Raw genomic sequence first — 72,089 nt, forward strand, 5'->3', positions numbered from 1 at the left:
TATCAAGGAGTGACTAACACTTACACTTTTACAAACCAGAATAAAGGAAAGATAACACCTGAAAAGAAGATGCAAGAACTCAAAACCAGTAGTTCAATTTGTTGCAGAACTGCACCAGCACCTTCACCAAGATCAAAGTTTTCCTAGAACAAGCACACTTGAAAATCTCTTTGGAAAACCTTTCAAAAATCTTTTCAATCCTTCTTCTCACATGGAAAGTGTTTAATCTCTGTCAAAAACGTAATTTCTCAGCATCCTTTCATGTGAGAGAGGCTTTTCTTTATATAGAAAACAGTTTCTAACTTCTTTTCAAAAAACAGTTTGAAAAGCTGTTATGAAAACAACAGATTCAGTTTTAAACTGAACAGATTTATTTTATGAAAACTGCCAACTCAGCTAACTGAAATAACTGTCTGAGTCGTACCTTTGGTGTCCTAACTAACTTTCGAAAATCCTTTCAGCAAACCAAAGAATAAACCTGTTCTTTTACAGAGAAACGGATTTATTTTTGTGCAGAGTCCTGATTTTTGAAGAAACCTCTAGAAAGCTTTTGGAAAAACTTTTAACCACTTTATGTGCTTATTCTAGGCTTGGTTAGGCATCTAGGATAGATCATGTAGCAAAAGGCAACCTTACACATACACAAGCCTAAATACAAGATCATCTAAGCCTATTACAAACTTCAAAGCAAACTAGTTATTTTATACATCAAACACACACTAAAACTAGGTAGAGAAGAAGCTTCATCCATCTTCAACATCTTGTAGGTTGGCCCCTCAGCAGAATCCTCGTCTGACTAAATCACCACGGCTTTACCCCGACAAGAGAGGGAAGTGGGAGATGGTTGAACGGCGGGAAGAGGGACCGAAACCCCAGGATTGCAGGGAGCGGGTGAAGACGCTGCGGCGGCGAGGGCGCGGACATGCTGAAGAGAAGTGCCCACGTCCCTAGAAACCCCGTGAATACGAGTGAGAATATCAGTTAACTTGGCCCATTTTTCCTCGGTTAAACCCATGCCTGCACACAAAGTTCAAGAGATGTCGAGATAAACCATGCGAACGTGCGGAAGGAAAGCACAAACGCGACGTTACAAGAAACAACATCTACCAGAGTTTAGGGTTTCTTAAATCATAAGGAAACCCAGAAACAGAAAGTAACCGATACGAAGATTAAAGTATACAGGCAGTTATCCATGTTAGAATGTATGGCTTTAAACTAGAGGGGGGAGAATGGTTTAAAGGGGGTTTTCGCAAACTTTTTAGTCTAGAATGAAATTCCTTTGAGAAAACTTGATACAGAATCCAGTTAGCCAAAAACACAAAGCAATTTAATACAGCACCAGAAAAACAATCGGTTGTTTCGCAGAAACAATCGGTTGTTTATACCAGTTGAAAAATATACAAACTGAAATTAAAGAGTTTAAGGGAGAGAGAGATTGCACAAACAGTTTATATTGGTTCACTCTTAAACCAAGAGCTACATCCAGTTTCCCATAAACCACTGGGAATCCATTAAGTAACCAAACCTAGATTACTTACACACACCACCAAAGAAGTGACCTTGATCCCCTCAAGAAACACACTTCCTTTGGCTCAGCACATACACCACCAAGAATGTTGATCTTGACAACCTCAAGAGCACACAACACTTTTTGGCCTACTACACCAGAGTTTACACAAAGTACAGAAGGATTACACTTGTTACAGAATGAACTGAAATCAATACAAATGAAATCTTATTCCACTCTCTCTTGATCAAAGCAAACTCAAAGCAATCGTTAACTCTTGAAAGCAAAACCAGTGACAAAACTCAAATCTGTTTTCCTATGATTAAATCTCAGTTCTTTTTTGTTACAAAAGATGAACAAACTATTTATAGTTTTCAAAGAATGGTCAAAGCATTTAAAATAGGAGTGCATTCAGTTACAAAATCATTTAAAGCTCAGTCAACACACAAAACAGTTTTCTGTTATCATTTGAAAACAAACAACCGGTTGAATGTGCGAATCAATCAGTTGTTTTGGTTTGACAGCAAGTCAACCACCAAAAACAGTTTTCAAACTTTTTCAAAACACCTAAGAGTAAAACAATCGGTTGTTTCGACAAAACAACATGTTGTTTTTCACTTAGTTTGAAAAACACTTTCAATTAAAAAGGTTTGAAAATACTTTAGCTTTGGATTCAATCAAGAGTGGATTTACACAATATAATCTACCCCAGATCCTATTCTAAAGCACCTCAGCAACAACAAGCACATCCAACCTTCCATCAAACTCAAAGGATTTGGATTCTTAAAAGCTTGAACACACTTGATTCAACAATCCAGAACCTAGTAAACAAGGGTGAATGAGAGTCAGTGTTCATACCTACAAACGATAGCGAATGAAAACAGAAAACCGCGGAGGGAGTGTGAGAATGCTTGGGGAAGAAGGTGAAACGATAAAGGTTTCGGAGAATGATGTAACAAGCGATTAGACGCGCGCGTTTTCTAGAGTTTAAAAGCAAACAAAGAAGCGCAAGCGACGTTAAACCCTAGTCGTTGATCAAGACACGTGTGCACAAATAAGACAGGCCCGGAAAGAAGTCACTTTGGCGTCGTATTTATGTCCTGTCGCATAGAGCCACATAGATCACCCAGGGCAAGGACTTAGCCTCTTCGCTGAACGAGTTACAGCTCGAGGCTGGGGGGCTTGTGTACCGACCAGCCCCCGGGCGTTGACTAACCACTGGTAATGTTGGTGCCACGTAAGCGGGTCCCACGAGCAGTGTGGGCCAGTACCTCGCAAAACACGTGCGCCAAGGAGCCGAGAGTGGTCAGACATCAGTCATCAGGATGCACCGACTTGCCACTCAGCAGTGTGGAGAGGTCGGACATCGGAAATCCAAACAGTAGAGATGGGCCACGAGAAGTGAATCCCAGATCACACACCAGTTATCAGTAAGGGAGAAGCCTAGATCACGAGTGCCCATGCATGTATAGTGGACGACGCATTCAGGCGTGACACAAAGTATAAAAGCCACTGGAAGGATATGGCCAGCAAGGGCCACAATCAGGGGTGAGCTGCATGCATGGCACGTGAACAGCTAGGGCACTCTCAGAGGTGGGTGATCCCAGAGATCAGGTGCACGAGGAGGCATCCAGGTGGTCATCCCGTCAGAGGTTGCACTCCAGTTAGGGACCCCACGCGCTGGGTTATTCCTAAGAGTAAGGTAACAACAGTGATGGGCCCGCCAGAAAGGCCCATTTCAGGTAAACAAGAAACCCTAGTTTTCAGTCTATAAATAGTAAGTTAACAAACTTGGTCAGGGGAGAATCCTCTTGCGCCGTTACACACACACAAGAGCAAGAGTATACAGTTTTTGGTATTTCCTAGCCCTAGTACTGACTTGAGCGTCGGAGTGCAAACGGCTGCTAGAGCTCCCATTGTCTTTGTGTTTCAGGTGTTCATCAAAGGGACCGCATACGCGAACGCAAGGATTCTGAACGTGAGCGTGACGTAGGCGCACGAAGGCGTTTCGAGTCAACCGGCAGGAACAAACACGTTCATCAGTCCGTATGACATGAACAAAAGTTGTAGACGCTCAAATTGTCTACTAAATATTGTTGTTGTAGAAAAACAATATTTAGAATATTATAGATACAAGTAAATCATAAATTTAGTTTTTGTTATCATCAAAACATAAAAACATAAACTCCACGTATGATTTTCTCGTTATCAAACCGTCTAGTGAGTCATAGACTCTCTAATCAGATCATTCATATCATCCAGGATGTCAACATTCTTCTTCCCCAATTCCCACTAAAATGTTTTAAAAATATTACACACATATAAAGAAGTAGAAAATTACAATTAATCTTTTTTTATAATTATAAATAATAAAAAGACAACCATAAAAAATAGCTTAAAACTTTTTAAAGACAGTAAAATAAATGAATATTATGCTTAATAAATTAATTACAAAAATATTTATCGTTGGATCAATTAGTTTCCTACATTGTCACATTTTGAGGTTGACTCCTTTGTAATTGAAGGTGGCTTTGGGCCTTTTTAGTGAGTACTTAAAATTTCAATAACACACTTAATTTTTTTTCCTATTATACCGTTAACCCTTCCACTAACTTTTAAATAATTTACACAAATTTATCATGTTAAATGCACTGAGAAGTAAATAAAATGAGAAAGTGTACACCTATTTTATTAGAATCAAGGAAATTTATTATATTTCTTGGTCCTAAAAAACAATCTTAAAATTCATATAAAAAGAAATAAAGAGAGTACAATTGAGTAAGCTTTTGTGATATGATGAGATTCTTAAAATTAGAAATTGAGTCTTATACAAGACTTTCCGTCTTTATTTACAAGACTCTTTCAATTAATTTACACATTTAAAAAAAACAGTTAAATTAGTTTAAAATAATAAATTTTTCAATTACTTGTATTATCATTTCAAAATTATTCATACATATTTAAACTAAAATAGTTGACAGAAACTTTCATATTTATGAAGACTTATACTCTCAAATCAAATTAAGAATGAGAAATATATTTTGATTTATTTTAAATATTTGCAAATGGTTTTATAAATAGGAACAAAGGGAAGTACAATTTTTCAATACTAATAACCATTTTTAGAAACACAATTAAATTAAGGTTTTTAAGTTATAAAAAGTTTAATCATGTGTTTTTCGGTTCATCTACGGTTTATGCGGACAAGTTTGAGAGAGGTAAGTCTATTTGTATTCAATGGTTTAAGTGGATTTGTTATGTGAGTTGATTTTAGATTGACACATTTTAGAGGTTTCTCTTTTATTCATGATTTTTTAGATTAACAATTTAAGGTGAGAACCCAAAGAAGATCTCCACTAGACATGAACTTAACCAAGTGGTTAAGTAAGTGTGAAAGTTCACTTCTAAAGGGCAATGAGAAAAACACAATATGGTGATTATGATGATGAAAGTAAATTGTTAAAATGGAAGGAACACAAGATGAAGAAAGACAAGTGATAACCAAAATTAAAAGACAAATAATATCATAAAGAAGAATGGAATGGATGGCGCAAAAGGAAAGATAAAAAGAGGAAGGGATGAAGAAAGCTTATGGAAGAAGAAGGGTTGTCACGTCACTTGGAGAAAGGAGACACTCCAAGATGAGTGGTGAAAGAGCCGCCACTTGTTTGAAGTGCTCACACAATCAAGATAAGACCCATTATGAGAACTCTCAAGTCTCACAAAACACTCATGCACAGTTTCTTTACTATCCAAATTCAATGTTTGAAATACATAAGGTAAGACACTCTATTTATAGGAAATAGTGTCTTGGATAACAAGATAGAGGGGTAGGGTTGTCATTTGTGAGAAGTCTTCTAGAAGGTAGTGTAAGAAATTATGTAAATTAATTTCTATAAAGTGACTCACATGACTTAGAGTTTAGGCTTTGGGCCCGAATATGATTTAATAATAATAATAGAATTAAAGGCCCATTGGTTAATGTGAGAAATATATATCTGATGATATACCTAATGGAAAACCTACATCTGATGGATATTGGGAACTAAAGGCTATAGGGTTCTGTCTCTCTGCAAATAATAGTTGTCTCACTGTTAACCATCACGAAAGTGTGTGACAGGTACGGAATTGCTAAGAGATAGATTGGGACAAAGGAGATAAAGTAACTACTCAATTAGGATCACTCATGGATCAAGGTAAGTGCCTTCTTGATTGTATGATTGTGTGAGAATCATGATATGATAAGATCTATTTGTGAACATAATTGTATGTGTTCAATTTACGTTTATTCATGTTTAAATTTACATGTGGTATCAGAGCCTCGTTGCTCATGTTGTGATTCTCCATTAATGTTTTTCCAAAATCAAAATAACCCTAATTTTAAAATATTCCCAATTTAAGAACACTAATTTTAAAATTAGGATTTATAAATTAAGGTTTTCATTCCTCTATAATAGATCCCTAATTGTCCTAAACCATCAAAATCAAAGAACCCTAATTTTAAAATAATCCCAATTGAAAAACCCTAATTTTAAAATTAGGGTTTATGTATTAAGGTTTACATCAACTACCGTTTGGTGCCTGGGTAAGGGATGAAACTGCACGTGTGAATTCGTTACTACACCTATTGAATTCACAATAATAGTTGACCCGTATGGAATGGCCCATTATTCATCAAAATTTATTTTAAGTGTTTGTTATATTCTTCCCTGCACCTTACGTATGCATCTATTATTGTGAATAGTATCAACTAATTTGGTTGCATTTGTGTTACGGGAAAATAAAATAGTATCATGTATGAATTTTTTATTTTTATTTTATTTTATTATATTTGTAATGTAATTTCAAAGAAATTTTGTTATGTTACAATGTAATTTTATTTGAATTAAATTAATGCTTAATTAAAGTTTTAATGAAATTTTATTATGTTTTAATGTAATTTTATTTGCATTAAATTAAAGTTTAATTAAAGTTTTAATGAAATTTTATTATGTTTTAATGTAATTTTATTTGCATTAAATTAAAGTTTAATTAAAGTTTTAATGAAATTTTATTATGTCATAATGTAATTTAATTTGTATTAAATTAAAGTTTAATTAATTGATTGAAAGTGAGGAATGAAAAATTATATTTCCGCTTTATGTATTTAATTTTAAATTGAAATTTTGGAATTACTTGTTTGATGGATTTGTAATCACCAAAGTGATCAAATCTTTAAGTTTTATTTAATTCCAAATTATGGATGAAATTTTATTTCATATAATGATATTATTTATGGAATTATTTGTATGATAGATTTGTAATCACCAAAGTGATCAAATCTTTAAGTTTTATTTAATTCCAAATTATGGATGAAATTTTATTTCATATAATGATATTATTTATGGAATTATTTGTATGATAGATTTGTAATCACCAAAGTGATCAAATCTTTAAGTTTTATTTAATTCCAAATTATGGATGAATTTTATTTCAATTAATGATATAATTTCTGGAATTATTTGTATGATAGATTTGTTAATCACCAAAGTGATCAAATCTTTAAGTTTTATTTAATTCCAGATTACTGATAAATTTTATTCCAATTACCTATAGAATGGATGCTAAATTATTTATATATATGGGTAAATGGAAATTCATTATTATAGGGCATTTTGGATCACCCAAAGATTGATTAGTTGTCCTTATAATTAATGGATATGATTGTTGGTAGTGAGTATGTGTTATTAGTTTTGCTTGTATATCCAAAGATAACAAGTGTTTCTAGTTAATGCATATATCTTACCAAATAAAGTTAATACTATTAGCATCATTATGTTTTGTGTATTAATGAGTCTCCCAAAGGAGAACATTAGTATACATAGAATGTTTTCTGAATCTGTATTGTATGTTTAGTTTATAACTCAAAGTATTAATGTTAAGCATGTGTGATCAAGTATTTGTTCCTGTATCTTTATGCGAATGAGCATAACAAGTAATATTAAGTCGGCTCTTCCCAAAACTGATAGTGCAAAAGAATTTATGAAATTTGTGGAAGAGCGCTCCTAAACTACTGATAAGTCTCTTGTTGGGACATTAATGAGTACATTAACCACCATGGAATTTGATGGTTCTCGTACTATGCACGAACATGTCATTGAAATGACTAATATTGCGGCAAGACTTAAGTCTATTGGAATGGCAGTGGATGAGAACTATAACATGTTAGTTCAGGAAGAGACTAGATTGAAAAATCGAGGAAACCACTCTATACATTATGTGAACAATCAGGGAGCTGGAAAGAAAGTCTTCAAGAAACATGGAAAGGGTAAAGGACCACTGAAGATAAATGAGTCCTCTACTAAGCTCCAGAAGAAGAATGGCAAATGTCATTTATGCAAGAAATCTTGACATTTCCAAAAGGATTGTCTGAAACGTAAGGCTTGGTTCGAAAAGAAGGGTAAGCATAATGCTTATTATGTATGTTTTGAATCAAACTTAACTGAAGTTTGACATAATTCTTGGTGGATTGATTATGGATGCACAACTCATGTTTCTAACATGATGCAAGGATTCCTTTTAACCCGAACCATAAAGCCAAATGAAAAGTTTGTCTTCATGGGGAATAGAGAGAAGGTTCCAATGGAAGCATACGGGACTTATTGTTTAATCCTCGACATTGGATTTTATTTAGACTTGATGGATGCATTTTATGTACCTAGTATATCTAGGAATTTAGTTTCATTGTCTAAACTTGATGTTGCCGGATACTCTTTTAAATTTGGGAATGGATGTTTCAGTTTATATCAGCGTACCTATTTGATTGGATCTGGTACTCTTTATGATGGATTATATAGATTGAACCTTGATAATCTATATGCTGAAACTCTTATGACCTCGCATCATAATGTTGGCACTAAACATAGTTTAGTGAATGAATGTTCTGCTTTCTTGTGGCACAAACGTTTGGGACATATTTCTAAAGAAAGGATGGAGAGATTGGTAAAGAATGAAATACTTCCAAGTTTGGATTTTACTGATCTGAATGTATGTGTGGATTGTATTAAAGGCAAACAAACAAAACACACAAAGAAGGGAGCCACAAGAAGTACTCAGCTTCTTGAAATTATACACATTGATATATGTGGACCTTTTGATGCAAGTTCTTTCAATAAAGAAAGGTATTTTATCACCTTTACTGATGATTTTTCACGTTATGGTTATGTCTATTTACTGCATGAAAAATCGCAAGCAGTGAATGCCTTAGAAGTTTATATAAATGAAGTGGAAAGACAATTAGACAGAAAGGTGAAAATTGTCAGTCAGATAGAGGTGGTGAATATTATGGAAAGTATGATGAAAGTGGACAACACCCTGGTCCGTTTGCTAAGTTCCTTGAGAGACGTGGTATTTGTGCTCAATACACAATGTCAGGTACACCACAACAAAATGGTGTTTCAGAAAGGCGTAATCGAACCTTAATGGATATGGTTAGGAGCATGTTAAGTAAGTCAACTGTACCTGTTTCATTGTGGATGTATGCTTTAAAAAACTGCCATGTATCTGTTGAACAGGGTTCCTAGTAAGGCAGTTCAAACACCTTTTGAATTGTAGACAGGAAGGAAACCCAGTTTGAGACACCTGCATGTTTGGGGATGTCAAGCAGAAGTCAGAATATACAATCCGCAAGAAAAGAAATTGGAAGCAAGAACAATCAGTGGATATTTCATTGGTTATCCAGCAAAGTCAAAAAGGGTATATGTTTTACTGTCCTAACCATAGCACAAGAATTGTTGAATCTGGAAATGCACGGTTCATTGAAAATGGTGAAACCAGTGGGAGTGATACTTCACAAAATGTGGCGATTAAGGAAGTTTGAGTACAAGTTCCTTTAAGGAAGTAGAGGTACTAGTTAAAGGAACTTGTACTCAAACTTCAAGTATTGTTGTTCCTAATGTAGTTGAATCACTCAACGATGAAGAAGAACAACAAATTAATGATCATGAAGTTAACAATGAACCTGTAGTAGAACAACCCCAAGGACGGTTAGGTTTGTCTCAGAAAGCATATATTAATAAAGTTTTAGAGAGATTCAGAATGGATAAATGTTCGACATCTCCTGTTCCAATACAGAAAGGAGACAAATTTAGTCTCATGCAATGTCCAAAGAATGACTTGGAACGGAAACAGATGGAGAATATACCTTATGCATCTATTGTTGGGAGTTTAATGTATGCTCAAACTTGTACACGACCAGATATTAGTTTTGCAGTTGGTATGTTTGGTAGATACCAGAGTAATCCAGGATTGGATCATTGGAAAGCTGCAAAGAAAGTTTTAAGATACTTGCAAGGAACGAAGGATCACATGCTTACTTATAAAAAATCTGATCATCTTGACGTGATTGGATATACAGATTCAGATTTTGTTGGCTGTGTGGATACACGAAAGTCTACATTTGGTTATGTGTATCTTTTAGCCGGAGGAGCGATTTCATGGAAAAGTGTGAATCAGACAGTCATTGCTGCATCCACCATGGAGGCTGAATTTGTGGCATGCTTTGAGGCCACAGTTCAGGCTAATTGGTTGCGGAATTTTGTTTCAGGACTTGGAATTGTTGACAGTATTGCCAAGCCGCTGAGAATTTATTGTGATAACTCCACAGCAGTTTTCTTTTCTAAAAACGACAAGTATTCCAAAGGTGCTAAACATATGGAATTGAAATACTTTGTCGTTAAAGAAGAAGTTCAGAAACATAGAGTGTCAATAGAACATATTAGCACTGATCTTATGATTGCTGACCCTTTAACAAAAGGGTTACCGCCCAAAACATTTACTGGTCATGTTGTAAATATGGGCATTATGTCTACTAGTGAATGATGAATGTTGTTATTAATGCTTATTTGACACTCTGAGCTCATTGATAAATAAAGTTTCTGAAATTTATGTTGTTTTCTACTTTATGTATATGCATGCAAATTATGTTATTATGGTGTGGAAAACAAATTATGTTGTTATTGATGACAATGACATTATGTTTGAACCTATTATGAATTTCTCACTATAAAGTCATATTAAGAAGAAAGAATGATATAGTAGTACATGGAAGGAAATGTGTTGATTGAAATGACATGTAACCGTCATGACTCTTATTATTTTTGTATCCTTGATCTTGATTAATGATAGAACCAATTTACGTAAGGCCTTTCAAATGCGCATTTATGTAATTATTAAATCATGAAAGTATTATAACTCATATGAGTCAAGTGGGAGAATGTAAGAAATTATGTAAATTAATTTCTATAAAGTGACTCACATGACTTAGAGTTTGGGCTTTGGGCCCGAATATGATTTAATAATAATAATAGAATTAAAGGCCCATTGGTTAATGTGAGAAATATATATCTGATGATATACCTAATGGAAAACCTACATCTGATGGAGATTGGGAACTAAAGGCTATAGGGTTCTGTCTCTGCAAATAATAGTTGTCTCACTGTTAACCATCACGAAAGTGTGTGACAAGTACGGAATTGCTAAGAGATAGATTGGGACAAAGGAGATAAAGTAATTGCTCAATTAGGATCATTCATGGATCAAGGTAAGTGCCTATTCCTTCTTGATTGTATGATTGTGTGAGAATCATGATATGATAAGATCTATTTGTGAACATAATTGTATGTGTTCAATTTACATTTCTTCATGTTTAAATTTACAGGTAGGTCAAAGAAACCCTAAACCTAGAAGCACTTGTCATGCCCAAATTACTAAGCACACCCTACTCAAATTACTAAGCACACCCTACTCAAATTATTAAGCACACCATACTCTAGTTTATTCTTCTATTTGGAACCCCAAAAGTGAACCCAAATTATTTATATAACTTCTCTTGTGGAAAGACAAGAAAGAAGAACTTCTTATATTCTGGTTTATATCTAGTTTTCTTTTTGCTGATGTTCTGTTGAGGTTTGGTGAAACCTGACTTTATATACTAAGATGACTGACTTATTTGTGAAATATTTGTTGTGTCCTTAGTCATTTATTGGTTGATCTGGTTTGTATCAATTTGTAAGTGCACAAGTAAGGGAGTGTATTTTTTCTGAAGAAGAGAGAAGAAAGACACACTATGCTTGTTCAAATACAAAATTATTTTCAATTTTGTTTCTTTCTCCATAGCATCCGCACGTTTTTTATAAATGTAAGGTGGCCCCGTGTTATTGGTTTTTTTTATTAGATAAGAAAATAAAAAGGATACATTAAAAATTTAAAAAATAAATTATTTTATGTTGTTAATTCATATTTTATATTTTTCTAAATATAGTAATTTTATTTTTAAATTATGTTTAAATATTAAATTAACTTTATATATTAATTTATTTATAATAATAAAAATAGTTATTATTATTATATATAAAATATAATTAGTTATATAATATAATACTAAAAAATATTAGATAAATAATAAAATTAATCCACGTAAGAAAATGAAAATTACAAAAACTTTAAATTAAAAAAATAACATAATCAGTTATTATATATATATATATATATATAATCGATTATACAATAAAATTAAGATCATTGAACACAAAAATAAAATTATTGAATATAAAATCATTGTAGAATATAGAAACTTTGAACAACATGATATTGAACTAAAATACTGAAAGAATATTGAAAAGAGACTTACAAAAAAGACTGAAACACATTTGTAGAGTTTATATTATAGGATTTTCTTACAAACAAGCTAGTAAACATCCTTTATATAGACATTTTATAAAATTTAATAAGACAAATAATTTTACATTATTGTTCAAATTTTACACTGGAAAATTTTACAATCAAACAGTTTTATCAAATAATATCCTATAAGAGAGATTGAAACTTGAGATCACGTTTTCTCTACATTCAGATCTTTTAGTCTAGGGTACTATTGAAAGTTAAAGTTAATTTCTCTTACATAAAATTTTATTAATGAAAATTCTACCTCAAAAAGGATAACCACTCCAAAATTTAGGAACCTAAAATAAATTATCCAAATATTACCAGAAAATGAAGAGAGAAGGGATAGAAGAGAAGTTGGAAGAGAAATGAAAAAAATAAAAAAATTGAGAGAGAGAAAAGATGGTGGGAGACGACCATTTTTTTTTTTACGACTCTTACAATGTATATATTAAATTTTCTGTAAGAGATATATAAATTTTGCATTACTGTAAATATTTATTTTATCATTTTATATATTTTATAACTTTTAGACGTGATAAAAATAGGATGTTACATTTAACAAATAAAGAAATGTATGTATAGATAGTTATCGGTTATGTTATGAGGTTCAGACACTTCTCTTAAGTGACGTATCTGTGTCGGACACATTTATCGGTGTTGATACTCGTACGACACTTGTAAGACACTTATCGATGAAGTATTCAATTCAAAAAATATTTGTTGAATTTTTGAAAATTCTAGCACGGTTCTAAATTTTAAAAGATATAAATATAATAATTTTTCAAAAACTCAAATTTATTGTATAAATTTTTATTATGATTATAAAAATAAGGAACAAATTATTTTGAACCAATCATGAAAAATATCTTCCTACTCCCAAAAAAATCTGAAACATACTTTTACACATAAATATTTATTTTCAATTTATATAATTTAAAATTATATAATATATAGATTTATATCGCCGTATTCTATGTTTTAGAAATTATACATATCTCCGTGTTTGTATCCGTGTCGTGTCAATGTCTGTATCCGTATCTGTATCTGTGTACATAACTTATCAGTAAAAGAATAATAAAGATAATCTTGTACTTTAAAAAAATAATAAAAGGAAAAAAGAATTCTGTGGGCCGAATTAAATTTCTTTTCAGTAAAGCTTTAAAAAATGTATTGTTTCTATTGGAATGCGTGATCTATTTGTAGTTGAATTGTTTCTTCAAAAATATTTATTATTGTAATTAATGCACTATTTATATAAAAGGGTTTAATAATGGCAGAAATTAGGAAGTTTGTACTCATATGCCGCTAATATTAAATGATTTAAGTAAACGTTCTGTATTCAATATCTGACTCAAAACGTTGGACCGACTGCTTTTAACATATGCATCCAAAATCCACCTCTTCATACTCTCTCCTTACTTTTTAAACCACTTCTTGTTTTCAATATTTTTAAAAATATTAACTATTCTTTTATCATTTATATTCTTATCTTTCATTTTATCTTTAATTGGTTTATATTTACATTACTATAATATAAACTAAAAATGAAAATTTTATAAATATTTTATTAAATTTAAGAAGTATTAGTTTTTATATCTTTTTAAAAAATATTAATTAATATTAAATAAAGCTATATCTATGATAAAAAATTATTTTTATTATATCTTTATATCACTTTTAAAATCTTTCCTGAAAATTTTACATCAATATAACATATTCTACAAAACTCGCATTCTAATTAATATTTACCCATATCTTATTTAATATTTATGGTTTTAAATTATATCTCATATTTATATACTTTGATGAAAAGCTCTTATAAAATTTAGATCTTAAGTTATAACATTTATATTTTTCTATTAAATTTAGGATATAAAATAATTCAATGTAATATATATAATTTAATTTAATGTACAGTGATAAAATGGCTGATGATGTAACTATGTTTTAATCCCACTACAAGAAAATCATGAAATAAAACAAAATAATTAGTTGTAATAGTAACTAAATTAGAGATAATTTGAGAAACTAAAAAAAATTATTTTTAAATTAATTTTATTATTTTCAAATAGTTTTTAAATTGATATCTAATTAGCAACCAAGGTTTTAACTACCAATTATTTAGTTTTTAAATTTGGTCTCTAAAATCTTAGTTGCTAATTAGATACCAATTTAGAAACTATTTAACAATAATATAAACTAATTTAGAAACTATTTTTTTTATTTTTTTAAATGGTCTTTAATTGAGTTAGTATTGCAACTAATTATTTTGATCTCTAAAAATTTGGTTCTATTTCATGATTTTCTTGTAGTGATAATTAAAATAAATAACATTGAATTATTTTAAACAAATTTAATACTATATTGAACCTTTTAATTTTTTAAAAATCTCGAGAGTCAATTTATTTTGACACTTAGCATAAGAGCTCAAGCATAATTAAACCTAAATCTTATAATGAAATTTATAAATAAAGTCCTACAAATGAAATTATATAACACAATAAAATTGACAATAAATGAATTAAAACCTTATATTAATTATTGTCATATATGTAATCTAGTTCATTTAATATTCTGTATAAATAAAATTTTTTTAATAAAATACTAAGAGTAATAAATTTTAATAATATTTTGTGACTACAAATTAAAGATATTTTCTGAAAAGTTAACAGGTGGGCCCAGTGGAGCCAGGTGGAAGCGCGTGGAGGGGAACTGTAACTGGGAGTTCTTATTAGGGCTCGGAACCTATATATTTGTCTCTAATCTTACACAGTTCTTCACTTCACTACAATTTAGCTCATCCCAAACGACAAACACATTTCAATCTTTTTCTTGCATTCTTCAATTCATGGCTTCCCCAAAGAGAAGAAGAGGTGGCAATGTCGGTGCCGGTGCCGGTGTCGGTGGGGTTGCTGCTACTTCTGCTTCTCCAACTATGCCTGACGATTTGATGATGGAAATACTGTCGCGGATTCCGGTGAAGGCTCTGATGCGGTTTAGGTGCGTTTCTAAGTATTGGAATTCCTTTGTTTTCGATCCCAATCTGGTGAAACTGCACCTTCAAAGATCACCAAGAGACAACCCAATCCTATACACACTATCCGAGTATCGTGAGTATGGCGAGTACGACGAGTACGACGACGCACATTCCCTGCACCGCTCCTCCACACAAAGCTTACTCCAGAACCCACTCTCGGTTGTTGGAAACCATGAGGATGAGGACGCTGTACCAGTCTTTGTCGACTACGACATCGTTGGAGTTTGCAACGGATTGGTGTGTCTGAGTAGAATCCATACTAATCTTGACGAAATCTGGGTCCGATTTTGGAACCCCGCCACCAGACTCAGTTCCAACGAATCACCCTCTTGTTACATAGAATGCGGGTGCGCCAACATGGCGTTTGGCCACGATGCTTCAACTGACACATATAAGGTGGTGGCCGCAGTGATGAGTGATGCGAAATGTCACAAAATAGAGCTTAGAGTTTACAATCTTGCAGATGATTGTTGGAGGGAGATTCCAACCAGTGATGCTGATTTCCCTGCAGAGTTTCGTCAAACCAAGGGAGTGTTTCTGAATGGCACCCTTAACTGGGTGGCAGATCTTGGCACTGGGAATTCCCAATCGTTTGTGGATTTTTCCTTTGACGTAGCTAATGAGACCTACACATGCTTTAAGCTGCCGGATGATGTAGGGGAAGGTTTCTCAGAACTCGGAGTTTTTGGGGGTTGCCTCTGTCTCTCTCACATTTACCATAGAGAATCTTTTGTTTTCTGGCAAATGAAGGAGTTTGGAGTTCATGAATCTTGGACTCTGTTGATGAACATCAGTTACGATTATTTTGAGTTTCCCCGGTATCTCATTCCGCGTCCCTTGTGCTTGTCTGAAGACGGGAATATCCTGATCCTGGTATGCCATGCAGAATACCAACTTGTTTGGTGTAATAGGAGAGATTTACTAATACAGCATTTTGAAATTCCCCACAAATGGGTTTCTCTGAAGTCATCTGATTACGTTCAAAGCTTGGTGTTGCCTTATCGTACTCCCTGACCTCCACTGCAACTAATCAAATCATGTAAGGATTTTTAACACCATTTTCATTTTGATGCACGACCATGGTCACATTCACAGAGAATTTTGTGTGGAATTATTTTTGTCTAATGGTTGACTAATAATTTATTGTTTTCCTTATAGGATTGGGAATTGGTTCCCTCCCCAATTTGGGTTAGTCTTCAAAATGTTTTAAAAGCGTCCAAGATCTTTCAAACTTTGAAATGCTATTAATTTGTTTGCAAATTTTATATCTTAAACTTTCCTCTCAGCCATCTCATAACAACATTCTGATTTTTTCTGTATGATGCATGCTTTTAGTTGTGCGGCTCTGGTTTGGTTTTGTCTGTTCATATCTTATTCTTTGTTCCTTGAACTTTCATTCGCATCCTACTGTATTAGTAATTTTTTTTTCCATAGAATGATTTATTTTGATTGAATTATTTTAGGTTCTTTCAGGATATGCAACAGCAAACTACTACTTGATTTTACACCCAAGTTGCTCAGATTTGTTATTTAATTAATAAAATAATTTATCCAAAATCAAGAACAAAATTAAATGGTAGCAGCCTGATTATGTTGTTGGATGATGGAGTCTGATCGATTAATGTATTGATTAATATTAATAACACAACACCCGTCACCAATGCTATCGGCTCCTATTGTCAACATTTGGTTTGAAGTTAAATTCTTTCCTTCATTAAAGAGGAATATGTGCTTCTTTGAGCATGATGGATTTATTTATTTTCCTTTGTGGTCTAGTTTTATTTTTTCTGTGTTGCAGGTTTTGTTGTTCTTGGTTAATATCCCATCCAGGTATAAATATTTTCTATATTCACATAAAACAGAATCTTGTATCCATTTTAATAGAATAATTCTCTGGAACTATTTGATGTGTGTCAAAACTAAACTTTGAAAGGCATATATTAGTTGTGAAAATGTTGGACCTTCCCAATCTAGGATCTCACTGTTTAAAGTTTAATTGCTTTGTATTCGAACTTTTCCTATCTAAATTTTATCCATCTAATATGTTGGCAGGTAAAAACAGGACTCCTCTTTATAGACATGTGCGACCGTAGTTCGGTGGGAAACAGAGACAGGAAGAAGAGGATTATTACAAGAATAATTATAGTTGTTTTAGTACTGTTCTGTAAAAGAAGTTTATTATGGCTCTCTCGATGACTCTTTTTAAAGTTCTTTGGTAAACAATAGTAGTAGAAACTTGTTTAATGGTATTTATAAGTGATTAGATGCACTTTTGCTGCACCATCCGGATATATTATTAGTATTGTTGTTATTTGCATTATTTTCTCTCTTAATAGTATATTTATGATGTTTGGTTGAATGAGTTTCTCCTCCTCATCTTGTCTTTGGTTTTATTTGTCAAAAAATAGTTCAACACTTTCGTTCATCTATGTTCATGCCATAATTTTGTGTTCAAGTTTTAAGTGATTCGCATAATAAAGTAGTAAAGTAAATTACTGTATATTCCTGTTTAATTTTATGCTAATCCAAAAATAATTCTTTTATCTAAACCTATGTAGCATTATGTAGCATGCGTTGTCCGAGTGATAGATTATGTTTTACCTAGGTTAGTGTAACTTAATTCTGTTTTTATTAAATGTGTTTCTAGGTTTTTCATTAACATTTGAGAAAATGCACGAATACTAAAACTCTTACTAATTGAGGCAACTTCCTGATTTCTATACTTGAAAAGATTGACTGTTGATCCTACTAATCTGAACTTGTTGCAACCTACCTCTTTGGATCCATCTCTGACCACGGTCAAATACCAATTCAATCCTTTAGCATAACACACTTAATGATTTCTACTACATTTCTAACATCTCAAATAACATTCTTCTCAACTACACATTTGTATTTAGGACTAGAATTAATCTTCCTTCTTGCTTAATAACTCATACAATTAAGCAAGAGTTCACTCTGTACATTTTTAATATTCACCGTAAATGTTGATATTTTATTTTGAACAACTTTGGTTTGTTTAATAAGTAGTATTTATTTGGAATCTTATTGACAAGGAAACAACGAAATGGTAAGAAATTGAACCATTTTGAGAGACATTCAATTATAATCAATTACTTGAATTATTATAGTGGGTGAGTTTGTATGAGACTTAGTGAACGCGTATGAGACGAAGGTTCAATAAATATGAAAAACATATGAAAGATTACAATTAAGTTGTCATCCAACATGCTAATTAGGTTAGGAATTGTAGGGCAAAAGTCCAAAACTAAAAGTTAGAAAGAAAAAAAAAACTATTTATATATTATTATGTTTTCACATTAAATAATTAAATAATAAAGAGTACTGATAGTATTGTGTTGAAATGGAGAATTTTTAAATTATATTATTTAAAACACAATAAATTGATGTATTTTTAATATGCATGTTAAATTAATATTTTTCTTAAATAAAATATAATAAAAAAAAAGTTATTAAATTAATATTTTTCTGAAATAAAAGATAACAAAAAAGAAAAAATTCTTTGTAAAGAAAAAAATTTCTTTTTTGTATAAATATAAGTATGCAAAGATCTCACTAAATATAATATGGTTTTCAAATGCTTGGTCTAATCACAAACTTCTCCATCCTTTAGTAAAAGCCTTCTCATTTCATACCTATCATCTCTCCATGTCACACATAACACATTATATCCCAATATAATGTGAAAAAAAAACAATAAACCACAATTAATAAGTGATTATAGAATATATGACCACTTTAATCATCTCATCAATATTAAATTTGATTTAAAAATCATTTCACAGGGATCATCCAGACTCATTTCATATTTTGATTTTAATACCCAAAGCTTTGAAAAAGAAACAATTTCCTCATCATCAATAATAATGTAATACTCTAATGAGACTCACACTTGATAACATTATATTTTTATTTAATATATTAAACAAAACCTTTTAAAATTGAGGATAAAGATAATGTAAGGACGCGTAAAAAAAATAAAGAAACAGAGCCATAGACACACCCACACAGTCTCTTTTCTTTTCTTTTTCTCTCTCTAAATCTCTTCCTATTCTCTTATTTTTTTTTTCCAATTTTTATCTATTTTATAATCTGTTGAGAAGTTAAAAAAATTTGTATTCGATATATTTTCAAATAGATTAATTTTATTTTTCTCAAAAGATCCTTTGTTCTTTGTTTTTTCATAAGATTTAGTCATTAATCTTGGTGGGATAACTTAAATTAGTTTCTTAAATCTTGAAGTTTATCTATACCAAGATAATAATAAAATTCTAGAGGTTGCTTGGAAAGCAAACAATTAATGTAAGAAAAACTAATTTTAATTTTTAATAGTACCTAGGCTAGAAGATCTGGATGTGAAGGGACGTGGTCTCAATATTCAATTTCTCTTGCAGGGATGTTATGTGTTTATATTGTGTTGTTTGTATATATATTATTTAAACTAGAAATATTAGATTTTGATGATTTAATATTTAAGTGTTATTTTTGTTAAATAGACTTTTGAATGTTCTGGATAGTGTTTTGAATGATATTGTTTGATGAAAATGGTATGAAATTGAATTCATACATTTGGAATAATATATGAACTGATGTTTGTTGTGTATTAAGTATTGTAAACCTTATATTGTAAATATTTGTATTTCTATAAGTTCTGATAATGTATTAGGAATGTTTTGAAAAACTCTAAGCTTGTATAGAAATATGTAGAACCTATATTGTAACAGTTAAATGTATTTTTGAGGGTGTTACACTGTATAAATATTTTCAAGTTAAAATTTAATTATGCATAAATTAAATTAAAATTTAAAATATATGATTTTTTTTTACAAAATAGCTCATAAATGAGCTAGTTTATTTAATAAAAAAAATTATTTTTTATTTTTGTACTTCTTAAAAATATTAATGAATAAATTGACATAACTTATTAGTATTAAGGAGTTCACGAATCTTGTTACCAAAATAACAATGCTAGGTGGCAATAAATTTTAATTGAATAACATAAAAAAATAAAACTACATAATTCAATAACAGAAAGGGGAAACTGGGATAAGGTAGGAAACAAATGGTAGTTACGAGCTGTTGGTGTTCATCTTCGTGGCTGCCTATGTCACTGCCGCTGCCATGGAATTTGAAGGCAGCAACAACGGCACTGTCACTGAAAATGAAATGTGAAGCGTTTTCTGAAGGCTCTTGTTGTCTTGTTCACAACGACCAAGACGATATGCAAGCTCTCTTACAGATCCTTCCATCTGATTTGCATCCTAGTCTCCTCGATCAATCGAATCGCTCTCAACTTCTAGAGGTGACTTTCCAATTTCAAAGCTATTTATTTAATCCTTAATTCACTGTTCTTCTTTCTACTCAAACATTCGTTATTTCATTAGGTTGTATTGGATTTGGGTCGTTTGCCAGAAGCGCGTTATTTAGGAAATCACGGAGGCCACTGTTTAAGGAACACAGAGGTAATGCATACTATGCACTGCTCATTCCGTGGTATTGTTTATATCAATGTAATGTGATATCCAGATATGCATTGAGTTGTATAGTGTATTTGTGTAGCTAGGTAACTGTGAAGGAGTTGGAATATGCTGAACAAGCTGTTGGAGAGTTTGGGAAGGACAATAGAGCTGGAATTGAGGGTACTTTGCACAGAATATCTGCAATTAGGAGTAGGAAAGGTCACATAGTTGGTTTGACTTGTCGGGTCGGGAGAGCAATCACTGGCCAGATTGACATGGTTTATGACCTGCTTCAATATGGGAAGAGCATTTTGTTTGTTGGAAGGTATACCACAGTATTTCCCCTTTTTATCTCTTATCGATATTTTAAGAATGGATACAAGTTTAAGTGCTAAGGGATTCCTTGAAATGAAATTAATTTGATTCTGTATCTTACTTTTGGTAAAATGAATAGTTTGTAAGGTAAAAGGAATTATATTTCTCCTCTCCTTCATCTTAAAATCAACTACACTTGAGATTTTCAGTAAGTTGTTAGAAAAGGAAGTTTCTATTCTACGGATGTTCAAGTGAATAAGTTGACTTTAATTTATGAGATAACTTCAATGGATTTTACCTGTTTTCTTATCCTATAAGTACTTAGAGAGAGCTTTATCGAAATAGAACATGTGTCATTTGGTAATTTTTTTTAAATGTAAAATATTTTATGGATTCTGTGTTTGGCATTATCAATTGCAATATACGATGTAAGTTGTTGGTTTTGGAAGACTTGAAATTTATGTTAAGATCAATCTAATAAGTGATAAAAGTTACTTACCATGGTCCATTGACTCACCAATCCAATAATGTAGTAAAAGGTTGTTCATTTTCTCTACGAAGATTTGATGATTTTTTTCCCTTCTTTTTCTTGGATTCTCTCAGGCCCGGAGTTGGCAAAACTACTGTTATGCGTGAGATTGCTCGTGTACTGTCTGAGGAGCTTCACAAAAGAGTGGTATGCTGATTTTTCTGCATCTCGCAGCATTTTTTCTTCCTTAAAGTACTTTTTTAGACTGGGTCATGATAGAATCTTGCAAAATGGGTAGGTGATTGTTGTTACCTAATGTGAATCCACTTGGCATGAATTCAATTTATGGATCTTTCTAGGATAGAAATGGGGACAATAAGCAAAAACTAAAAAGAACGGAGGGAGGAAATGGAAACAAGAAAGGATGCCACAACCTAGTTTTGGAAAAATTCCTTGATAAGTTATGGGCGGTTCTGTCAAGAACCCACCCCAATACAAACAATTCTCTCAAAAGGGATAACCCAATTTTTCAATAATTCAAGCTTGCTTTGCACATACACATAAGACCCTATTTATAGTCTAAGTGGGCTGTCAAAGGTTGCAACACTCAGGAAACTAAAAGGACTCCACTGGCATGCAATTACCACTTATGGTTAATTGCATGTTACATTAATTTCTAGAATTAAATAAGCACTAAGGAAATGACCCACTGGTAATTATAGTGTATAGGGGCTGTTAAAAGTTGCAAGTTGCAACACCTAGAAAATTAAAAGGATTTCACAGGCTTGAAAAGCATGTAGTCCCCTTTCAAGAGACAAGCATGGCCAGCGGGTCAAGCCTTATTTAATGTTCAAGCTCTCTCCTATGTTTTAGCATCTCCGTATTCCTTCTTCCTTATAGTACTTTTTTAGACAGGCTCATGATAGAATAACTTCTTGCAAAATTGATAGGTGGTTGTTGATACTAGCAATGAAATTGGAGGTGATGGCAATGTCCCACATGCAGCAATTGGTGGTGCAAGAAGAATGCAGGTGCGGGAGCCATCAATGCAACACAGAGTGATGATTGAGGCAGTGGAAAATCACATGCCTGAGGTGATTATAGTTGATGAGATTGGCACAGAAGCTGAAGCTCATGCTTGCCGATCAATTGCTGAGCGCGGAATCATTCTTATTGGGACTGCTCATGGGCAGAAGCTTGAGAATATCATTAAGAATCCTACCCTTTCTGATCTGGTTTGTTTTAACTTATATATTCTTGTGCCAATAACATCCGATAATTTGTAGCTTTTTCTCTTTTTAAGAAGGTTTTGAAATCTCTGGGTTCATTGAGTAATTGGCCTGACATTCCTTCCTATCACTTTTTTTAGTATAAACATAATATATGTTAGTTTTATGTGGTTGTAAATTCAATTTGTTGCTTTCTTGGGGTTTAAGGTTTAGGGACATGCAAGTCATTGTTATGCATGAAAAGTGTGCACTGAACTTATGGTGCATTTACTCTAATGTGGCCTAATTTTTACTTAATTTAAGACAATATTTTTGTCTCTTTTTACTTTAGGTTTTGCATAAGTTATGCTTTTCAGTAGAGGCCCTAAACTGAATCCCATTTTAAGTTGTAATGGTATTTTCGTCGAAATTTTAGTTTTCACGTAACCTGAATATCACCCATCTAAGCAATTGTAATATTCAAGATTCACCTCCATTTTCCTTATCAGATTGGTGGAATAGAAACTGTTACTCTGGGAGACGCAGAAGCCAGAGCGAGAAATTGTCCGAAGACAGTTCTTGAGAGGAAAGCACCTCCAACATTTGATTTCTTAATTGAGATGAGAGATAGACACTACTGGCTCACACATAAGGTATGTTAGTTGAGCATTTATTACTGCAATAACAATAATCTTGTTCTTACGGGAAACAAAGGAAGTATGAAATATATGAGTATTAAGTAAGTGAGAGAATTGAGTGAGTACTCCGTGTAGAATCAATCTGTATTCATAGGTTTCCGAAAATATCCGAAAGATAATTAAGATAGGTAAGAGATATAGTTGGTTATTGAGTAATTGGAGTTTAGTAGGCTACAATGTCATTTCGGTTTAATAATATCTTGTTTTCCTTTTTGCAGACTGACAAAAGTGTAGATATGTTGCTTCGGGGAAAAAGTCCACAGGTTGAGGTAATTCTTTACTGTTGTACTTCAGTTTATTAGATTGAAAGATTTTTCTATTATTATTTGTTTCTGCCTATACTTCATATTACTTTTTTATTTATATTTGTTGCAGTTGGACACTATGCCTCTATTACTGTAAAATTTACTGATGAAAATGACTGTTAGCTTTTTGGTTGATGCCTACCAGAGGAAAAAACTTTTAATTTAATATTAAGTTTTTTCACTGTTTTTTGAAACTTTTAATATTAAGACATGATTAGGCTTTGAGTGTAGATAAACATAACATAAGTAACCATTGTCATGGAAGTATATGTTCACACTTCACATCTGGGCTGATTGTTCTTTTCTTGTAATACCTATTGTAATAACAATTTTTTAAACAAAATTTAATAATTCTGTTTAGTTAATTCTGGTTGTGTTGAAACCAAGACTATATATAGGTCTTGTTTTTTAGAGAATAATGGAAAGGTTCTCTAGTTTTTTGTTTCCTCAACAATCTTCTTTTCAAGTTGAGTGAGTGTGGGTGTGATGTTTCGGTTGTGAGTGATTTTAGAGTGGTTAGTGAGTTAGTGTACGTGTTCTCTGCGGTGACGAGAAGCACTGTGAGGGAAAGAGAGTATCATCAGTTTCAATTTTAAGAAGTGGTAGGTATCAACTTGTTGGGTGAAGATGGTGACTGCAAAAGAATTGGAAACTAGGATGGATTTTGTTCTCGAACGGGTGTGGGGCCTAGAGAACGATTGCTCTGCTCCTCCCTTCGGTCGGTCGTTATCACTCTCAGCTTGCTGCTTCACCTTCCTCCTCTCGGTCGTCTGGTCTCATAGGCTGAGGTTGTACCTGCAGAAAGCACTCCAACGCAACGTTCAAGTCAGTCAGGGTGTCGACACTCGGTTGTCAGAGTACTGTAGATAATGACGTACCTGATTCTTGAAATTTGTGCTATTTATATTACCTTAGTGGGCCTTCGCTGGTGGGCCGGATTAGGAAGTTGGTTCATGTTTAAGATTGTGCTAAACAACTCTTAATTATGGATTAACCCTGCTGACTTGGTCGACCCATGACTCATCGTCATGAGTCGGTCGGCCACGTGTTGTCATGTGACCTTCTGATCGTGGTCTAGTGGTCGAGGGGATCGCGTTTTTTACCGACTCACCGAGTGATTCGGTCGTGCCAGTACAGATTCTTATGAAAAGAACCTCTCTGATCATCAAGAATGCGTGCAACAATTTTTGGAGATGGTACAAAAGTCAATTGAAGGCCTCACACCAACATCTGTAGCTTTGAGGATGACCAAGAAAACTATGACAAAGGATAGATGTAGGCTGAATCTGTAGACACGGTTGTTTCACCGTGGAATGGGCATAGATTTCGTTTCCTTCATTTGATGGATCAAATTTTCTGGACTGGAAAGCTAAGGCAAAACAATTTTTTGAATTGGAGTGAACCCTTGAAACTCAAAGAAGCCACTTGCTATTATTGTCCATGGATGGCAAAGCTTTTGCTTGGCAAAGGCATTACATACAGAATATTAATAATAAAGAGAAATCTTGGAAACAGATCCTTAAGGATATAGGGAGTCGATTTGATTATGGTGCTATTGATGATCCTATCATTGATTTGGCAAGATTGAAGCAAAAAGGGACCTTGTTGGATATCTTGAAAGGTTTGACACATTACTGTTGTTGTTATGGTAGAATAAAGGGTAGACAGAAATAAAAGAGAGCAAGATATTCATTATCTTGGCTAACAATACATTAGTAACTCACTGAAATGCTTTTGTCAAAAGTGTAGGAACAATACTTAGAAAGACTTATTCAACAATTGAAACAGAAAAAACAAATAAAGAGTTACGTGCAGTTAAAAAAAAAAAACAAAATATCTAACACTCCTCCTTAATTTTTGAACTGCAAACTCCAATATTTTGTCTTAAGAACTCAAACTTTCTGACTGGAAGTGACTTGGTAAACAAATCTGCAACCTGTTTTCAGTTTTGCAAATAAACAAGAACAACAACTCCATCTTTCTATATCTCACTTAAGAAGAACAACTTAATGTTAAAATGATTGGTTTTCCCATGAAAGACAGGTTATGAGAAATAGTTATTGCAGTTTGATTGTCAACAAACATACTTCCCTTCTCCTCCCTATTAAGATCAATTAAAAATTTCTTCAACCACAAGACTTGGTTAACAACAGTTGTAGCAGCAATAAATTCAGCTTCTGCTGTAGATTGTGCAACAATTTCTTGTTTCTTTGAGCACCATGAAAAAATTCCCATGCCAAGACTAAAACAGTACCCTAAAATACTTTTCATATCATCCAAAGAACCACCCGAATCACTATCAAAATACCCAACAAACAGTAAATTCTGAATTTTCTGAAACTTAATCCCATAGTTTATAGTTCCTTTTATGTACCTAACAACCCTCTTTGCTACCTTAAGATGTTCTTCACTTGGACAATGCATGAATCTAGATAAAACACTCACAGCATACAATATTTATCTGGCATTGTTGCGGTAAGATACACCAAACAACAAATAAGAATGAAGAAAAAGGTTAATACAGCTATTACGAAAGTTTTAATTCAGTGGCAGCATACAAACCCTGAAGATGCAGTTTGGCAAGAACTAAACTAGTTACAACAGAAATTTCCAGATTTTAATTGGAATGCTACAAGGCCTTGTGGGAAAGTTCTTTTAATAGGGGGATTAATTGTAATACATATTGTAATAACAATATTTTAAACAAAATTTAATAATTCTGTTGTTTAGTTAATTCTGGTTTTTTGCAAAATCAGAATTATTTATAGGTCTTGTTGTATGTTTTTAGAAAATAATGAAAAGGTTCTCTAGTTTTGTTTATCATCTACAATCTTCTTTTGAAGTTGTGAGTGAGTGAGTGTAGTGTTTCGATTGGGAGTGATTTTGAAGTGGAGAGTGAGTTAGTGTATCTGTAGGCGTGAAGAGATGCACTCTGAGGGAAAGAGACCATCATAATAGTTTCAATTTTAATATTCCTCTTTGGTTTTTTTGAAGTCTTTCTTCCTACCACTAGATTACGAACATACAAGTGTGTGCCACAATGAATGTCCAGCCATATTTTCCAGAAGCCCAAATTTGCGATAACTTCATGAGTTAGGTTTTAAACTTGTCTCTCCGACTTAACGGAAGTTTATCACGTTTTTCTAGATAAATATACACCGTAAGAAAATGTTTTAATAAAAATTAATCTTAGAGATCAAAATACTTAGTTATTGTATTATCAATATAATTAGTTATTGTATGGACTAAATTAAAGACTATTTTAAAAATTAAAAAATTATTGATATTTAAATAATTTTTTATTATTAATAAAAATGTATAAAATAGTTTTTAAATTGGTATCTAACTATTAACTACTAAAATTTTAATTACTAACTACTTATGTTCTAAATTAGTTTTTATTAGTTTTTTAGAGATTAATTTAAAATATAAAATATTAATAACTAAAACTTAGACTAATTTAGAATTTAAAATATTAGTAACTAAAACTTTGATAATTAATTTAGATATCAATTTAGAAATTATTTTATAATATTTTATTAATAATAAAAATCACATTAAATACTAATATTTTTTTTTCTTTAAATTAATATCTAATTTGGTTAATATAATGATTAATTATTTATTGTTTATAAATTTGGTTACTATTTGAATATTTGAAGATAATGTAAAGGATATTTTGGATATTATGAATGCCTTTTCAACTTCACCATAGGTTACAAATGTAATTTTGGAGTAACATTCTGCATATGAAGATTTTTATCCAGAAGGTAAATTTGTCGCATGGATGTTAATTCGCTTTTAAGATTGGTTCATAGGTTCGGGTGCGTATGCACTTAAAATAAGTTGTTACGTCGGACCAACATATAAACGATCTTCTTATATTATGACTGATGGTATCTCTAACTTTTTTGCAGGTAAGAAAAAAAGATGAAAAATGTAAGACCGTGATAGAAAAATCTAAGGCATACGATAAATGCCTATGAAATAATTCATTTAGAAGCATTTTAGTTTAGGACTTATAAATTGTTTAAAAACCAATTTAGGTTTAAAGCTATAAACCAGCAAAGGATTATGTAAATTAAGTATTTATTTCATTGAGATATATGTATATATCTTAGACTTCCAAGTTACATCCATGTGTCCTTTCTTAGCACTAGTGTTCCGTGTTGCGTTAAATCAACGCAATTTTAGAATGTCCTTAAGAATTACCACAAACAATTAAATAACAAGACTAAGATGAAGAAGAAAATAACATATCACAAATTTTTTTAAGGTGGTTCAATAAGAGTATTTATATCACTGTTATACAAGTTTCTCATAAATATATCGAAAACTACTCATTTGCACTCAAAATGAACATCCATGCTCAACCCAACATTACATGCATTTCGCACAAGGTTCATATATATAAAAATAGATATAATAACACATAATGAATTATTCATCAAATTTCGTGATACATGACACATTTCTCACAGTTAATTAAAACGTAGATGAACTATCAAACGGTAGAAACTTCAGTTAATTCTGGATGTTTTGGACATTCAAGGTGCATTTGACACTTACCACTAGACAATCTATAAAGTAGACTCTAAACAATCTTAAACAAGCTTGTTTAATCTTCACTTTAATTTAAAAACAATTTTTCTAAGTAAAAACTCATTTTGAATCTCACTAACCCCACTACAGATTTCTAATTAGATAGATTACATCCAAACAATGAGTAGAACTTTTGTAATCATATAAGAACTACTATGATACGTTAAGATCTTTATCATCTTTTGCAGATTCAACTTTCAACTAACGGATGTACCATAAGTTATAAACATATATCCTGCGAGAGACTTGCTAGTGTCCAAATACCCAACATAATGAATCTACAAATCGTTCTACAAAAACATCTCTAACCTTCCTTCTAGTTCCACAATAAACTAAAACTCTGTCAAGTGATCCATCATCAAGTACCTAAGAATCCACTTAAGAACTTGTAAATGAGTGGTTTTAGATTTAACATAAATCTGTTAACAAAATTCATATCATATGCTATGATAGAATGAATGAAAACCATTGCACACATCATAAAACAAACAATGTTTGCATATGAAACTGAATTAATCTAATTATGATCTTCTATCACATAAGAAGTCTATTTATGTTAGATATGTGAAAATAAGTTTCAAGTTTCTCATTCCAAAGTTTTCAAAGAACCTCTTTGAGGTACATCTCCTATGACAAGTATATAAGCTTTTGCTCCCTTGTTATCTCAATCTCTATAATCTTTTTAGCAAGTTCAAGATCCTTTATAGTAAATTCTCTTTTTAATTAAGTCTTTACTTTTTCAGTTTCAAACTTATTATTGTTTGCTATTAGAATATCATCAACGTACAACAATATTATAGAAAACTTTTTGTCAAATAAACACAATTATTGTTTTTACTTCTCATGAAACCAACTCTACCAAAGAACTTATCAAACACTTGTTTTCATTACCTATTTCAAACCATACAAAGATTTGTTTAATTTACAAGCTTAATCTTTTCTATCTTTTATCTCAAATTCTTCTAGTTACTTCATGTAAATGGTCTCATATTGACATTCATGTGATCCAATTAAAGATTAAGCTCAACGTCTATGACTAACAAAATCCTTATGGATCTATGTTTCATTAGTGGAGATAGTACATCATTATAATTAACACATTCTTTATGAGTAAAGTCTTTAGCCATTAATCTTGCTTTGAATAATTCTTATTAATTCCTAAAATTTAATCTTTTCATTTGAAAATAAATTTAGAATTGATGAATTTAAAACTAGTGGTGTACGTATCAAACTCCTAGTATTATTCGAATGAATTTATTTCATCCCCTTCTTCGTGGCATTCAATAATTTAGTTACTTGCTAGAGTAGACAATACGTGTAGGCTCATTTTCTAGAACCTCACTATTAGTTACTAAAAAAAATGAAATAAAATATGTATATTCATACTTTGAAAGAGATCTAATTGTTCTCCTTATTCTACCATCAACTATACTATAATCATCATTAGGTTGTTGTTCTTAAGCTTCATTGTTTGAATCTTGCTTTATCAAATCATTTACGTCATCAAACTGTGAAAAGTCAAATGGTCTACCAGTCCCTTGCCTTCTTAGCCTCATTAGTACTTTGAAGTGCACATTCTAAAACTTTTGACTTATATACATCATTTAAGCTTTGTTAAAGACAACGTTTCTTTAATAATACACTTCTTGAATCATGGTTCAAGACACTACAATCAGTATGCTTTCATACCTTTTAGATTATCTTATAAACATGTATGCTTTCATACCTTTTAGATTATCTTATAAACATGTATTTAACAACCTTAATTGTTGTTTTCTTTTCTTAATATGAGCATTGATGAGAGTTTGAAAGATATGGGTTTGATGATACCTTGACTAATGTGAGTTGATTTTAGATTCATTATATTTGTGACACTTTTAAGAATTAGGATCAAGATTCTTAGCAATTTATAGGTGAGTCACCTAAGGAAAATTCCACTGGACATTAACTTAGCAAGTGCTAAGTAGAGTGAAGGTTCATTTCCAAAGGTCCAAGGTGAAAACACAATTAAAGGTAACAAATGAATGAAAAATAAGAACAGAATTGAAAGAACAAAACTGAACCGAACCAAAACAGAATGCTAAAACAAAATTGAACTCAAGGAAGCTTAAGGAATCATCAATGGAGACAATGCCTTCCAAAATGATGAACCAAACTCAAATATGAGTGCTATTTCCTTGTGAACCACAATTGGAACAAGATTACCGAATTGAAATAGAAGAGACACACATTAACCGAACATAATTGATTAAGAAAACAAGCTACCGAATGAAAACACAAAATGAACAAGTTTAACCGATTAAAATTGAATACAAGAAAGAACAACCGATTGAATGAATAAGGCAAGGTGAAGGAAGATGAAACTTATGTGGTTGTAGCATGAATTGGGAATGGACATGCCACTTGGAGGTGATGATCCAAGATAAGTGTTGGATTGCCGCCACTTGAGAGCTCCCAAAGCATCACAAGATGAGACAAAGAAGAGGAGAACAAATCTCACACAAATCATTCACAATTTAAGTATAATAACTTTACTTCTATTTCAATCTCCCTTTTACAATGACCAAACACCTCTATTTATAGCTTTAGAGGGCTGAAATGAAAGTGAAACAAATTCAAAATTCCCTCCTAATACAAATTTAAATTCAGCACCTAAATCTAGAGTCACAAGGAAAATGTGACTTATTTTCTATTTTGGCACCTCCTAAACTACACCTACAACCTACTATTTATGTCACATGAAAGGTGTGACTTTGTTTTGTACATTAGCACCCCTTATTTAATATCTACACCTTCCTTTTCAAGTTCTACTAAAAACTACACAAAAGGAAATTACAAATAGAGACATCCAATGATGCTTATCTCCTAAAGCCTTGGCCTTGCTCCTCATGGTTGGGCTTGGGCTTCTTGGGCTTGGGCCTCATCTTTTGAAAAGACTAATAAAAAGAACTTTAGATGTTTTGGCCCTTGTCCATTTCTCCTATTAATAGCATCTTTTTGATTCTCATAACTGACCTATGTCCTAATGATAGTGAAAAAGGTAGTCGTCTAAAATAGTTATTTTTCATGATGTAATTAGTTTCATTTAAAGTGGGTAATTGCCACATATAAGGAGATGAAGTATCTTGATAATTCTTTAATTCGATAAGTGTATCGAATCAGAAGTAATAAGTTTTTCTAAGAACAAATATTGAACTCACAAGGAATAGTTCTAAAATTTCAAGGTATTTACTGAATATCAAAAGATATGCAAAATTTTGTTTGTAAGGTTGTTGGTATCATAATTATGTAAGAATTTAAATGAAAAGAAAGTAAATGATTTAGATGATTCAATTGAGAAAATTGGAATTGAGGTTAATCTTTCTTAGGGGTGGCAATGTGGGCTGAACCGCCCCGCATAGGCCCGCCCCACACTTGGCCCGCCCCACATAAAATTTGCAGGCTGATTTTTCTAGCCCGCCCTGCACAAGAGTTGGCCCGCTGGCCAACCCACATAAGAAATATTTTTTTAAAAAAAAATTTTTAAAATAAAATTTTGATTTAGATGCATTAAGTAAATAGTCTCATAATATTATTTTCACGAGACATGCGTAGTAAGATGTTATTAAAATTTTCGGAATGTGAAATATGAGGTTGCCTGAAGAAAATATGGAGGTGCAGAAAAAAATTCTACATTTTAAAGTTATGCGAGTTATGCGGGTCAACCTGCCCTGCACTTGGTTCGCACGGACTACGGGTTATGCGGGGCGGGCCTAAGCGGGCCAGCAGGTTGAAATTAGCAACCCTTTCTGCGTTTTTTTAGCAGGCTGCGGGCCAGCCCACACGACCCGTGCCACTTTACCACCCCTAATCTTTCTCACTCGTTTATATTTTCAATGAATAAAAACATAGAACATTCCATCTTAATTGATATTGATGCACATCTTAATAATCATTTATACTAATTTCTTGAATACAAAATTATTAAGATTGTCTGCTAATTATCATTTCCGCGCATATTTATAGAGCAATTAACATTTCAAATATATTCCTAGCATTCAAATATGCTAAGCATTATCATTTAAATTAGATGCTTAGAAGTACTTTTCAATCAAATCTAAGGATCAAAATCATGAATAAAGCTTCAAACTTTAAGAATTAAATGATAATACCAATCTCAATCTAGAACAAAATATTATAAATAAATATCACCTAAATTCTTAAGAGTTTGAATATATTACTCCCAATCCTAAATTCACTCATATTGTCCATTACAAGCAAGAAAAGAAGATCCAGGGTGTTTCTACTTTACGGCTACCTCATCTAGGGTTTTCTATATTTGATTATCCTCCCCTATGATATCTAGGGTTTTGTCTCACGCTTTCTATTTAACCTAATTTTGATGTTGGTTAAGTGACTTCTCTCTCAAGCAAGATGTTGCTTGCTTAAGGGAGTTTCACGAGAAAAAGCCAAACTTCACTAGAGTGAACTTGCTTAAGCGAGCATTGGGTGAGGTTGCTCAAGAGAAAGAGTTTTCCTCTGAAGTGATCTTGCTTGAGCGAGTTTGGGCGACTTTTCAATGCTCCAACTTTGTCTTTTCATCTTGTCTTTAACTTGTCCCTTCTCCTTTAGCCCCTTTATCTCTATCGTCCTCTAGATTCCTGAAATTAGCACAAACTAGGGAATAAATCGTTCTTATTTGTCTCATAATCCAAAAATATGTAAAAAGGTTCAGATTTCTAAATTAGAGGTTGAATTATAACGCTATTAACAATTAAAGTCCATAAGTATCTATCTTTTTTCATGAAATATTACTGCATTAAGGCACTTATCATAACTACATAAGAATGAAAATAATAAGTTGTTAAAGCCACTAGTGGTAGAAGTGTTGTTACTTTGCAAGTGATTTTTCAAGAAGAAAGATGTTTTTTAAGCATCTTATGGTAGTGCATCCAATGGAGCATTTACATTAGAATTAGTAAGGTTGAAAGTTAATAACCAATGACTACAGCCAAAATGAAGATGTGAACTATAATGAGATCTCCTCTCTTGTATTCAAGCACACATCCATTAGTGATATAACACACATCCATTAGTGATGTGATTCTAAAAATAAAAAAATTCCTTTTCTTTTTAGCCTAACATTTTGAATAAGCTAGTTACCCATGGTATTAATGTAAGCTTAACTTTTTTTTGATATAAGATTAGGTAATAGAAGTTTTTGTTTAACTAATTCCTCCACCAAACTCTCATACAAGGAGATCAAATGTACTCATTTTGACAGCTTTAGTATGAGTTTTTATTTTGAGTGGCGTATCTCCAATGTCGAGTCGCTCTCTCCTTTACTTATCCTGAAAGGACAAAACCTCCTTGTGTGACCTTCATTCTTACAATGGTAAAATTTAATGTTTGAAATATTACCTACACCCATTACAAGAAAATCATTAAATAGAAACTAATTATAGAGACCAAAATAATTAGTTACTATTTAACTAAATTAGAGACAATTTTATAAACTAAATAAATTATTAGTATCTAAAGTAGTTTCTATTATTAATAAAAATTTATAAAATAGTTTCTAAATTTGGTATCTAACCATTAGCTACAAAGAATTTAACTACTTACTATTTTATATTCTAAATTAGTCTCTATTAGTATTTTAGAGACTAATTTATAATCTAAAATATTTGTACCTAAAATCTTGGTAGCTAATTTAGATACCAATTCAGAAATCATTTTATAAATTTTAATTAATAATAGAAACCAATTTAGGTACCAATACTTTTTTAGTCTCTAAAATAATATCTAATTTAGTCAATATAATGATTAATTATTTTTGGTCTCTAAAGTTGATTGTTATTTAATGATTTTCTTGTAGTGATCATTTCTCTATCTAGACTTGTTGGAATAATTGACTCTAGAAGATCGGTGAATAGAGTCCTAGACTTTTCTTTTGAACAACTAAACTAGACCATCTAGTGAATAAGTAAAGCAAAAACAACAAATAGTAATTTTATATTGGTTCACCCAATCACATGAGCTACGCCTAATTATCTCTTAAAACAATTTCTTAAGTGGTTCTACTAATCAATTTAATTATTATAATTAACGAGTCAAACTACTCATGGTTATCATGAGTACACAGACCACTCCTAATTATCTTATCTTAATCTTTCTGACTAAGACTTTAAAAACAAGTAACAAAGAACACTTAAAGAAAGGGAAATTCAAGCACATTCCAAAGTGAAGAATACAATGGTTTAGCTCATCCACAAAGAACACTTAACAACTTATGAATTTTACAAGACTATATAGTTATTTTGTTCTTCAACTTCAACATGCATCCTTCATATAGGCTCTTGAAATGATCTTTTCTTCAAACTTTCTTCGTTTGTATTCTCTTCCACCATTTATTCATAACTTTGTAGATCACACATTGCATTCCTTGACATGTGTTATCTGGAAGCTTTTATGGAAAACTTTGGTACTCAATATTCACTTCATAAGAAAACAATTCAAAACTCATATAATAAAAGCATGATTCAATTATATTTTAGATCACAACACATTTATTTTATTTCTTTTTCTTTATGTTCTAATGTGAACGTCGTAGAATGTAAACTTTCTATATGAAAAACATTTTTGTGTCTAATCATTCAAGGCATATGTGGCATTTCAAATTTATCAATCTTTGATTCATTTTATCTCTAGAAATAATCTATGATTATGACTTTAGTTGTGTATTTAATTTAACATTAACATGTATCCAGTAATGGAGCATTTAACATTGATAGTGTGACCTTTGGATGTGATGGAAAAAAATGCACGTGGAAGCAACACACACAATCACCAATCAACTGCAAAAAAATAAACGACACAAGATTTAACGTGGTTTGGTCGCCAACTGCAACCTACATCCACACGGGCAACTATTAGGTTTTCATTTTATCCTGTTGCACACAAAATTACAAGCACAATGATCTCTTTAAATAGAGATAATAATAGGGACACAATGATTAAGCCCACTCACTAAACATGGTGTCTAGTCAGCCCAACCCAATTGGTCCTGGCTTCAGACCCAACAATCTCCCACTTGAAGCCACGAAACAATGTTCACCTGCACTTCAACTGTGTACAATGATTAAGCCCACTCACTAAACATGGCGTCTAGTCAGCCCAACCCAATTGGTCTTGACTTCATACCCAACAAGATGGTCTAATAAGCTTCAACTTGCACAAAACACACATTAGAAGGTTCATATAACAATAACATGTATATAGCTTGTTCAATGTTTGTTATCATTAAAATTCTTTACAAGGATTTATAGGGATTAAACCATAAATCCCTATCAACACATGTAATAGGGATATCCTCAATCTCCTTCATTTTGATGAAGAGAAATACTTAACAAGAATTGATACAACAATAAGCATAGAAAAATATAAACACATGTAATATTAGAGATGATGCACAACTTGAATCAAACATATGCTTGTGTTTATATATGCTTTATGAATGTCATGGCAAAGATAACTAAGCACAAATACAAATAAAATGTAACATTTCAACAACATTCCGACTTCTCTCCATTTTAGAAACATCAAAAAGGGTAAAAAAGGTGTTATAGCATCATGGTTGCAGCGGTGGAGACAAGGGTGGTGGTGATTGTTGTCGTTGTTGTTGGCTAGAAGCTTGTTGTGCAGAAGGTCCAATAATGATACATATTTTGTGCACATATTTTGGTAGATTTAACACAAGTTAATTAAATTAACATAATTTAAAAATATTCCAAATAAACAACACAAACAACTGAAAACTAAAAATAAGAATCAAAATGAAAAGAATATATCACAAAATTTAGTTCAACTATATTTTTAACAAGCTCTAATCTACATTCAAGAATAATTCAATATGAAACAAGTTTTCCTCCCTTGAAGAGTTATAGAGAAAACTTCAAAGTTAAAACTCAAATCAATATGTGCTTGCAAACTACAACATTTTTTACTTTAGGGGAAACGCTAAAATAGGCCATGAGTATGAAAGTGTTGTTTGAACATAATAAAGACCACAGTTTTAGTAAAATGGCTTAAAATATATAAGAATCCACGATCATAAAAGCGTTGATACTTTACGTGTGGTCTTTTGGGTTAAAAAAAATCTAAAATAAAATATAAACAAAATCCAATTTTGCTGGAAATTTTTTCTTCTTCCCTCTCACGTAACTGAAAAAACGCACCTCACATTGGGTCTCCCTCTCACTTCTCACTGTGCGTTCTTACTAACTTCTCACCTTCTCACCATGCGTTCTCCCTTACTTCTCACTGCGCGTTCTTCCTCACTTCTCACCAAGCGTTCTTCCTCACTTCTCACCTTCTCACTGCGCGTTCTTCCCCACTTCTCACCTAGACTAGACGTTCTCAATGTCATCAATTGGGTATATTGTAGTCTATCCTCACTGAACAACATTGAACATTCTCAATCACTTCAGGTACACTGTATCTCGCTCGCTCTTAGAGTTTCATTTTTATTTTGATTTGGTTTGATTGAATTTTTTTTGGGTTAGGTTTTTTGGAATTTTGTTTGGTTTCACCACTTTCATTTAATCTTTCACATTCCTTGAGTTTAATCTGGGGATGAAGCTTTCCTTTCATAGACTGTAATTTGGGGGAAAGGTTGCATGAAGTATAATTTGGGGACAAAGAGGGTTCTTTGAGAGAAATTTTATACTCTTTGAGAGATATTTGGCTTTGAAGCTTTCAAATTTCCTACTAATAGCTTTGATCTCTTATAATGCCTATCAAAAAGAGTGCCTCATAGTGCAAACTTACTAAGATATATGGAAGAATCCGAACCTCTGCCACCAACATAATTGACACCTTCACCTTGTTTGATGAAGCTCCACTCACTTGCAATTGCATATATATTTTCTTGTGGGGTTCTAGCATTTGATAGAGGCATAAGTCTTGCATTATTACGCATATAACGACTATACTACCGTAAGCATTTTCTATTGCACTAATGGATGGACAACCAAACGTTAGAGTTTCTTTGGCATGTTTTTCCATAACTTTTTTTCCATGATTAATATTTATTTTGATTTCTTTAATTACATGAAGAAACATGTTTCTTTAAGGCATAAAATGACATATGATGATCATACAAGTCTCGTTTGAGTAACTTTTGTTATCGCCATGTGTGAAATGCATTTCAATTTATTTATCACATCATGATTGTTACAATTGACTCTATTGGTTTTAGATGTCAGCAGGTTAAGGTACTTGCGTATAGTGTGGGACAAGTGCACATAGTGACAAAGATGGTACGATATAGATAATTGTATTTACCATAAGGTGAGAAAATAGATAAAACACATAAAAGAAACTATTTAACTAATTGACAAGTAACCCAATAAACTAATTAATAAATGTTATATGTAATAAAATAATTTATTTTTACTAGAAAGTGTGGTATTTTCTTAGTTGTAGAAATTTGATGTAACCAAGTGTTGAGATGAGAATAAAAAATATGTATTGATTTATATTTCTCATTTTTACTATATTACACTGTAATTTGTTGTTTGTTTTAACACCATGTATATGTTTGTTGTAAGGTTGGCTATGTGATAGCCATTTTAATTTAATGGTGATCGGTAATTTGGGAATTTCTTTCTATGCATTTGGATCACAAAATGAGTACTAGTTTTAAATTGACACATAATTCATCGATTTTTGGTTTTATCTTGTTTTTGTAAATTTGCGTTTTACTAATTATATTAGCTATTATTCTCATTGGTTGAATCTCTTGCCAGTTAACTTGGGTAGAAAGCTCCGCTTTTAACCTGTCTCCTCTAGATTATGTTATGCATCTTCTCGTTGCATTGCAACGTGACTCTGTTGGGACAAAGTGGGCTCTACCTGTTGATCACACTCCGACGATCAAGTCAGCGAGAGCATACAAAATAAGGTAAGATTTAGTTTCAGTCTAGTATTCAGAAACAACGTACCTCCTTTACTGAGGGTCTCAAGCCCTTTTTATAACATAACTATCTCTTTAACGACTTTCTCTTAATAGACTATAATCTCAACTGAAAGCATAACAAAAATAATATTCTGCCTACGACACCTTTACTCACGATGTTAACTTGCAAAAGAGAATCTCGTGTGCCCTTATTATTGGGTGCTCACCATTTAACTAATATCGCCATATATAATTAACAACTTTATGCACATATTTATTTAACTAACAACTTTATGTATATTCACATATATTATATTCTAACAACTTAATGTATATATCTACATATATATTTAACTAATAATCTTATCAACATATGATCAACTTGTTATTTTCTCTATTTAAATCATCCTCCATCAGGCTTACTAATGAAATTGGGCCGGACTCACGACCTACCCTTTGGGCCTAAAAATCGAGCTGACCACACCCACGCCCATGAACCGAGGTCCCGACACACGAGCACTCTGTCCAGTACAACTATTAATACAAGTTAATTGATTAATCAATTTTTAAATAAAAGCCTCTTTATCTTTCGTGTGAAGCTTGACTAGTTTAGGTGCCTTTTAGTCTAAATACAACATACCTGGCTTGGACTCTTTTTGTTGTATAAGAGTTTAACACCTTTTTGTGCCAGTTATTTATTGAGTCTTCATTGCTCAGAAACAAGAAAAAGGTTGCCTATATCTAGCCGATTAAAAGAGTTTCTGATTAAAGATTTGGGTTTTTTTTTTATGTAATCAATAAATGAAAACAATAACAAAAATAAAAGCTTTAAAATTGAAATTGAAATGTAAAGGGTAGTGTAGAGCAATGCTGCAATATATTGGTGTATGGAATAGTTGTATTTAAGTGGATTTGATAATTACGTAATATTTAATCATTCTTGTTATATGAAAGTCGATGTTGTTATATGACTTTAGGGTATTATTTCTATTGCATAAGGAAGTGTGTCATTCACATGGTTTTTTTAGGAACTGATCAAGTAAGTATACCCATTGGGTCCATGTATCTCCACACCATCAAAGCCTTGAATAAATAATCAGTTTAATAATATTTATTAACTTTGTCTCGTTCTCCCATTCATTAATATGAACTTTTTAGTAACACTATCTTTTGGTCCTTTATCACACCATGGAGATGCCACTATGATGAGAATGTATGTAAACTACTGCCTAACTTTCTTACCTATAGAGACATATTTTTATTTTCTCTTAAGTAAAATATATGTAATTTATTCTATATTCTGAATAGTTTAATTAGTATGTTGTTGTTAGTGTATTTTTTTTTTTTTGAAAAAAAGCAGCATCCGATTGGAACTCTTCTTGCTAATACAGGAATTCATATTGGATGACTTCATAAAAATTAAATTATGAGTTTCATATATTCATGTGAGTGTAGCTATCTATTTTGTGTAGGCTACCTTTAGATTTCTTTCCAATTCTTGGTGTTTTTATTGATGAAACTAAGAAAGAGCCTTAACTAGGGGAAACAAATAAAAGTAAGAGTGCTTAACAAAATTAGAATTGATTTACTACTGACATCTTAGTGACCTTTGTAGAAATCATCTTTCCACATGTTCAACTATATTTTATCTCAATCTTTGTACGTCTGATTGATTTATAGGTACACTATAGAGTAAATATAAGTAATGTATTGTTTCCTTGTGAAGGTGAAGATAGTGTGAAGTGGAGCTTTAACTACTGAAAGATGTCAGTTGTGCGATAAACAAGCTTAACTCATTTATCATTTTAAATATTCAAAGCACATGTTTACTATTTTGTTTATTTAATGGTTAAAAGTTTTCTGGAAATATTTGGATTCATTGACCTAGATTTTTTTAGTAATCCTTATTGATAAATTTAGTGCATCATCTTTAGAAAAGTCTATTTTAATAGTGATTTTACCTTTAATTAAATTATATTAGTTTTTTAAATTTGACTCAATTCAATTAGTGCATAATTATATTTAATTATTGCAATAATTGAGTTAGTATGATATATGGTAGGTATTGTAAGTCTACTCTACCATTCTGATTCATTTATTTGTTCCCATCTTCTCTCACCAACACACATACTAGCCATTCTTTAAAAATTTACTTGCTAGCTCCAAGTCAAGTTCTGTAACTTGTGATTAACTCATTAAATTGGAAGATGACAAGTATTTATTTTCTTTCATTCTTATTATTGTTCAAACTTATTAATTAGTTTTTAGACACTTACAATATATGATGATTTTTTGTCTATTAGATTAAAGATGATGGACAAAGAGTGGACTAAATTTTCAAGATTTAGTAAAGAGTATATTAATGGTGTTGAGTTATTTTTAGATTTTTCATACACTAGTGGAAGACTTCAAGGGAATGAGATTTTATGCCCTTGTTCTAAGTGTAGAAATCATTGTTGGGCAAAAAGATATGTGGTCTATGATCATTTAATAGTTATAGGCTTTGTAAAAGGATATAACATTTGGGTAAACCATGGGGAGGAAATATCATCGTTGCCTATTGTAAATTCAACAGTTTATAAGGAGTGAGAGAGAGAGAGATTACACAGCCAATATATATTGGTTCACTCAACCTTGAGCTACATCCAGTTTTCGAAACAACCATTGGGTTCCACTAGTAACCAATCACAAATTACAATCCACACAACCACAAAGAGGTGATCTTGATACCACAAGAACCACTCAACCTCTTTGCCAAACACACAACCTTAGTCAAAACACCCTCTGACTTTACAGGCTTTCACACACTTCACAACTTTATAAAAGAACAAATAAAATAATCATAAAAGGAACAAATTACACCTGGATTTACACGAATCACAGAGCTCCTATGATTAGACCTTGAACCAATGCATAACTACTTAGCAATCTTGCAAACCTTTGAAATTTTTTTCTCAAAATCAATCTCAATCTGACTGTATTTGATATCTTTTTTTTCTGTATTTTGTTTTGAAAGGAAAGCCATATTTATAGCTTTCAAAACTAGCTATTCTAGGCAACAATCATGATTCAAAACAGTTTTGATTCAATTGCAAAACAGATTAACAGGGTTTTGAAAAACTGTTATGAAATGTGACAATCAACCGGTTGAAAAGTTGTTTTAACCGGTTGAATTAGTTAGACAATTATTTAATTAAGTCAAAAACAGTTTTGAAAACCTTCAATCAAGCTAAGTGACAAACAACCGACTATATCATGGTTTCAACCGATTGTTTTTCTCTTTGCTTAGAAAAACACTTTTCCCTTTTAAAAAGATTGAACTAGCTTTGTGCAAAGGACTAGGAATGATCTTTTACAAGATTTCTAAATACCCTAGACTAAGCTCAATCCAAAAGCAGCACAACATCAACAAAAAACCTCCAACATAGATTTGAATCATTAAAGCTTCCATGTTCCACAATCACCCCCTATTTGATGGAGACAAATCCTTGGGATGCTTTTTGGAATGTTCTGTTTAGAATCTTGCTTAACCTACATTCATAAGCAAACAGAAAAAAACAGGGTAATCTATTCCAATCAAACAGGCACCACACATTAGTTTCCACTAGGTGATTTCCAACGAGGAACATTAGCCAAATCAATGTGAGAAACCAGTCAAACATACATAGGTGCAACACAGAAAAATAATCGGTTATTTCGCAGGAATAACTGGTTAAAATTTGTATAAGAGTTTGTATCAGATCAGAGTTTAAAAAACCAGTTAAAGCAATGTTCAAACAAGTATGCAAAACAAAAGCAAATGAAAGTATTGAGAACATTTCAACCCAAAGCTTACCAAAGCTCACTTCTCCCCCTATTTGTCTTCACAAATAGACAAAAAGAAGGATTAAGAAAACAACATAGATTTAAGATAAAACTTGTAAATCAATTATTCCCAATTCATTCCTTAATGAATAAAACCTGTCTTTTTGGATAAGGGTTTTGTGAAAATGTCTGCAAGCTGGCTTTCAGTGGCAACGATTTGAATCTCACAATCTCTATTATTGACATGGTCACGAATGAAGTGATGTCTAATCTCAATATGCTTGGTTATGGAGTGCAAAACCTAATTCTTTGTGAGATTTATGGCACTTGTGTTGTCACACAATAAAGGGACCTTGCTTATTTTCAACCCAAAGTCTTCAATTTGTTGCTTTATCCATAAGATTTGTGCACAACAACTCCCTGTAGCTATATACCCAGCTTCAACTGTTGATAATGCTACACATGCTTGCTTTTTGCTGTGCCATGATATAAGGCTTGATCCAAGTAAATGGCATGTCCCACTTGTGTTGTTTCTATCTAATTTACAACTTGCAAAATTAGAGTCAGAGTATGATGGAAGAGTGCCTTCATTCCGATTGGATTTCATGGTGGAGAGGTGCGGAAGCTTCACAAATTGGAGCGGACAAGGAGCTCACTTAGAGCTTGTGGATTCCTTGAAGGTGAAGGATAGGTATGGAGAGTGATAGGTGAGGCCTAATCACTTGGTCTAGTGGAAAAGTTGAAGATCAAACGTCTATCCTAGGGAGGGTAGGAGACAAGAGTGTAATTGGCACAAATTTGGTAGCAATTCACTCATTTGATTAATCTTACATAATGAGAGCCAAGAACCTCAATTTATAGGAGAGAGGGCTGAACATTTTGGAGCCAAAAGTTTAAAATTCAAAAATAAAACTCTCCAATGAGAATGTGCCATGTGGAGTCATGCTTTCAATGTTTAGCTCACACCTTCCATGCGAAATCCTCTCCACTCCTATGTTGCCATGTGTACGACCATGTGCTCCATGCCAAGGTATTTTCGTTTTCCAATATGTCCTAGACGTTTTAGGGTTACATTGGGCTCAAAGAAGCCCAATTGTTACCTTAACTAGTCACTTTTAACCCTAACTAGTCAAATTTTACTATTGGCCCAAATACAAGCCCAAAAACCTATACTACTTTGCCCAATATTTGGTCCATTTATTTTATGCTACTAGGCCCAATACATGGCCCATTAAATCCTAAACAACTTTATACAATTTATTTAAGCTAAAGCTTGGCCCAAAAATAATGTTGACTAGTCAGCAGAAACTCAGTCTTCTTGTGTTCTTCTGACCAAAGCTCTAGTTTATGTTTTGATGACTTTGAGGGCTTCTTAGATATGTTTGTACATTCCTTCAGCCTAGAGTTGTCCTCTTGATTGGGCCTACAAAAATAAACAAAAGCCCAATTTAGACCCATATTTGCAATTAAATCAATAAACAACCTCTAGGTTTTCATCCTTATTGTATGGTTGTGTGAGGTTGGACGGTTTCCATTAGAGTATCCTACTAAATGAATAGGAGAGTGTGAAGGATATCATAAACACATAGATGTTGTGCCTTTAAGATACTTTAGGATTCTTTTGGCAACTTTAAGATGAGATTCACTTGGACTAGATTGGAACCTTGCACAAAGGCAAACATCAAACATAATATCAAGTCTACTTGCACTAAGATATAGTAAAGAACCTATCAACCCCCTGTATTTAGTTTGGTCAACTGTTGTTCCAGCTTCATCAACACTTAAGTAATAGTCTGTAGACATAGGTGTTGTTGCTGCTTTACAACTCTCCATCTCAAACTTTTTGAGTATGTAATTGCAATACTTGGATTGACACAAGAAGATGCCTTCTTTGGATTGCTTGATTTTCAACCCAAGAAAGAAAGAGAGCTCCCCCATAATTGACATCTCAAATTCTCCCTACATAGATTTTACAAAATCTTCGCACAATTTATCATTAGAAGATCCAAAGATAATGTCATCAACATATATTTGGACTAAGATTACAGTAAAATCTATTTTTTTTTTAATGAAAAGGGTTTTATCAATCTTCCCTCTTTCATATTGATGAGATATAAGAAAACAAGTTAACCTTTCATACCATTTCCTTGGTGCTTGCCAAAGATCATACAAGGCTTTGTTCAACTTGTATACATGATTACGATATTTGTGATCTTAAAATCCAGGTGACTGTGAAACTTAAATTTCTTCATTCACAATTCCATTTAGGAAAGCGCTCTTCACGTCCATCTGAAATAACTTGAACTCATTCATGCAAGCAAAGGCCAATAAGAGTCTTACAGCTTTTAACTTGCTATTGGTGTAAAAGCCTCATCATAATCAATCTCTTCTTCTTGGTTGTACCCCTTAGCAACAAGCCTTGCTTTGTTCCTTGTGATGACACCTGAATCATATGACTTGTTCCTAAAAACCCATTTTGTTCCTATTACATTCATTTGAGCTGTTATAGGAACCAGGACCCATACATCATTTCTCACAAACTAGTTGAGCTCCTCATGCATAGCAGCAGTCTAGTGCTCATCCTTGAGTGCATCATTGATTGACTTTGGTTCAATCTTGGAGACAAATGTTGTATGATTGCAGAAGTTTGCCACACTCATTGTAGAAACACCTTTGTTGATATGCCCAATGATGTTTTCAACAGAGAGATCTCTGGGGATCCTCCACTGTTTTGGAAGATCATACTGCTGCAGATTTTCAATCGGTTGTTTTGCAGAATCAACCGGTTGAATTTCTGTGCAGTTTTCCAGATTCTTCATGAAGATATTATGCTCATATTCTTTTGTACTGATCTTTGCTGAACCTTGCTCAGATTTGTTAGTTTCATCAAAATCAACATGCATAAATTCTTCAACAATCATAAGTTTCTTACTGTAAACCCTATATTCATGGCTAGATAGGGAGTATCCAAGAAAAATACCTTTGTCAGCTTTAGCATCAAACTTACCCAAATTTTCTTGACCATTATTTAGGATGTAGCCTTTGCATCCAAAAACCTTTAGCTGTTCTATGTGAGGCTTCCTTCCATTTAGCAGCTCATATGAGGTCTTTTTCATGATTGGTCTGATAAGAAAACGATTCATCACATAACATGCTATACTTACTGCATCAGCCCAGAAGCGCTTAGGTAAGGATGATTCATTCAAAATTGTCCTTGCTAGTTCCTCAAGTGATATGTTCTTTCTCTCCACCACTCCATTTTGTTGAGGTGTTCTTGGTGCAAAGAAGTTGGAAGATACCTAGCTTGTTGCAAAAGTTGCTGAATTTCTCATTTTGAAATTCTCCACCATGGTCACTCCTAATTGCACCAATGTTGCTACAACAGGTGTTTTGCAACCTTTTTGCTAACTTCTTGAATTCAGGATAGGCCTCCTTCCTTGAGTGTAGGAATATGGCCCACGTAAACATGGAAAAATCATCTACAACCACAAGAGCATACAAATTTCCTCCAAGGCTCATAGTTATAGAAGGACCAAAAAGGTCCATGTGTAGTAGTTCAAGAGGTTTTGAGGTGGAAACAAAGTTTTTCAGTTTAAAAGATTTTCTTGTTTGTTTCCCCTTTTGGCAAGCCTCACACACATGTTCCTTCTCAAACCTAAGTTTGGGTAAGCCAATTACAAGGTCATTTGAAATCAATTTATTCAAATGATGCATATGTATGTGTGCAATTCTTCTATGACAAAGCCATGATTCCTCATGCTTTGTTAAAATACAACCGATTGATGTAGAGTTAGAGATATCAAGCAAATAGACATTATTTGGTCTCTTACCAACCAACAGAACTTCCTTTGGGTTTGGCAACCAAATCTCACAAGAATTAGTTCTGAAAGTGACTTGTTAGCTGATAAGTGCCTAATTTTAGTAATATTTCATATTAAAATATAGACAATTATGAGGATTTCTTGCTAATTTACATATAAAATAATATCTAATTTATGAATTTATACATTTTTATATTTTTTATGAGTTTTATTTGAATAAGAGCATTTTATTCCCAAATTTGGTTTTAATTACAGATTTCTAGGGAGGATTGAAGATTTGAAGCAAAGGAGAATAATTTGAGCTAAAAAGAAAAAGATAGAAGGTCCCAGAATGGAAAAAGATGCAAAGAAAGATAGGGCCTTTTTTATGTTATATATTTTTTATGAGTTTTATTTGAATAAGAGCATGTTATTCCCAAATTTGGTTTTAATTGCAGATTTCTAGGGAGGATTGAAGATTTGGAGGAAAGGAGAATAATTTGAGCTAAAATGAAAACGATAGAAGGTCCCAGAATGGAAAAAGATGCAAAGAAAGATTGAGCCTTTTTTATATTTTATCACTTAGCCCATTAGCGCGACACAAGAAGGAACCTAACCCTAGAAAATTAGGATAAATAGGGGGCTAGAGGTTCAACCCTAGTGTGCCAGATTGAGAGCAAAACACCATAGAGTGAATTGTAACCAATTGGGAGAATGGAAGGTGCTAGAAGTATGCGTGGCTAATTCTACCCTTTGGGATTGAGAGTAATCTGCTCAAACTCTTATGTATTGAGGTGATATTTTATATATTAATATTCAGTTCTTGATTGATTATTCGTATTATTGTTTTACTTTTAACTTTCCGTGACAAATTGAGAATCTTAAATATGACCGAGAGGTATTTTTAAGGTTCGGACCTAAACATAAATACTTAGCATATTTGAGTGTTAGAGATAAACTTGAAATGTTAATTGCCATTAACGTCTGATTGTGATTTCTAAGTTGTTTTTATAAGTATGCGAGAGCTCGATATTTAGGAAACATTCTTAAGAATTTTATATGCGAGAGATCGATATAAATGAATTTTCTACGGGCATCAATTTTAATCAAAGAACTTAATATTGGCATGCTAATCAAAATACATGAGAGTGAGAGAGATGAAACCTAATCCCTATTTTTCCAATTGAAGCAACTAATTCTCTGTTTGTTTTCTTATTGATCAGTGCCAACATAATCACTTCAAACTCTTTTTATTGTTCTGTTGTTATATTTAGCGAATATTGTACTCGATAATTCACCGTTCCTTGTGGGTTCGATATTTGTCCTTAGGGACAGTTATTACTTCTGAAAAACGCGGTGCACTTGCGGTAAAATGTTATCAGTAGCCTCTGCCACAGAGTTGGCTAATGCTGAGTAGGCTATGTTTGAGTCCTTCTACATAGAGAACATCATGGATAGAAAGCTATTTTCATTGCATATGGTACCTTTACCAAGGATTTTTCCTTTGTTTTTGTCTTCATAGGTCACATGCCTTTCATGTTTGAGAGTGATGCTGACAAATTTTGACGCATCTCCAGTCATGTGCTTGGAGCAGCCACTATCCAAGTACCATAGATGTTGTTTTCTCACCAAGGAATCCTGCAAAATTCAAAATCAGGTGGCAAGATCTGGTCCCCTAACAAATTTGGGTCCATGGATGTTAATATGATTGCAAGGAACCTTAAGATTCTTGGGAACCCACTTTACGATACCTTTGGGAACAAAAAACTTTCTAAAATTTTACGAAATCTGACAGAGTGACCCTTTCTCATACAGTAGAAACAACAAACAACCGGTTGTTTCGACCTTTTAATCAGTTGATTTTTTATAATTGTTGAAAAAGGTTTCAAATAGCCACTGTTTTTCTTTGTGGGTTAAAACCCAAATCAGATTTTTCCAAAAACGCACGTTTGAGATGCTAAAACATTCTCAAGATTTGATTTAACTTTTGAAATTGTGTCAATTGTTTTCACAAGATACAAAACTTTCTTTTGAAGAGATTCACAAATTTTGCAAATACTTGATTCACACTTGCAAGAGGAGTTTTGGTAAATCATTTCTAGATTTTCAAAATTAGTATTTGAATTGCTCAAATCTTTTTTCCAGAGCTTTGATTCTGTCTTTTAACCAGTTGTTTTCACTTTTCAATCGATTATTTGAAAGGGTTAATCTCTTAGCTTCTTCATGAGTCTCTTAGAAAGCCTCAAGAAGTTGATAATAACTATCACATTTATTGGAGGAAGATGTACTTACTTGGTTTGATTCAGATTCTTCTTTTGCCATTAGACAGACATCCATCTTGGAATCTGAAGAAGATGATTCAGCAGAGGACTCATCATTGTCCAACCAAGTACTTCTTGAGTTCTTGTGAATTCTCTCAAGAGTATCCCACATTTCTTTAGCTGAGATACACTCTGAAACTTTGAGGAGTTCATCAAAATCAAGGGCAAAGACAATTATGTTCTTAGCTACACAATCAAGATGATCTCTTTCAGTTTTAGATGAGGCAACATTATTTTCAGGTAGATGTATGAAAGCATTGTTGGTTGTACCGACCAGGTCATTAGGTGTGATGACGTGGCTTGCACGTGACTATCTGGGGCGTGCTCAGCGGAACTCGTGGGCAAGAGAAAGATGGATGGTTCAGAGGTGAGCGTAGTCGCCAGTTCATGAAGCTGGCGTTCTGCGATGAAAATGGTCGGTTGTCGCCGAGTTTATCTGTCATCGACGTATTTGGCGATTGGCGACCAGGTAGCTTGACATCGCCGCAGGAAGCACGTCGCCGGATTTCCCAACAGACTCAGTTAAGGCTGCTGGGAACCCAGAAGAGTAAGTCCAACGCTATGGTTGTTGCGCTGGCATGAGACATGGAGGCCGGGTAGGCGGAAGGGAACGGCTTGCCCGTCAGCGACAGGATTCCCAGAGTGGACATTCGCTGGTGGCAAGGTTCCCCCAGTCAGAACATGCATTGTGTAGCAATAAGGAAGGTACCACCAACGACAGGCGATATCATAGAGATGGTGCACTTTGCTGCTCCCGATACTCGCCTTGTCAGGTGGCGTTCTAGGGCGTACTGTGTGCTAGCTTGCTCCTTGAGTAGAGGACTTAGCTGCGCGACTGATTACTACACAGAAATGACGTTCAAGTTGCCCCAACCCAGATGATGACACGTGTAGGGTTGGATGCCACCAGTTACTCTAACCTAGGTGATGACACGTGTAGGGCTGGGAGCAATAGAGAAGTGACGCTCGAGTTATCCTAGCTCAGATGATGACACGTGTAGGGCTGGGCGTTACCTGCTATCCCAGCCCAGATGGCAACACGTGCAGGGATGGATGCGAGCCACGCGTCCAAAAGCATAACGGCCTGGAGAGAGAAGAAACCTAGCTATAAAGGTAAACTTAACAGAATCCGCAGAGGTACGTTTTCATTACGGCTCATTCTGCTAGGGTTGTGTGCCTTTAGTACGGTTCTACAAAGCATATTTTCTCTGAGTTTTGGGTGTTCTTTTTACTGACTTGAGCGTCGGAGCGCCACTGGTCGCAGAGGCGCCACCTTGTGTTTTTAGGTTCCCTGAGGAAGCTTTTGTGGTGTGGACTTGAAGGGCACGTGGAGTCAAGCTGGTGAGAAGGTTCGTGACGAGGCAACGCTTTGGCGCTAAGTCAACCGGCAGGATCATCTAGCGCCCACCGTGGGGCTGTATAAAAGGTGATTCCCAACCATAGTTCGTGTATGTTGTGGTTTTGGTGTTTCCTGTTCGACTGCTCGCTATCGCAGTCGATTTCTGGAGTTTTCACCGTTTGTTTGGAGTTTCTTCGAGTTGCTAAGTTTGCTGAGAAAAGATGAGGACAACACGGTCAAGTTCAGTCGCGCCGTCAACAGACGAAGATGCTGTGTCCATGACACAAGTGATGGACATGATGAGGACGCTGCAGGAGAACGTGGCTGCATCGCGTTCTGAACAGGAAAGGATGCATGAGGCGCTGGTGGCCTCGCAAGCTAGGAATGAAGAGCTCAACAGGGTTAACGAAGAGCTGCGCAAAGCCCTGCAGGAGCGGGAGGAGCGTGCGGTCGGGGACAGATCTGCACCCCCATCCCCACCGCGCAGCTTCCCCATGCCATTTTCCTAAGAGATCATGGACTCGGTGGTCCCGGCTAACACTGTGGCGGTGAAAGCGTCTTTCACTGGGGTGAAGGACCCTGAGGCCCATCTCATGGCGTTTCATACTCAGATGATGCTCCAGGGGGGTCCGACGCGGTTTATTGTAAGGTGTTCATGAGCACTCTTAGTGGAACAGCGTTGGACTGGTTCGCCAGTATACCTACTGGCCACTTTACCACTTTTCAACAGTTTTCCAAGATGGGTCCAAAACCAGACACGTGGTGTGAGTTCCACAAGAGCTTTGGCTACTCCATCAACTTGTGTTTGGCTTTGGGATACCAACTCGCCGAGTTGGTCAAGTGCGGATTCCTGAAAGATTACTTCCTGGAAAAGCAAGCGGACCAATCAGCGGGTTCCCAACCAGCAAGCAACGAAGGACAGTAGCACGAGGTGCCCGTCCACGGCGAGATCCACACCATAGCTGGTGGATTTTCAGGTGGAGGGTGCACTGCATCGCAACACAAGAAGTACGCGAGGTCGGTGATGTCAGTGGAAGTCTTTGAGGACCACTCACCCGACGTGGACATCACGTTCACCAAAGGAGACCTTAGGGACGTTGTACCTCACGACAACGACCCTATTGTGATCTCACTTGTCACGGCGGGAAGGACAGTCCACCAGGTGTTGGTCGACCAAGGGAGCTCGGCAGATGTAATGTTTTGGCCGACTTTTGAAAAATTACAACTGTCCCCCGATCAGCTGAGGCCATATGGGGGCTGCCTGTATGGTTTCGCCGGCGATCAAGTGAAGGTAAGAGGGTATATTGAGTTGAGGATGACCTTCACAGATGGTTTGGCCTCACGAACTGAGAAGATCAGGTATCTTGTTGTAAACGGTCCGTCGGCGTACAACATACTGTTGGGAAGGCCAACGCTCAACAGAACGGGGGTTGTGCCTTCGACAAGGCACATGAAGGTTAAACTATCGTCTATGGAGGGTTTGATCGTCACCATTCGCTCTGACCAAAAGGAGGCGAAGAAGTGTTACGAAAACAGCCTAAAAAACAAGAGGTCTGTGTGCCACGTAACCACGACGCCTCCCCCTGGCGCGGAGCCTGCGCAGGAAACCCGGCGGTGAGTTTCGGATACGGTGTTGGGGGTGGCCACCGGGGGCGATGTGCCTATGGAGGATATAGAGGCGAGGACCGAGAGCGCCGCTCGGTTGGAGGGAGAAAGAAGCTGCTCGGAGACCGCCAGAGAAATAGGTATCGCAAGGGCGCTGATCGCCAATGAAAAGAAGCCTCAGCCAGTGGAGGAATGGCTCGAGAAGGAGATCAACGGTAAGATGTTTAAGCTGGGGAGAACCTTGGATAGCGAGACGCAAGACCAAATCGCCAAAGTGATTGGTAGACACCTGGATGCATTTGCATGGGCTGCTTCAGACATGCCAGGAATTGACCCTGATTTCTTGTGCCATCGCTTGGCAATGGATCCCCAAGTCAGGCCCATCCGCCAAAGAAGGAGAAAGTTCAACGAGGAGAAAAGGCAGGCGATCAAAGACAAAACGCAAAAACTCCTCGCAGCAGGCCACATCAGAGAGATTAAATATCCAGAATGGCTCACCAATGTCGTTCTGGTCAAGAAGAGTAGTGGAAAGTGGCGGATGTGTGTCGACTTCACAGACCTGAACATGGCCTGTCCAAAGGATTCTTATCCTTTGCCGAGTATAGACGCCCTGGTAGACAGTGCATCAGGGTGCAAGCTGCTCAGTTTTCTGGATGTCTTCTCGGGGTACAACCAAATCAAAATGCACCCCATGGATGAAGAGAAGACTGCCTTCATGATGGAAAGGTCATGCTACTGCTACAAGGTGATGCCCTTCGGGCTGAAGAACGCGGGAGCCACGTACCAAAGGTTAATGGACAAGGTGCTCGCGCCTATGCTCGAAAGGAATGTGCAAGCATACGTTGACGACATGGTCGTGATGTCCCTGGAGAAAAACAAACATGTCGCCGATTTGGAAGAGTTGTTCATCACAATGGCCCGGTACAAGCTGAAACTGAACCCTGAGAAGTGTGTTTTTGGCGTGGAAGTAGGGAAATTTCTGGGATTTCTCCTGTTGGAGAGGGGAATCGAGGCTAACCCCGAGAAATGTGCCGCCATTTTGGTGATGAGGAGCCCCGCCACTGTGAAAGAGGTGCAGCAGCTCACCGGGCGAATGGCCGCCCTGTCTCGATTTGTATCGGCCAGTGGGGAGAAGGGCCATCCATACTTCCAGTGCTTGAAGAGGAACAACAGGTTTGTCTGGACGAAGGAGTGCGAGGAGGCCTTCATAAAGCTCAAAGAATATTTGGCGAGCCCACCAGTTCTATGCAAACCCCAAGCCGCAACGCCACTCAGGCTGTATTTTGCCATAACTGAGAGGGCAATAAGCGCAGTGCTCGTCCAGGATCAAGATCAGGTCCAAAGGCCCACCTATTTTGTTAGCAAGGTGCTGCAAGGCCCAGAGGTGAGGTACCAGGCCCTAGAAAAGGCAGCGTTAGCAGTTGTATTTTCGGCGAGGAGACTGCGTCATTACTTCCAGAGCTTTACGGTGTTGGTAATGACTGATTTGCCAATCCAGAAGGTTCTGAAGAAACCAGATGTAGCTGGAAGGATGGTGAAGTGGGCGGTTGAGCTGTCAGAATTCTACATCAAATATGAGCCCCGGGGATCGATCAAGGGGCAAATTTTCGCTGATTTCGTGGTCGAGCTGTCCTCCGAAATAGCGCAAAACGCCAAGGATGACTTTCGTTGGGTACTCTCAGTGGATGGGTCGTCCAACCAGCTGGGCAGCGGTGCTGGGGTTATTTTGGAGGGACCCAACGGCGTGTTGATAGAGCAATCACTGAGGTTTGCTTTCAAAGCAAGCAACAATCAAGCAGAGTATGAAGCTTTGATCGTCGGAATCTTGTTGGCAAAGGAAATGGGGCCGAAGGTGCTGATGGCCAAGAGCGATTCGCTGTTGGTCATTGGACAAGTGACTGGCGAGTTCCAAGCCAAGGACCCGCAGATGGCATCCTACTTGGAGTACGTGCAAAAGCTAAGGAGATCTTTCGCTTTGTTTCAAGTGGTACACGTGCCAAGAGAGCAGAATGCCCGAGCTGACTTGCTAGCCAAGCTTGCTAGTTCGGGCAAGGGGGGCAGACAGAGGACCGTCATTCAAGAAACTTTGAAGACTCCTCGAGCATTCGTGGCAGACCACGAGGTTCTTCATGTTTGCAGGTCGACGGAAAGAACGGCGAGGAGCCACAGATCCCTAATGCAGGAGACCTTGAGAACGCCAAGGGTCAGGGTGCACCCAGCGAAAGAAGTGAGCACGACGCAAGTTTGCGCTATCCACGAGCCTGATACATGGATAACGCCATACCAGCGCTACTTGGCAGATGGCGTGCTCCCAATAGATTCGACAGAAGCTAGGAAGATGAAGAAAAGCTCCAGCAAGTTTACCCTCATTGATGGCGAGCTGTACAGGTTCGGGTTTACACACCCTCTTCTTGTATGTGTACACGGAGAGAAGTGCACGAGAATTATGGCTGAGCTCCATGAATGGATTTGTGGGAGCCACATTGGAGGTCGATCGCTGGCGACAAGAACTGTCCGTGCAGGTTATTACTGGCCCACGATGAGGGAAGATTGCAAGAGATATGCCCAACGCTGCAAGCAATGTCAGCAGCACGCCGACTGGCACAAGGCGCCCCCAGAAGAGTTGAGGTCAATCTACAGCCCCTGGCCGTTCCACACGTGGGGAATCGACATTCTGGGACCCTTCCCGTTAGCGATCAGGCAAATGAAGTATTTGGTTGTGGCGATCGAATACTTCACCAAACGGATCGAGGCAGAACCAGTAGCCCAGATCACTGCACACAAAATCCAGAGTTTCGTGTGGAAAAATATTGTGTGCCGTTTTGGTGTGCCCAAGCGTCTAGTATCAGACAATGGGACTCAGTTCGCAAGCCACCTGTTGAAGAAGCTGTGCGAGGACATCGGGACGCAATAGGTGTTTGCTTCCGAGGAACACCCGTAAACGAATGGGCAGGTGGAGTCCGCTAATCGGGTTCTGTTGAGAGGATTGAAGAGGAGGCTGGAAAAGGCCAAGGGGTCTTGGGCTGAGGAAGTTCCCCGTATAGTATGGGCATATCATACCACTGAGCAATCGGGAACCCACGAAACCCCGTTTAGCTTAGTGTATGGATGCAACACGATGATTCCAGCCGAAATCCTGGAAAGCTCGCCGAGATTCCATAACTTTGTGGTGGAAGACTTGAACGAAGAAAGGAGAATGAACTTGGATTTGCTGGACGAGGTCAGGGAGGAAGCGCGGGTGAAGGTTGAGGCAGTAAAGAGAAGAGTTGAGCGTAAGTACAACTCCAAGATAAAGCCAAGGCATTTCAGGGATGGCGACCTAGTGATGAGGAAGGCCCACCAGTACGAGATGGAAAACAAATTGTCACCCAATTGGACAAGACCGTTCAGAATAACTGAAGCACTCGGGAACGGCGCCTACCGCTTGGAGACGCTGGAGGGAGGGGCGATTCCTCGCACTTGGAACGCCACCCATCTCAAGTTTTACTACAGTTAAGCCTTTGTAAGTAGCAATTAACTCGAACAATTTAAGATGTATCAGTTTAAACAAATTTTTCAAGGGGGCACTCTTTTTCCCTAAGGAGGGTTTTAACGAGGCCACCCAGTAAAGAAGGTTTTGAAGTTTATCAAAGTTTCCCAGCTATTAAGTTTGCATGCTGTCTGTTTGCCAAGTTTGTGGGGGGAGGCCCTATCGCCCTTGTGTAGTTTTAAAGAAAAACGGCAAATCCGAACTGCATGCATCCAGTACAAAATTTCTGAAACATAAAGTTTTTTAAGCCCTCATCGCCATATGGCGGTTGGAGGCACAAACACAAAGTTTTAAGTCCTCATCGCCATATGGCGATCGGAGGCACAAGAATAAAGTTTTAAAGTCCTCACCGCCTCTTGGCGATCGGAGGCCCAAGTATCAGATTTATTTCGGGCGAGAAAGAGATTTAAAAGACCTCCTCGCCTTGAGCGAGCGTAGGCGAGAAAGAGATTTAAAAGACCTCCTCGCCTTGAGCGAGCATAGGCGAGAAAGAGATTTAAAAGACCTCCTCGCCTCGAGCGAGCGTAGGCGAGAACAGATCACAAGACCTCTTTGCGTGAGCAAATCGAGGCAAGTTGAAAGCCCTCAGTGCATCCGGGGGAGGAGGAGATGTAACCCCTGGGCAAGTTGAGGCATTAGAAAAAGTCCTTCTCACCCTCGAGTGAGTTCAGGCAAGATTAAACCGAAAATTCAGGGGTGCTAACGATCTCAAGTGTGGGAAAGGAGGGTGGAGAAGGACTCTTTCCCCCTTGAGAGAGACACCAATGTTGACCTAGTAGGACCAGTTAAATCGGAGGTGAAGGGTGGTTGGGTAAGGTTCGCAGAGGACACCCCACCACCCAAATCATTGTTCTGAAACTCAGGGAGGTAGAGAAGGATCTGAAAGGCGGCTTTACCCCTAGATGAGGGAACAATGGTGTAAGTTATCTCAGGATAAAGGCTCGGGGAAGGCAAAGAGCGATTCGAAAGACGGCTCTCCTCCCAGGTGAGCAAAAATGAAATCAGAAGGTGGTCCCACAAGGGACGCTTTCAGTTAAATGGAAGATGACGTCTCCAGAAGCCCGTGGTTTGAGATTGGAACAGTAAGAGAATCGCACGGCGGGGACCGCGTCTGCGAAGTTCTGAGTGACGATACAGAAATGCCTTTGGCCCTTGGCGGGTCGGGCAAGAGAAGTTCCAGGTGCTAAGTAAGTGATTTCATATTAAGCGTTATTGCTTCGAATTAACCGTTTATTTAAGTTAAGGTGGTTTGCACAAAGTTAAGTACCGATTGGTGCAAAGTACGTTGAGTTGAGAAAAGTTAAGTACAGGTTGGTACAAAATACGTCGAGTTAAGAAAAAACCATCCAGTTAAACCAGTTGATTGCACAATAGATAAATTAGAAGATTATATATATATATATGTGCACATAAGTATCGAATAGTTCGAACAGAATGAAAATTATTACAGACCAAGGTAAAGCATAAGAGTTTTCAAGGAGATAAGTCAATCGGGGGCACGATCTTGCCGTCCACCACCTCGTTGTACACTGAGAACTAAGAAAGATCAAGGTCAGGATATTTGCAAGCAAACTGCTCCAAAGCAGCGCCAAAGACGGATGTTAGAACCTGGGCAGCCTCAAGCTGAAGCTCGTCGATCTTCGTCTTGAATACTGTTCTCTTTACGAACCTGGGTGACTTCAAGCTCGAGCTCGTCGGCCTTCTTCTTGAGCCCGCTGTTCTCCTCGCGAACTCGGGCAAGCTCAGCAGCAACTTCACTAAGTTCCAGGGAGGCCTTATCCCGATCTTGCTCAACCTTTCCCAGAAGGGTCTCTCTCTCGACTGACCTCTTCTCCAGGTTGACCATCTTCTGGGCGTCAGTTTTCTTTGCCTCCTCCAGCGCGACAATTTTCTCCCTCAGAGGGACGATCTTGCTCTCCAGCTCGACGGCGTCTTGGATTTTGTCATGAAGCTTCTTGCGCAGCTCTTTGTTGTCTTGCCGCATGCTCTTGAGCTCATCCTTGAGGGCGTTTTCAACTCGCGAAAACTCCAAGCCTTGCATCATCATATCGCATTTGGTCTTCTCGGCTTCAGCTTTCACGATACTTGCCACCTCCTGGTTGATTCGGTTATCGAGCTCAAACTTCTCCAAAGAGTCCTTGAGCCCTTTGCCGACGATCTGGGGAAGGCAATCGTCGACCATGGCACTCAGGCGCACGGTAAAGGACTTCAAAGCTTCTTGAAGAGCGACTGGGAGGTTTGAGGTTGTTGGATGAGGCGACGGTTGGTGCTCACCACCACCCTCACAAGGTTGGACGGCGCGGGGAGCTTCAAGGTGCGGTGGTGAGGCAGGGAGGTTCTCGGCGGCTTGTGAGGAGGCTTGCGTATCAGCAAGTTGCTCAGGAGCGGCCTCAGCAACTGAAGCGTTTGAAACGAGAACATCCCCAGCGAACTCGAATGGTGTGGAGGCGCTGGGGGGGTTCTCGATGAAGTTTGGAGCGGTGCTCTCAATTGCTGGGGGCTCGGTCACCGCCACCCTTTTCCTTTTGCAGATTAACCCATCCTCAATGGTTTCATCCGTTTCTTCGTCAGACACTACCCTTGGGGCCTTCCTCTTGGCCTTCTTGAGGGGTAGTTTTTTGCGTAGGGGGGCTGGAAGAGCGGCAGCTGCGGGTGGACCAGCTGGTGGATATTGGCCCTGGGCGGCGGCGATCTCCGCAACAGAATTTGGGATCGTTTGGGAGCCCGCCGCCAGCTTGTGGGATTTGGCTATGGCGCGTAGCTCAGTCATTCTATCCTTCCCCAGCATCATATCTGCATTATTGGCCCACAGTTACCAAACAACACAAAAATTTGGTGTTTAACAGTGCACAGAAAGACAAGCAGTATAAGACAATGCATGGGGGAAAGCTAAAACTACACACAAGTCAGAACAACATCCTCAAAGCAAAGGCAGGACGATACAAGTATAAGCTAAGGGAACTCAAGAACGAACCTATGTGAACGTCTAGTTGGCCTTCGAGAAACTCGTAGGCGATGATGGCGGAAGTGGGCAGAACCACGTTGTAAGAGGCGACTCTTTTCCAGAAGCCGCACAAGTCCTTGTCAAGGTCTCCCATTTTCTCTGGCCCCCTGGCCTTCCTGAAGTTTGACTCCTTCCTTCCCTTGTTCACCCAGTACAAGGGGAACCCGTCGAGAAGGGAAGGGTCTTGATCGTTGCAGCATACACGTACAAACTTCCCCTTCCAATCCTTATAGGATTGTTGGAAGATGGAGAGAATAGACCTTCCAACGACCCCATTGAGGCTGACCCATAGACGATCGCCCAGATTCTTCACCTCAAACAAATAGAGGAATACATCCACAGAGGCCGGATGTCCCAAATGTGCGCAGATGATTTGGTAGGCCCGCACGAACGCCCAGCTGTTGGGATGGAGCTGGGCGGGGGCTATGTCGAGCTCGGTTAGGAGCTCCCTCTCAAAGCGTGTGAAGGGAAACCGGAGTTTGACCTTCTTGAACATGGTAGTGTATATGAAGCAGAAGGGGGTGTCGTCGCTCCCCTGATCGTCGGTGCAGATTGGCTCACCGGGAGGACAAGGCCGCACAACTACTTTGTCATCGTGCTCTTTACTGAAAGAGAGGTTTTCCTTATCACCTTTCTTGAGGCGAAAGATGTCGAGATCGGAGTTGACGGATGAGGTCTCACCCAGCGAGGTTGCGGAGGCCCACGGGTATAGCCGTTTGTAATCTGGAAGAGGTTTTACCATCGCGCTGGTTTGTGGTGGGTTTGGTTGTGGTTGGCTACGATGAGAGGACGCGGGTCTCGCGACTCTGTCGGAGGGGGCGTTGGGAACCCTTAGGGGGTCGCGGGAAGAAGAAGGGTTTGCCCTACGGGTTTTCGCCGGAGGGTTGCGAGGAGATGGATGAGGGTTTGGTGTGATTTTTGAATGAGTCATCGAGGAAGCTGCAAGAAGACGAAAAGGTATGAGTGTTCGTAAACAGAAAGACTCGACAGAAGAAGAGAAGAGGGAAGAGCAAGAGGGGCTCGCAGAGAAAGGTTCAGAAACCCTAAACGCAGAGAAGAGAAAAACAAAGCAGAGAAACATCCCACAACGTATGCTCCAGACAGGTAATGAATGATGCAAACCGATTAAAATGTAGCAAATATCAGTAGAAGTGATAAAAAAGTTACCTTTAGATGATCAGAAGAGTAGTCAGAAAGATGGAGGTTGGGAGAATCGGAGCGTTCGCTGGAGCGTTTTGAGAGTTCGAAGAGAGGTAGAAGATATGAAACAATGAAATGGCGCGAAGTGTTTAAGAGTTTCGAAGGGTGTCGAACATTGCGAGAAGCGCAAACGACAGTGAATAATGGCCGTTGATGAGTCCACGTGTCGAATGATCGAAGAAGTTGGTGAAATGTCAAGTCAGTGAACAGTATTAGCGCCAACGCGCAAAGCCACGTAAGCCGCCGGATTTAAACCTCTTTAGTCTCCTCGCTGAACAAGTCCCAGCTCGAGACTAGGGGGCTTGTGTACCGACCAGGTCATCAGGTGTGATGATGTGGCTTGCACGTGACTATCTGGGGCGTGCTCAGCGGAACACGTGGGCAAGAGAAAGATGGATGGTTCAGAGGTGTTCTGCGATTCATGAAGCTGGCGTTCTGCGATGAACATGGTCGGTTGTCGCCGGGTTTATCTGTCATCGACGTATTTCGCGATTGGCGACCAGGTAGCTTGACATCGCCGCAGGAAGCACGTCGCCGGATTTCCCAACAGACTCAGTTAAGGCTGCTGGGAACCCAGAAGAGTAAGTCCAACGCTATGGTTGTTGCGCTGGCATGAGACATGGAGGCCGGGTAGGCGGAAGGGAACGACTTGCCCGTCAGCGACAGGATTCCCAGAGTGGACATTCGCTGGTGGCAAGGTTCCCCCAGCCAGAACATGCATGGTGTAGCAATAAGGAAGGTACCACCAACGACAAGCGATATCATAGAGATGGTGCACTTTGCTGCTCCCGATACTCACCTTGTCAGGTGGCGTTCTAGGGCGTACTGTATGCTAGCTTGCTCCTTGAGTAGAGGACTTAGCTGCGCGGCTGATTACTACACAGAAATGACGTTCAAGTTGCCCCAACCAAAATGACGACACGTGTAGGGTTGGATGCCACCAGTTACTCTAACCCAGGTGATGACACGTGTAGGGCTGGGAGCAATAGAGAAGTGACGCTCGAGTTATCCTAGCTCAGATGATGACACGTGTAGGGCTGGGCGTTACCTGCTATCCCAGCCCAGATGGCGACACGTGCAGGGATGGATGCGAGCCACGCGTCCAAAAGCATAACGGCCTGGAGAGAGAAGAAACCTAGCTATAAAGGTAAACTTAACAGAATCTGCAGAGGTACGTTTTCATTACGGCTCATTCTGCTAGGGTTGTGTGCCTTTAGTACGGTTCTACAAAGCATATTTTCTCTGAGTTTTGGGTGTTCTTGTTACTGACTTGAGCGTCGGAGCACCACCGGCCGCAGAGGCGCCACCTTGTGTTTTCAGGTTCCCTGAGGAAGCTTTTGTGGTGTGGACTTGAAGGGCACGTGGAGTCAAGCTGGTGAAAAGGTTCGTGACGAGGCAACGCTTTGGCGCTAAGTCAACCGGCAGGATCATTTGTAATAACATCCCAGATTTTTCTATTTAATGAATCAACAAAGAATTTCATTCTTATATACCAAAAATGATAATTTTCACCACAAAACAGAGGTGGTTTATTTAAAGAGGCATCTTCCCCAAAAGAAAACTTGCTAGCCATTAAAACAGTTTTTTTTTTTTAAAAAAAAGCAAAACTTGAATATTTTTCAAGAACCTAACTCTTAATGCCAATTGTTGGAATTAACTTCCTAAACAAGAGGGGGGGGGGGGGATGAATTGTTTATCAAAATATTTTCGCAAAGATTGAATAAGAATGAAGCTTTATCAACAATCACAGAAGAAGCAATCAAGGAATTCAATCAAACAATGTAAATGAATTTGTTTGCAAAATTTCAATCGGCAGCAGCAAGAACAAATTCAATTCAACAGTTTATAAGGAGTGAGAGAGAGAGAGAGATATTACACAACAATATACTGGTTCACTCAACCTTGAGCTACATCCAGTTCTCGGAACAACCACTGGATTCCACTAGTAATCAATCACAGATTAAAATCCACACAACCCTAAAGAGGTGATCTTGATACCACAAGAACCACTCACCCTCTTTGCCAAACACACAACCTTAGTCAGAACACCCTCTGACTTTACAGGTTTTCACACTTTTCACAATTTTATTAAAGAACAAATACAAGAATCATAAAAGGAACAAATTACACCCGAATTTACAGGAATCACAGAGCCCCTATGATCAGACCTTGAACCAATGCACAACTACTTAGCAATCTTGCAAACCTTTGAAAAACTTTTCTCAAAATCAGTGTCAATCTCACTCTATTTAATATCTTTTTTTTTCTATATTTTGTTTTGAAAGGAAAACCATATTTATAGCTCTCAAAACTAGTCGTTCTAGGCAGCAATCATGAGCCAAAACAATTTTGATTCAATTGCAAAACAAATTAATAGGTTTTTGAAGAACTGTTATGAAATGTGACAATCAACAAGTTGAAAATTCGTTTTAACCGGTTGAATTGGTTAGACAATTATTTAACCACGTCAAAAACAGTTTTAAAAACCTTCAATCAAGCTTAGTGACAAACAACCGATTATATCGTGGTTTCAACCGGTTGTTTTTCTCTTTGCTTAGAAAAACACTTTTCCCTTTTAAAAAGATTGAACTAGCTTTGTGCAAAGGACTAAGAATAATCTTTTACAAGATTTCTAAACACCTAGACTAAGCTCAATCAAAAGCAGCACAACATCAACAAAGAAACCTTCAACACAGATTTGAATCATTAAAGCTTCCATGTTTCACATTTCTTTCATAACTTGATTGTATCTCTTGAAATGTCTTTATGGGTAGGCAATGCCTCATTTTCTGACTATTACAGTTATTGAAAGAAGCCATGCAGAATCTAAACATTCCTGGATCCTTTAATAAAACAAAGGCCTTGGTTAAATATTTAGGCTTTCATTATAAGAAGATTTATGCATATCCAAATGATTGCATGTTATATTGAAAGGAGCATGAGACATAATTTTTTTTGTGAAAAGTGTAAAGCTTCAGCAAAAAGTGCATGCAAATTTTTTTTGAAGCACTTTCCATTAATTCCTAGACTTTAAATGCTATTTATGTGCTTAAACACTGCAAAGTCGATGATGTGGCACGAAGAACAATGGTCAAAAGATGGTAAATTGAGACACCTTATTGATGGTGAAGCTTGGAAATACTTTGATAAACTCCATCCTAATTTTTCTTTTAAGACATGAAATGTAAGACTTGGTCTAACAAGTGATGGCTTCAATCCATTTAGGACTGTGAGTACATCACAAAGTACTTGGCCAATCATGATGGTGGTGTACAATTTTCCACCATTGTTATGTATGAAACCCAAATACACAATGTTGTCACTATTAATTCCTGGACCACAATCATCAGGAAAGGATATTGATGTGTACTTGCAACCACTAATTGAGGAATTAAAGGAATTATGGGAAATGGGTGTAGAAACATATGATGTCACAAGAGATAAAAAATTTCAAATGCATGCAACTCTTTTATGGACTATTAGTGACTACCCTGCATATGCTATATTGTTAGGTTGGAGCACTACAGGAAGGTTGGCATGTTCATGTTGCAATTGTGACACTCATTCATCTTACTTGAGACATAGTCATAAGATGTGTTATATGAATCATCGTGTCTTTTTACCAGCAAATCATGCATGGAGAGTTAATAAAAAAGTCCTTAAATGGAAAGAAATAGCTTGGATATGCACCAACTATGTTAGAAGGGATTGAAATCCTTGAAATCTTAAAGGATTTCAACAATGATTTTGGAAAGAATAAAACAAAAAAAATGGCCCATGGAAAAAGAGATCAATCATTTTTTCGTTGCCCAATTGGTCACAAAATAAATTACGACATAATTTTGATGTAATGCACATTGAGAAAAACATGTGATAATATTATTAGAACTCTTTTGGAAATTCAAGGAAAGACAAAGGATCATGTTAATGCACGCTATGATTTACAAGATATGGGAATTAGAAAGAATCTTCATCTAGGGAGATTGATGGAGGTCGTGTACAATTTGTAAGATCTTGTGTTTCAATGAATGCACATGAAAAGTCAATTTTTTTGTGTTGTTTTAAAGGCTTTGAAATTACCAAATTGGATTGCATCAAATATTTCAAAGTGTATAAATATTAGATTAAAGAAAAATTAGTGGTTATAAGAGTCATGATATACATTTCATGCTTCATTACTTGTTACAAGTTCCAATTAGAAGCTAATATTGCAAAAGGACTTTGTCAGATGGAGAGAATATTTCCTCCTAGTTTTTTTTACATAATGGTTCACTTGCCTATCCATCTAGCAAATGAAGTAAGGTTAGGTGGGTCGATGCAATTTCGATGGATGTATCCAATTGAGAGATATTTGTGCAGACTTAAAAGTTATGTTCAAAATAAAGCTTACCCAGAAGATTCTATTGTTGAAGGGTATTTAACATAAGAAGCTTTGACACTTTGTTCAAGATATTTGCATAAAGGCGTAGATATAAGGCTGAATAGAAAAGGGAGAAATTATGACCCTTTTGTGTTGGCTTCTCAAGTCTACCAATGTTTTTATGTTCAAGATCATTTTGACATAAATAAACACTATGTTTTGAAGACAGTTCCAAGAGACTACACTTATTTTAATATGGGTGACCAATCACAACTAAATGCTTCTTCTTCTTCTTCTTCTTCTTCTTCTTCTTCTTCTTCTTCTTCTTCTTCTTCTTCTTCTTCTTCTTCAATGTTTTTATGTTCAAGATCATTTTGACATAAATAAACACTATGTTTTGAAGACAGTTCCAAGAGACTATACTTATTTTAATATGGGTGACCAATCACAACTAAATGCTTCTTCTTCTTCTTGTTCTTCTTCTTCTATCTTCTTCTTCTTCTTCTTCTTCTTCTTCTTCTTTCTTCTTCTTCTTCTTCTTCTTCTTCTTCTTTCTTCTTCTTCTTCTTTCTTCTTCTTCTTCTTCTTCTTCTTCTTCTTCTTCTTCTTCTTCTTCTTTCTTCTTCTTCTTCTTCTTCTTCTTCTTTCTTCTTCTTTTCTTCTTCTTCTTCTTCTTCTTCTTCTTCTTCTTCTTCTTCTTCTTCTTCTTCTTCTTTCTTCTTCTTCTTCTTCTTTCTTCTTCTTCTTCTTCTTCTTTTCTTCTTCTTCTTCTTCTTTCTTCTTCTTCTTCTTCTTCTTCTTCTTCTTCTTCTTCTTCTTCTTCTTCTTCTTCTTCTTCTTCTTTCTTCTTCTTCTTCTTCTTTTCTTCTTCTTCTTCTTCTTCTTCTTCTTCTTCTTCTTCTTCTTTCTTCTTCTTCTTTCTTCTTCTTCTTCTTCTTCTTCTTCTTCTTCTTCTTCTTCTTCTTCTTCTTCTTTTTCTTCTTTTCTTCTTCTTCTTCTTCTTCTTCTTCTTCTTCTTCTTCTTCTTCTTCTTTTCTTCTTCTTCTTCTTCTTCTTCTTCTTCTTCTTCTTCTTCTTCTTCTTCTTCTTCTTCTTCTTCTTCTTCTTCTTCTTCTTCTTCTTCTTTTCTTCTTCTTCTCTTCTTCTTCTTCTTCTTCTTCTTCTTCTTCTTCTTCTTCTTCTTCTTCAATGTTTTTATGTTCAAGATCATTTTGACATAAATAAACACTATGTTTTGAAGACAGTTCCAAGAGACTATACTTATTTTAATATGGGTGACCAATCACAACTAAATGCTTCTTCTTCTTCTTGTTCTTCTTCTTCTATCTTCTTCTTCTTCTTCTTCTTCTTCTTCTTCTTCTTCTTCTTCTTCTTCTTCTTACCCTAAAATCTATTTTTTCCTTTTATATCATGTCTTCTTGCATTCAGCACTTCAAAAGATGCATTCAATAATTAAACTTTACTTTGTGGTCCTATTATATTCTACAACTACCTTCTCTTACATATTCAATTGTAAAAATGCATGCAAAGGTAAATCAACATTGGATCAAAGTTTGAAACCACAGTAGATTGACCATCCTGAAGATAAAGTGTTTGCCTTTTAGTTAGTACAGGTTTGAAATGCAAACTTTTTGTTTTCTTGTTTCATATATTAATTATTATCTACTAATGTAAATCTGATATGAATTTCTACCTGTGTAGTTGCCTAGCTAGCTAAGCAAAGAGGACTGAAACTTAGTCAATAAGTTATAGTGATTTTAATTTATATTCTGAGAATTGTTGAAGGAATAATAATATAAGGTCTACTGAGAAAATTTAGAATGGTTGGACCATTCCTTATGGTATGATTATAATATCAATGTTACACCCTTCAAGTTTGATTGTCCTTCATATAACATGTTAATAAGATAACTAATTATGTTTTTGTTTAACTTCCATCGTGGTATATCAAATTATTGTTTTCAGATAATGAATAAGAAAGCAAACTTAAAACTACAAATGAAAGTTCAAGACAAGATTCAAATGAGTGCTGTAAATTTGGAACTTCCTCAAGTAAAATCAAGTAAAGAATTGCTAAGGAAAATGAAAATCAAACGTGAAAAATGACAAACAAAGAATGTACCACTGCACCTACTATTGCTACCCGAAGACAAGTGAACTTGCCTAATCTCAAGGTAAGTGACCAAACAAATTTGTACAGGAGGCTTAGTTCAAGAAAACATAATGTTGCAGTTGTAAGTAGTGTTCAACATAAAATTCATAGTAAAAAAAAATCGATTGGAAGAATTGACATCTAAGAGCATCAGACATAGACAACTCCAAGAACCAAATAGAAAATTAATGAAAAAAAGTAGCAATTGCAAATGATAAGTCAGAGGAAAGGCTACAAGCACTTGAAAGAGAATTGACTGAACTTAGTAATTCTAGTGCCAATGAACAACTCAAGTAAAAGGGAGTCTCATAAGAGGAGAATTCTAAGGAAAGACAATTTCTTATGAAATCAATACAAGTTGAATTTGATAAGTCAAAGGTAAAAGGTCAACTTAGAAAAAAGACAAGAATGATGAATGACAACTCAAAATTTAAGGAAGAAGTAGTGATTGAATATGTTGAATCAATGACAAAACAACAAGATGCTCCCAATAAGACACAAACAAAATTATGTCCATCAATGTTAATAAATCAAATTCTTAAAGAGAATGGAAACAATGAAGATGAAGAAAAAAATGTTCAAAATGAAAATGAGGATGAAGAACAATATGTTGGAGAAGAAAATGCATACCAAGATGAAGATGGTGAAGTGAATATGATAGAAGGTAAATGTTTTATTATTACAAATTGACAACATTTATTTCATATTTATGTATTCTTTTCAATATTTCATTTAATGAGTTCAATGTTAAAATAAGAACAAATAAAAAAAACGTGAGGACTAACTAAATGCTTAGCAATACATGGAAGATCTACTCAAGAGCGTCCAGAAGTTATCTTAGACATTGATGGAGAACCAATAGGTCCCACTGACAAGATTGTAACTGACTTAAGTTATTTCCTTGGCACGATAGCTAGGAATTCTTCCTTTTGTCCCTTAATTTACACAAAATTCAAACTTTGCTCAATGATAAAGATAACAAGGCTCGTATATGGCCATATGTTATGGTATGAAAAATAAACTTATATTGATTTAATGATAAAATATTTATGAAAATACAATCATTCTAATGCTCTTTTTATAGGAAAAGTTCATTATTAGTGATAAATGAGAGAAAGCGATATGTACTCACATAAATGAAGCAAGGAGACACTACAAGAGTTTTATCAAGAAAAGACACTTTTTAAAGTACTCCACATTGAAGGATCGCATCAAACATCGTTCATTATTCATTTCTAGAGATCATTTCAAACAATTGTTGAAATATTGGAACACTAGCACTATCTAGGTTAGATAATTTAATGTTTTATTACTTTAAAATTGCAATACTATCTACCTTAATTATTACTTTTATCTTATTACAATGTAGACCATTAGTAAGCAAAATGTTGTAAATAGGACACAACAAAAGTACATTCATCGCATGGGACCAACTAATTTTGCTACAATTCATGTTGAATTAGTAAGATACTTCTAATTATGTCTCCATAGTTTAAATCCAATACAAAAACATCTTATTAATTTTTTGTTATTTTTTTTAATATGTAATTGTTGTAGTGTGTTAAGAAAAAGGTAATAGAAAAGGTTACCCAAGCTGGAATATTTATTACAACTCGTCAACGTCGATAAGGCCTAAGAGGAAAAGAAATGGATGAAGAAACATATAATATCATTGTAATTTTACAAATATTTATGAAGTGCATATAAATCTATTCTTTTTAATAATTAAAATTCATGCTCTTTTATTAGACTAAGCTTCAAGGTTCTAATGAAAACTCAAGTGATTCTGCGGAGCAAGCATTTCAATCAATATTTGGGAAAGAGAAACTTAGGAGAGTACGTTGTTATGGAAAGACTATGACACCATCATCAACATTTAAAAAAAAGAAAGAAATTGTTGCTATAAGAAAAAAAACATGAAAATGAAGTGACGAGCATGGCGAAGAAAATTGATGATCTAGAAGCAATGGTGAAATTTGTGGTAAAGTAGCAAAATCTAAATTTAGTGGAGGATGACATAAATAATATGATGACATGTGTTTTAACTAAAGAAAGTAGTGAAGTGGGCTACATTCATATGCATCCACCCATGATCCTCATTATGAGCAGGTGTATATAATTAAAAATTGTTTAGTGGGCTTTGAGAAATGTTTTCAAGTTACACATGAAATTTCTTTGATTTGTAATGTTGGAGGAGTACATCTAAAAGTTATTATTTTATCCTTAAGTTTCTTTTTTTTTTTTGCTGGATCATGAAGATATAAACACATACATAATCATATTGGAATTTCAATCATGTTAATAAGTTTAGTGGTATGGATTGGAATATGTGGTACTCTTCATGTTGTGTTGTAAACACATACATGCAATTGTTACATGAAAGTTTAATGGATTTGATTAAAGCATGTTATTGATTAATTAAAACGCTTTTATTTATACAATATGTTTTGGTAGTTGCTAGATTTATTTTGTTTCAATTAGATTTAATTAGTATATGTTTTTTTTTTGGAAGCTTGAAGGCAATGAAGACTATGAAGACAATCTTGAAGAAGAATGAACTTGTTGATATGTAGTAAAGAAACAATACATTATGTTTTTAACTAAGTTTGTAGTTTTAATTTTGAAGACTTGATCGTTATCATTATACTTTAAGACAAACTTTTTGATTATGTAGTTTGAACACATCCCTTGAAACATGTGAGATTTCTTGTTGAGTCACTAATATTTCAATACATGCTTCAATACTTATTCTTTCCATCTTGAACTTTTGTATGAGTAATTTCTCTAAAATTAAAAAAATGTATTGTTGTTTTTGTCAATACTTTAAGCAACGCTTTTAAAATTGTAGCTCTTATAAATATTTTAGGCAATGATTTTAAAATTGTTGTCTTTATAAAAAATCATGACATATTACAAACAACCACGTTCACCTCAACCACGGCTAAAAAATCGCTGCCTAAACTTTAAGTCACAGTTTTTATGTCTTAGACCACTGTTCTATGTTGTTGCCTAACGTAATTGTTGTAGTCAAGAACACTAGTTTTGCACAAAATTTCTAAATAGAAGTAACATATATAACAAATTATGTAAATTATACCATAAATCATTAACAAAATTCGTGATTGTACACAAGACATACTTTTTACACTAAATTAATTTGTACAAGACATGAGTCGATAGAAACTTGTAGTTGTACAACAAAAAATGCATTAGATATTAACTTTCAGACAATCCATAAAATAGAAAAGAGACTATTTTAAAGAAACTTGTGTAGTGAGTGAATATCAATATTCTGGTTATAAACAATTTATAACATATTCTAATTAGAGTCTACCATGAGAGGTTCAATTTTGTTGAGGCTAAATCCTATAGCTATCTCCTCTTATGCTATTATTGGTGAAAGGTATCTCACAATATTGAAAACTTGTCCAGAAGAAAACGTATTGAAGAGAAAGATGGGTTTAAGTTGGAGCCTTGCGGCTGCATTAATTATCTTTTCGTCTGATCCTAAGGCCATGGACTTCTCTAGATTGATTGATGACTCTGAAAACAATGCAGCTCGTAGTGGCAGCAATGGTAGTCTGATCCTTTGTTTTGCAGTAATATACTATCGAATAAAGTTTCTTTCATGCTAAAAAAAATCACTTTACAACTATTTTTTGAAATAAAATATTATATTATAAAATATTTTTTTTTTTTTAAATATAAAATGAATGAAAATGTGTCAAGCTATCGTTTTCATATAATAATGTGTCTTTGTTATGCACTTAAATATTTTTTGTTGTGCGTCTCTTTTTGGTCCAACATTAATGGTGAACTTTGAGCTTATGATCTCATTTTTACTACTCTAGCCCCTACCCAGTATACCAATCCCAGAGGATTTTGAATTTCTCTACTTTATGAACTCAAATTCTTTTTCTTTGAAAAAGATATCCACCATTTTAATTCTATATTTTGGGTAATAACAAGGCCTAATCCAATATATGTAGTGGGCGGATTTTTCTACAAAGATGACCATGAGATTGAATAATATACCCATAACATTAGCGTGTGGATAATATCCATGGTTTCAAACCACACAATTTTCCCCTACTAGCCCCACCTTTCAATACGAGTACATTACTTTAATAAAATATTAAATTAAGTTATTTAATTAAAATATAAATTCAATTATTAAATATTGACAATTGTTTTGACTTCGTGGCAGGATCATATATACTGTACAGAAAGCAGTTAAAGTATTTTGGATTGGGATTACCATTTGCATGGCATGAAAAAAGTTATGATATTTGCATGGAAAAGATTCAACAAGATGACTTATTCTGTTTCATTTGAAATTTTCTATTGCTGTACCAAGTCTGAACTGTAAAGGTCTGAACATGAAGATTTCTCTTCATTTTTTACTCGTGTTAACTTTTTTTTATGTACGTAAGTATCATTATTTATATATAGTTCCCGATTACTTAAGATCTAAATTCTGAAATAGAAAATATTTCGGATGTAGTGATGGAAAGTAGGATCACAATTGTATATAAATTTGAAGTAAAGACAAAATGTATAATTTGTGTATAGGGTTTGAACAAATAGCATGAGTATAATGATAAGAACTAAATCCATGGATTGTCACGGGCTTTGGTTAACAAGAGCTAAAAATGAACACTGATATGAATTGATATTAACATTATTTAAAAGCAACTGGATAAAAGCAAACAACATAGCAGGCCATGGCAATTTATGTTCTTTACTCAGCCGGCAAACACTTTTAGTCAGCTCTTATACTCTCTCACGCAACTCACTTACACTTCAATTTTGTTAACCAGATGTTCCTAGTATTTTTTATGTTATTCTGTTCTTTCTTTGTTTTTGTCTGCTTTCAATGAGTGATTGATTCTATATCAGTGTTCAAGTTCACTCGGCCCTGCTGGACCCCTCCAGAAAATGAGTCCACTCCGCCACTTCCAAATTCCAGTATTAAACTATGGCCGGCCACAACATATGCATGGCTGCCACGTTTCTCCATCCTTTTCTCTAAAAACTATCATTAGTCATTCTCCAATGCCCATAAACTCAAACTAGTTATTCACCACTTGCAAATCACTTTGCTTCTAGTTCTACAATTCAGAAGCTTAAGCCATGTTCTACTTCCTCAAAAGATTGTGCCTTCTATGTTTCCTTTTACTATCCTTGGAAGTTTCACTCTGGTCGTGTGCTTCACACACAGACTTGGCTTCTTGCTTGCTTAATCACAATATCAAAAACTTTACCACTCTCCCTTACAAAGAACATGACCAACCCTCTTCCCATGATTACTTCAAAATTCTTAATTTTTCCATCCAAAATCTTCGGTTCGCAGAACCCGTGATTCCTAAGCCAATAGCCATTGTATTGCCAGGGAGTTTGGAGCAGCTGCAGAAAAGTGTAGCATGCAGTAGAGAAAGTTCCATGGAGATCAGAGTAAGATGTGGCGGACACAGCTATGAAGGGACTTCGTATGTGGCTGATGATGGCACTCCTTTTGTGATCATTGACATGATGAATTTGAACCATGTTTGGGTGGACATGGAGACAGAAACAGCCTGGGTTGAAGGTGGTGCAACATTGGGAGAGACTTACTATGCAATCTCTCAAGCAAGCAATGAATATGGATTCTCAGCTGGGTCATGTCCAACTGTTGGCGTCGGAGGACACATTGGTGGTGGTGGTTTTGGGTTGTTGTCTAGAAAATATGGTCTTGCAGCGGACAACGTAGTGGATGCCCTTCTCGTTGATGCTGATCAAAATTTGTTGGACCGTGAAACCATGGGAGAAGATGTGTTTTGGGCTATTAGAGGAGGAGGAGGTGGTCTTTGGGGGATCATTTATGCCTGGAAAATCCAGTTGTTGAAAGTGCCACAGGTTGTAACCAGTTTCACTGTATCAAGAACAGGCACAAAAAGTCATGTTGCCAATCTGGTGCACAAATGGCAATATGTGGCACCCAACTTGGAAGATGACTTCTATTTGTCATGCTTTGTTGGTGCTGGTTTGCCCCAAGCTAAAACCAAAGGGTTATCACTAACACTTAATGGTTTCTATCTTGGTCCTAAAACCGATGCCATATCCATTCTACACCATGCTTTTCCAGAGTTGGGTGTTACAGAAGAAGAATGCATAGAAATGAGTTGGATTCAGTCAATTGTTTTCTTCTCTGGCCTAAGTGATGGAGCGTCGGTCTCTGACTTGAAAAACAGGTATGTGCAAGAAAAAGAATATTTCAAGGCCAAATCAGATTATGTAAAAAACCATATTCCTCTTGTGGGCATAGAAACTGCACTGGACATCCTCGAAAAGGAGCCAAAGGGGTATGTTATTCTGGATGCTTATGGTGGAAAGATGCATAATATAAGCAATGATGCAATTGCTTTTCCCCACAGAAGAGGAAACCTGTTTACAATACAGTACCTGATCTATTGGAAAGAAGCTGACAAAGAGAAAAGCAGTGATTATGTAGATTGGATAAGAGGGTTCTATGATGCTATGAGTCCCTTTGTTTCATCTGCTCCAAGGGCTGCATATATTAATTACATGGACTTTGACCTTGGAGTGAGGAAGAGGATAAGAAGTTATGGTGATGTGGAAGATGGTGTTGAAAATGCAAGGGATTGGGGTGAAAAGTACTTCCTCAGTAACTACGACAGACTGGTAAGGGTGAAGACTATGGTTGATCCTAACAA

The 72,089-nt window shown here is 35.6% G+C and overlaps 3 protein-coding genes and 1 long non-coding RNA gene across 6 annotated transcripts in view; all 4 read left to right on the plus strand.

Annotated features, from left to right (window-relative positions):
- The first annotated feature begins 14,978 nt into the window (after positions 1-14,978).
- On the plus strand, positions 14,979-17,568 carry LOC137828036 (F-box/kelch-repeat protein At3g23880-like). 2 transcript variants are annotated; one of them, XR_011083806.1, is made up of 3 exons: positions 14,986-16,287; positions 17,047-17,078; positions 17,301-17,568. XR_011083806.1 is itself a non-coding variant. In XM_068634435.1 (2 exons), the coding sequence occupies exon 1, from the start codon at positions 15,060-15,062 to the stop codon at positions 16,260-16,262; it is 1,203 nt and encodes a 400-aa protein (XP_068490536.1). In that variant the 5' UTR covers positions 14,979-15,059; the 3' UTR covers positions 16,263-16,287; positions 17,301-17,568. The 2 variants fall into 2 exon arrangements, 1 of the variants encoding a protein (XP_068490536.1); XM_068634435.1 differs by lacking the exon at positions 17,047-17,078 and having other exon boundaries at positions 14,979-16,287.
- A 2,724-nt stretch (positions 17,569-20,292) lies between these two features.
- Positions 20,293-27,856, plus strand: LOC137828037 (uncharacterized protein ycf45). 2 transcript variants are annotated; one of them, XM_068634437.1, is made up of 8 exons: positions 20,293-20,571; positions 20,654-20,731; positions 20,833-21,053; positions 21,647-21,719; positions 22,463-22,747; positions 23,230-23,373; positions 23,637-23,687; positions 27,641-27,856. In XM_068634437.1, the coding sequence occupies exons 1-8, from the start codon at positions 20,332-20,334 to the stop codon at positions 27,707-27,709; spliced, it is 1,161 nt and encodes a 386-aa protein (XP_068490538.1). In that variant the 5' UTR covers positions 20,293-20,331; the 3' UTR covers positions 27,710-27,856. The 2 variants fall into 2 exon arrangements, with proteins under 2 accessions (XP_068490538.1, XP_068490539.1); XM_068634438.1 differs by lacking the exon at positions 27,641-27,856 and adding an exon at positions 23,794-26,541.
- Positions 27,857-37,572: 9,716 nt separating this feature from the next.
- On the plus strand, positions 37,573-46,667 carry LOC137828038 (uncharacterized). Its single transcript, XR_011083807.1, has 3 exons — positions 37,573-37,624; positions 38,114-38,268; positions 46,143-46,667. It is a non-coding gene; the product is annotated as an uncharacterized lncRNA (long non-coding RNA).
- A 23,426-nt stretch (positions 46,668-70,093) lies between these two features.
- Positions 70,094-72,089, plus strand: part of LOC137828675 (berberine bridge enzyme-like D-2) — a 2,252-nt gene continuing 256 nt past the window's right edge. Inside the window, exon 1 of the mRNA XM_068635349.1 lies at positions 70,094-72,089. This exon is cut by the window's right edge and continues 256 nt beyond it. Within this exon, the coding sequence (XP_068491450.1) occupies positions 70,510-72,089 (1,580 nt within the window). The 5' untranslated portion in view covers positions 70,094-70,509.

The sequence above is a fragment of the Phaseolus vulgaris genome, chromosome 7, assembly GCF_000499845.2.
Source record: "Phaseolus vulgaris cultivar G19833 chromosome 7, P. vulgaris v2.0, whole genome shotgun sequence".
In the NCBI taxonomy this organism is placed as follows: Eukaryota; Viridiplantae; Streptophyta; class Magnoliopsida; order Fabales; family Fabaceae; genus Phaseolus; species Phaseolus vulgaris.

What these genes read in the sequence shown, in the direction of transcription:
- LOC137828036 (XM_068634435.1), top strand. Translation starts at nt 15,060, where the DNA reads ATGGCTTCCCCAAAGAGAAGAAGAGGTGGCAATGTCGGTGCCGGTGCC.
- LOC137828037 (XM_068634437.1), top strand. Translation starts at nt 20,332, where the DNA reads ATGGTAGTTACGAGCTGTTGGTGTTCATCTTCGTGGCTGCCTATGTCA. An exon ending in ACTACTGGCTCACACATAAG is followed by an intron (nt 23,374 to 23,636) that starts GTATGTTAGTTG and finishes TCCTTTTTGCAG; the next exon opens with ACTGACAAAAGTGTAGATAT. An exon ending in GAAAAAGTCCACAGGTTGAG is followed by an intron (nt 23,688 to 27,640) that starts GTAATTCTTTAC and finishes ACTTTTTTGCAG; the next exon opens with GTAAGAAAAAAAGATGAAAA.